Source organism: Bipolaris oryzae, assembly GCF_000523455.1.
Source record: "Bipolaris oryzae ATCC 44560 unplaced genomic scaffold scaffold_174, whole genome shotgun sequence".
Lineage (NCBI taxonomy): Eukaryota > Fungi > Ascomycota > Dothideomycetes > Pleosporales > Pleosporaceae > Bipolaris > Bipolaris oryzae.
This window is the reverse complement of record NW_006911450.1, coordinates 1-54,848: the sequence shown is the minus strand read 5'-3', so window position 1 is coordinate 54,848 and position 54,848 is coordinate 1. Positions and strand designations below refer to the sequence as shown.

The window sequence follows — 54,848 nt, the reverse complement described above, 5'->3', positions numbered from 1 at the left end:
GACTAAGCAGGCACTAAGCCTATCTAGGTTAAACTACTACCTCTTGCCTTTAAAATGAGCTAGCCTAATTGGAAATAGATTTAATATTCAGCTAGTTATACTAGTTTAAAAACTAGAACTTTTAGGAACACTCTTTTTTCATGTCACCCCTCTGTATATCATGCGAATCCCATATGAACGGTACATACATTAATGTCATTCCAAGCAACATGCACTAAACCGCCCTCCCTTCACCCCCATATCGCGACAACAAAACCGAGCACATTACGTTCCCCCCAGCAAGAAACACCAGTGCACTCAGTAACTCCCTCTCCGCATCCGATGTCTCGCCATCGGCATCTAGGTGCGAGAGTTCCCTTGCTATTTCGCGCTCTATTTCTATCTAGATAACTAGTGTAGTAAATTTAGCAACTTCGTCTTTATCAAGAGAATATTCTTTACGGACTTCTTCTACTATATTTGATAGATAGTACGCCCTAGTAGCACTATAGGTTCTTTTCTCTCTTTTCAAAGAAGTAAGGTCGTTTATAATAGATAGGTAGTTGCCGTAGAGCTAGATAAATATAGTAAAATAGGGGCTAGAAGTATTAATAGTTAAGTTACGAGAAAACTTCGCATACACTATAGTTAGTATAACTAGATAATATTATTAAGATTTTTCTATTTTTAGTATAAGTAGAGATATTAGTAGCTACTTATAAGATAGCTATATCAACTATTCTATAGTTAAGGTATTCTCGTAGATTGCTAAATATAGTAGGTAGTAAAGAGTAATTAATAAACCCTTATAAAGTCACAATTACCTCTACTTCTCTATTACTAAGTATATTATCTTTATCGTAAACACCCTAGAAAGTGGTTCTTATGGCCTTTTACAGGGCTGATACAGATTCATCTTCTCTATCGGACATGCGAGCTTCGAAGCTCGATACGAAATCGGTCTGGAATGCTTGCACCTACTGTTTGGCTGTTTAATTATGTTAAGCTTCTCCCAAAATTTGTCTTAATCACCTACTACGATTCCGTTATTTATCTCCTATACACCTGTAATAGAAGTAGTTAGAAGAGCAAGATATTTATTGTATGATTACGCTTACAATCAAAGATAAAGGAAGAGGCTTTCATCTTAGTAAGAAGTCTGAGTCGATTCTTGCTTACTGCTAGCCACATATATAGTCGTATTTATAGTAAATTAGCTAGAGGAGGTCATTGTGATCCTTAGAGTTGAAGGATGCTAAAGAGAGATTAGCGTCGTCAGGGTTGTAGAGGACATGGAGCCAACCAAAGTCAATGTTTTGCTTCGCTTCCATGGCTAATGTGTCTCTGGAAGTGTGAATAAGATGCAACACTGACGTTTTTGTTTTGTGGATTCAGCAACCAGATATCCCTTTATGCAGATCTCGAATGCACGTTGTCATTTTTGAGTGAAGGTCCTGTGTGCGTCGAATGTAGAAACCAAGTTGACTGGAATGCTTAGTTCTCGTGTTTGCTGAATGGTGAGAGATGGGTCGAGATTGGAGTGACTTGCATGAAGCAACACTGACGTAGCTGTACGCATTGTCATACCCGAATGGTGCGTCAGCCTTAATCTTACACAACACGCCCTATTATTCTGATATTTCCCGGGAAAATCCTTCATATTAAAGAGTGTAAATCCCTTCCTCGTGAAATTGTTGAGAACCCGAGCGTTTCTGTACCCTTCCTCATTTTGAGCAAAAACGTCTAGAAGATCAATATTCTGCGTTTACTTTTATTTATCTTTATTTTTTGCGACTTGGAGATTTGAAGGGTCGGTAACAAGGAAGCTTGCTGGAGTGTCCTTTGGATGAGTGCTGATATCGGAGTATCTTCTGTATTTACCTTTTAGCCATAGACGATGTAACCCAACACGAGATCGTTCCAAGTACATATTATCCAGTCAACCTGCAGCTTATACAACCGGATCTTTTGGTTTTTCTTGTAAAAGTTAGATCAAATCGGGTGGATCGATGCTCCTCCATTGGTGTTGTCGTTGTCTGCATTGCTTGTATGTGCAGTTTCCTTGCTTTTGTAGACCACCCACCAATATATATACGTCTGTTACACACTTTTTTTGCGAGAAGGAACACCTCTTGTTGTACGAGCAGTTGTATATATTCGCTTCTATCATTGTGATGTTGTGATTCTATCGTCTTGGGTATATTGGTAGTGAGTTGCTTCGTCCATATATAACTTGTCATTTTCCACACCCTGTTGTTTATTAACAAGGAAGACACTGCTCTTGTTTCTTATGGCATTGCTCCGTTGTTCATAGTGTTGGTAGATGTGCGAATGATGACGACAGACCAGCTTGCCCTTGGTGACCATCTGGGTAGGATAGAGACTACATTGAGACCGCTTAGTCATGGCTATCTGCTTAGTAAGGACAAGAAAGGAAACAAAGGAAAGAGGAAAGACGCGACTGAGAACTGATATAGTAGACTGCCAAGATGTGCAGCTTGCCCATTTGAGAAGATGCAAAGAATCTTTCACTACTCTTCTCAACACGTGCATGCCCTTGATGTTAGTGCGATTCTTCCCGCTCTAGGGCTTGAAAAGAAAAGGCTTAGCGAGAGAGACGGTAGCGTATCGCGGGTAGGTGACAGGGCTGAGTGGCCAAGTGGGTGATAGGTGTACATGCGTATACCATGACTCCAAGGCAAGGTTGCGGCTGCCGCGTGGCGGCTCTGGCAAACAACGCCACTAGTGTAGTCCCCATGGAGTGGTAATAGTGATACAACCATGTACAGAGCCCGATTCGGGTTCAAGAGTATGTAGCCAAGTCGCACTGGGTGGGTTGAGCAACCGTGAGTCAATGACAGCGTGCAGGTCATGCGACCTTTGTCCACACTTGACCACGGGCTAGGGGAGCCCCAAGAAGTTGTTGCGACATGGCCCGAGACACGGAGCATTGTATTGTCACTTGCAGATAACCATGGTGGTGGGGTAGGGCCGAGAGAGTCGGTCATTTTTCTTCTGCCGCTGTGTCGCGTGGTAGCTGTAGGTGAGGTGGGCAAAAAATAAAAAGCGGTAGGTGTAGAGATTTCGGGCTCAGTAGGCGCCCAGGTGGGGCTTGCTTGGGCATCCCGAGCCGCAAATGTATAGCGGACAAGGCCACTTTGTGGGTCGGTAGGGCAGCCATGAGCCGCAAGTTCGTGGAGCCGCGGCCCAATGGGGATGGTTTTGGGCAGCGAAGGATGCCGATACTGAGACAACAGAGGGCAGCTGGTGGATAGAAATGTGAGTCACATCTTAGCGGGCCGCACAGGTATAGAGAGGAATGGCAGCCAGACGTGCTGAACCTGCATAGTGCAGTGAAACGAAAGCGGATGAAATTTTTTTTCGGGAGCGATTGTTTTTTTTCTTCGGGCTACGACGAGATGGAGGGATCCGTGGTGTAGCGGGAGTGACTACTCGACTAGTAGCGAGCGTCCCACGTGTTCCTCCACCCATCCCGCGCTAGTCCAACGGCTTGGAACCTGGCAAACACACGATCGAACTGGTTGCAACGGAAATGGATTATGACAAAAGTGTCGCGCAGCAACATGAACCGTTTCGCGCCGTAGTGGAAGTTTGGGAGAGCCTGGCATCCGGGTTGCTGGGATTGGAGCGAGTCGGGTGTGCAGACGACTGCGAACGCGGTTTGAGCAGCCGTCGGTTCGTCATGCAGAGGCACATGACGTTGTCAAGGTAGGACGGCAGAGTGGCAGGACGGCGGCCGACGTGCATCTGACACTGACACTGACACTAGCAACAAGACAGAAGGGTGCAGTGTGTACACACATGATGATTTTGGTTAATCTATAGAGCATACGTCAATTGCATTTATCTTGCTCGTAGCACAACGAGTCGCAGCATCAGACATGAATGGCGAGGTGCACTGGCAGCGTCCAGTCGTGCACACTGACACGACCGAGGCCATTACGAGGGAAAGTGGGCTGTGTGCGACGGTTGGTCGAAAATCTGTTGGGTAGCAGGGTCATGGTACACTAAGTGCAGCTAGGAGTGTAGATTGAGCAAACGGGTGGACATGGCACTTGCACCCGACCTGGTAAGTGAGTATGCGGTGGTGTGGGAGTGGGTGCATTTGGTGAGGGGGGCGAGCGAGCGCGCTACTTCAGGCTGGCAAATGTCACACGGGTGCGTCAACGGCGACGGGTGGGAGTGTGTTCTGGAAGCCGTAGCGGAGCCTTGGATTGGAACCAAGTTTTTTTTTTGGGGAGTAGAGTAGGATAGTGGTAAGCAGGGTAGAAGTAGAGTAGAGGGAGTCGATGTGGTGTGTCTGTTCACCGGAAGCGTAGTGGGGTAGTGTAATGGTGTCGGCTAGGCGGAGTAAGCGACGCTTGAGCAGCCGCGTGATTCTAGATGGGCGCGGGCAGTCTTGTCGACGGACACGAGGGAGGAGCATCCGGGTTGGCAGCCAGACAAACTCGACACCGGACACGGAGAGGGCGAGACGGCCAGAGCAGAGGACACATGTTTCGTGTCGGGTCGTTGAGGGGATTAATGAAGGCCACGGCGCACCATGAGTGCTTTGTTGTTCCTGCATGGTAGAGACGATTGACGTGGCCGAGCCAGGAGAAAAGAGGCTAGCCGGCAATCAACAAAGAGGCTCAATGACGTGAAATGGCGGGTGCAAGGATGACGAAAAGGAAAGGAAAAAAATGATGAAAAAAAGAGAGTGGCATGCAGCTAGGCATGTGTGCCCTGCAACCGTTCACCGCAGCACACTCGACGACGGTAGACGGTGGAGGGTGGACGGCAGATGCACATGGGATGATGAGGACCAACTAGGAAACGGCGGCCAAGGCGTGGGACGGGAGAAGAAGAGATCAGCAGGTGGCGAGCAGTCGACGAGTGGCAGTGTGTTTGAGGGCGGCGGGCGTGGTTGGACGAGGGCGTGGTTGAGCATAGCATACACGCAGCTAGCGAGGGGTGCAAAGCGGTGAATGATGGGCGCATGCACCAGCCTGTCTCAGCAGCGAACGGCTCGCAGGCTCGCAGGGCCAGCCAAAGCCTACCAAAGCCTACCAAAGGCCGCCAAAGCCTACCAGGGCCGGGCAATGCCGGTTTCAGCTGGCCGTCGACGCCCACTCGAGCTGCTGCATGTTGCGCATCTGAGGCGGCCGACGACCGTGCCAGTGATCACCACCAGGGAGCACGGCCACCAGAGCCCCGTCCAGAGTCTCGTCATTGTCGTGGTTGCCGTCGCTCGCCCTGCGGAGGCGAAAAAACTCTACGACATGCAGTGCAGCGCAGCGCGGCGCGGAGCAGAGCAGCAGGCAGGCGGGCGGGCGGGCGTGGATGGCATCGAGTGGACAGCAACCCCAAGGCAATGCATATACGGCGGCGAATGCCCAGGCCAGGCGTCGGATGGGCAAGTCGGCCATGCATGCAACGCATCAATCAGGACGACTGGTGTGCAGCAGCTTCGCCACGGCGGGCGCCATGGACCCAAGATGTGGGAGAGCCCAACCGATGCAACGCATGGCATAGGGCAGAATATAGTACGCGCCGTTTTGAAATTTTACGGGTGGGCGGGGAAAGGTTTCCTTGCCTGTTGCTGTGTCGAAGCCCGAATGCGATGCGCGCCTGCATGCCTGCCTGCCTGCCTGCCTGCCCGTCACTCACTCACTCAGTCAATCACTTTGTCTGCCCGTCTGCGCCCGTCGCCCTGCACACCAGCACCGAGCCCGTCATACTCTGCAGCTTGCTTGTCTCGCATATCCTCAGCCCCCCCAGCGTCCACTCCCTGCCCCGTCTTTGTTTTCCCTTTTTTCCCCTCGCCTTGCTGCTGCTGCTACCCTTTGCATCTCTGTCTGCCGCCATCCATCTCTCTCTCTCTCTCTCTCCCTCTCTCTCACATCCATCCATCCACCCATCCACCCCTACACCCCTCCACATGTCGCCCGCTGGCCCTGACACGGCCTCGCTCAATCACACACCCCTGCTAACAATGCGCTCTCCACGTCTCGTTTGATTGCCCACCACCGCCCCGCCGCTAGATATTTTTGCCGACTGCTCCCTGCCCTCGACATCCTGTCCGCCCTGCTCCCAATTCTCACCACCAATTTTTGCTCTCTGCTCCCCTGCCTCCGCCGCCGCTGCTGCCGACATGGCGAGCGCACAGGATAAGCAGCCCACCTGCGAGGACTACGATTCCGACCAGAGCGAACAAGGCTACGAGTTCTCAGGCCGCTCCTCGGCCAATGCTGCAAACGTCTCCACCAAGCGCTCCCACCCCGACGACTTGAATAAAGAAAAGCCGCCCCCTCAGGAGCGCGTGCCTACCAACCTCGACCTTCGCTCCGACTCAGGGTACAGCAGCTACACCGCCGCCACCGTGAGCAGCACTAATTCTGCTCAAAGTGCCCCGTCCCAGCGCAGCCCTCCTGCTGCCCCGACCCCTACCGCCCGTCCAGAGGCACCTCAACCACCACCACCCCAACCTCAGCAACCACCACCCCCGCCGCCCTCGACAAAGACCAGACGGCCTACCCAGTCCCACTCGGAACAGTCGAGACCCAAGCTGCACTCGCGCACCACCTCGCAGTCGTCCAAGCCCCTCGTCATCAAGCAACGCCGGCCCACAATCACCCAGGACCCGCGCTCCGAACGCCTCGAGCGTGAACGCCCTACCCGTCGTGACAGCAGAGTCGAACCTGAATGCACTGATCCCAAGTGCACTACCTGCGGACCAAACGCCATTCCTCAACACGTCAAGCCCGGCATCAAGCCCACTCAGTCAGCTCGCGACATCGACCGTCTCTCTGCTGACACTCGCTCCATGCGTTCCGATCCGGCCTACTACCAGTCACCCCCTTCGCCTACCCAGGTCCGCCGACCCCCTTCTTATAGGCAAGAGGCTGCCATTGTCCAGCCTGCCGTGAACCCCCGTCGCCGTCCCTCGACGACTTCACGTCCGCGTCCAATGAGCTACGGCGAGCCCAATTCCCACTACTACGTTCAGGGCGGGCCCGCACCCTACCCGAGCCCGCCCCAGGAGCATGGCCCGCCTCCCTCCAATTCTGCGCAATGGCGTCAGATGCCGCAGTACCAGCATATGGGTGGCATGGCCCCTCCCGTAGTTCCCTACGGTGCGCCCCAAGGCTACCCAGGGGCCTATCCTTACAACCATACCCCTCCACCATACGATGGTCCACAAAGACCAAACATGCCCCCTCGTACCTCATTCAACTCCGCACGCAATGGACCTGCTCCTCTTGTTACCCAGGCCCCGCCGCGTGAACAACAGTACTCGGCAAGGTATGGCCACCCCCAGAGTGCCACCCAAGCCAGGTTTCCACCGCAATTGCAGCTCCAAGAAGGCGCCTATAAAAGCGATACCGGATCCGAGACCGGCTCATCCGAAGAAGAAGACGACGACGATTACTATGAGCAGCCTGACCCCAATGACCCTCGCAACCGACGTGCCCTCATGGCACCACCGCCACCAAAGATTGAGCAAGCAAAGCCGAAATCCAAAAGCAAGAAACAACAGCGACCCCCCATTCGTCACGCCAACACGACTCAAGTGGTTGACGAACATCCTGGTCGCCGCATGTCTTTGTCTCAGCCTCCAGCTCAGCCGCAGTCTCTGGTCATTGATGAGCATCGCAGGAAGCGTACTTCAAGGACCATTCAAGAGCCTTCCCGCCGTGCCTCGGTCAGTCGACCGGCTCCTCCTTCACGCCAGATCCAGTCCGAATACCCCAGTCACCGTGGCCAGATTGTCGTTGCCAACTCGAGCAAATCTGAACGGCGTCGTTCGGCTCAGGTCTATGAACAGGTATACGACCATCATCTCGAGGACAAGCGGGCAGCCAAAGCTGCCAAGGAAGCTCGAGCCCGTGCCCGTGAAGAAGAAGAAGCCCGAAAAGAGCAAGAACAATACGAAGCCGAGCTTGCTCATCAGAAACGTCTCAACCGAAACTCCAGACAAATCTATCAACCCCCAGGAGCGTTTGACAGCGAATATGAGTCTGAGTCTGAAGAGTCTGAAGATGATCAATTTCTGCCCGAGGCACCGGCACCACCTCCCCCTCAGGCCCGCCGCCGCCGTCCAACTGATGCGGGCAAAGGCAAGGAACGTGTCCTCGAGCACAAGACCAAGCGCATCGAGAGCGCGGCCGAAGAGTACATCAGTGCTCGCCGCGGTGCTCCTGGGCCCTTGAACGATCCTATTCACAATGCTGCACGACACTCGAGAACCATTTCCCAGCCCTCTCACTCTGGCTCTTCGGGAAGTGACAGGAGCCGAAGCAACCGCACGGCCGTCACCAACGAAAACAACGAGATTCGTCTGCGAGTCGACGCAAACGCTCCACTCAGCTTGCAGTTCAATGGCGACATGGAGGGTCGCACTCTGCGCATGATCCCGGCCGAGAACGGCATGGCTGATCTGGTCATCAGCGGAGGGCGCGACCGTGAAAGTGTCTACCACAACAGCGATAGAGGTAGCATTGCAGACGACCGAAAGGCATTGGTAACAAAGCAGCCGCGGAGACAGGCTGAAGAAATGACCGAAAACAGTTTACGCAGCTCCCACAGGAGGCGCGACAGCCAAGTAATACGAGAGCAACGCATAGAACGGAGCAGTGGCCAGCGACCTTTGCGTCAACGCGCCCACACCAGCTCCTATTACGGCGAATAGGCTTCTCCGAACCTTGAGCAGTCTGGCTTGCTGCTACGATGCACACGACCATTTTTGACAATTCTTCAGCACTGTATCCACGACTACTGGCTACTTGCCTCTTTTTTTTCACCTTTATACCAAAAGTTTCTGTTTCGTTATCCTTTTTCTAGCGGGTCGGAAACAGGTTGAAACAAAAACTTTTTGCATGAACTTGGACTGGCTTTTCTACAAGAGCCAAACTTGTTCACTAACAAAAAAGTTTTGATCGGTTGGGCTTTTGGTCGCGTTTCTCAAAACTGGTTTTGATTCCCCAACTCGCGCGCGTTTCATGTTTGGAGTGTTTTTTGGCTTGCGTTCCTTTCCCTCCGACGACTCAGTATGTTTGTCCACCATACACAGTAATATTGGTTGTTAGATTGGAACGCTCACGCAAACAAACACACCATGAACATGGCCTCGCGAGAAAAAGCGTCGCACCATTACAGATATGCGACCTCTTATTCAGCCGTGTGCTTGTTTCATCATGCTTTTTCCTTCCTTTGCTATTTTGGTAGCGTTCGCAACTTTTGTTTTTATTTTCCCCTTTCCTTTCTTCCTCTTGTTTCTCTTACTGTTTGTTGTTCTGGAATGTTTAACAGCACGCGCGCAAAAAACCCCCTTGATTAATTTTGTTTCTCTCTTCCAGCTTCGCACTATACCTGCTCTCCCCGCGGAGGTTATTCGAGCTTTTTTTCTTCCTTTACTTCTTTCATACTTCTTTTTTTCTCTGTTGTTTTGGCTGGTGGATGTAATACCCTTTCCTCATCTCATATCGTTTGTTGTGTGGCTGGATCTACGTCGCACATGGCCGGAAAGGTTGTTTCTTTTTTTCCCTTTGGCTGCTGAAAAGACGAAAGAAGAAGTTTTGAAGAAAAAGTAAAAAAGCTTAACCTATGCGTTGGCAAAGTGAAGGAATGAAGGGAGGGGAAGCTATGACGCTTTCATGACGGTTGATGATGGATGGCCCAATGGAAAAATGGATGAGCTACGTAGCGTTTTTTGAATATTTTGTTTTTCCTTCGATTGTTGCTTTTTCCTGTTCCCTTTTCTTTCCATAGCCGAGTTGACACGTTAATGGTGGACCGGAAGGTTTGTGGTACCTGTCAAGCAAACAACAGCCGACAGGTACAGATCAATCTGCTGGTCTTATCATTGACGAGAATACAAGTTGTCCTTGCTCTTGTCCTCTTCAAAACCTATTGGCTCTCCCTTGCTTTACTGTACGTGATCATGTCGTGCATAATCAAGTTGGCCGTATCGTGGCTTTACCTGCCTCCACCCCCCCCCCCCCACCTCCCGTTTATTAACTAATCAAGCAGCAGCTCTTCCGCGGAAAGAATATACACGACAACAAGCATGCATCCTTTAGGTCCGACTCTCCCATCTTTACCGCCTACTTACCAAACAAATGCCTTCCATTTACATCCAACACAAGCCGAACACAAAAAAAGAAAAAAAAAACAAGAAACATGCCGCACCTCGCCCCTCTTCACTCCCGAGCCGGAGCAAAACAAAATACTTACCTCTTCCTTCCTTCCTTCCTTTCTTTCCTTCTTTTCCCACAACCCAAGCACGTTTCTCTAGTCCTCCTCCTCCTTCCCCCCCCCCGCCCCCCGCACTTTTTTGGCTCACCCCCTATACACACATCCTGGCTGGGGCCACGAGAAAGGTAGGGACCAGAAACTTATCCTCGCGTATATCTTACAATAGCGTCAATGAGACCTTTTTAGCTACTATTTTGGGGGCCAGATGGGGGAGTATATGGATTGTCTTTTTTTTTCGCCTAGTCTATGTTACTGATGTATAGGTAGTAAGTAGTCTGGGTTTCGATCTGGGAAATCTTTATTGTTGTTGTTGTTATTGTTGGTTGAGTCGTGTGAGGGCGGGTGAGAGAGAGACTAGTTGACCGGTGTTGCTGCTTTTCTCTAACTATTTTCTTCTTTTTTTTGGTGGGTATGTAGGGTTGGGCTGTGATGACTGTTGGCGGAGAAAGGGAGTTTGGTTGTAGAGAGGGATGTAGTGTGTCTTGTTTCTCGGATAGAGGTGTCTTGATGGGGGAGGGGTGTGAGGAGAGAGGGTGTTGGATAAAGTGGTGTGAAGTGAATATGGCCCAGAAAGTTCGAGAAATTTAGGGACTAATTTAGTTTTCTTTGCTTAAGTTGTTGCGTTTGAGGGGGGCTGGATGGGTGTATCAGATATTCGTTATGCTCAAGTGTCGGATATATCCGACTACTCTGTCACCGACCATGCTTCTCCGTTATGCTACTTAAGTACTTACACCCAGCTTCAAGCATAAATATAACAAAACGGACCTCCAACCGTACTCATCGCATCCCCAATCGTAATATTCGGGTACCCCACATACTCGCCCACGGTCAATGCATCCCCTAGCGTAGCATTTTTCGCAGTCGTATCCCCTATACCACCCGCACTTCCTGCGAGAGCCCTCTCGCGGTTCTTGAGATCGAGATTCTGCCACGTCCACCACACACGATCGATCATTCCGTGGTGAGGATAAAACGCCGGATCAGCAGGACTGTTGTAGAAATCAGAGCCTGCATCTCCGCCCATTGTGTAATGTAATCTCCTGTTAGTGAGAGAACTCTAAAAATGGAGGTTTTTTCTGAAGAAACTTACGACCACCGGTATGCACGCCCATGCGGCCGTCGGCAAACGCGCCCTGGTACTCTCTCTGAAACGTCGCGATATCTGTGTAATTCTTGAGTAGTCTGACGACCTCGGCGTCGGTTGTCGCATTCGCGGCTTGCTGCGAGATATCGCGGCGGAGACACCGCGGGTTGTAGCCTAGTCTGTTGGCTTGTGGGTTCTTCGGTAGACCGCCGCCTGGAAGCTGGAGCATGGTTTGTAAAGGTCCCATGTTGATTTTGAAACTATCGATACATTGTTAGCAAGGGGGTGAGTGTTAGAATGAGAGGGATAAAGGGATATCATTGCTTACTCTTTAAATGGACCCGATGTCACACATCCACCACCTGAGCCTGGTGCTAGATGCATGTAGCAGGGCCCTGCTATGCCATCCCACGGGAAACAAGATGAGTTGCGCCCGGGGACGTAACTACCGTCGCCGGACATGCTCGAGGCGCTGCCGTCGAAGAAGGGGCCACTTTTTGGGTCGGAAGCGTAGTGTGCCCAGTTATAATAGGGGAAAGTGCCTTTATAGCCACACTCCTTTCGGATCATTTGTTCGAAGACCCAGGTAAAGTAGCGATGCCACGTTAGGAAGTTGCCTGTGCCGTGGATGTTGAGCGACTGCTGGATGTGGGTGACAACTAGGTCATCGTAGCGGCTCTTAGCACCAGGAGCGACAGAAGCTGATGTCTTTGCGGGGAGCTTGTGGAGGCAGTTGACAGCGTCGTTGAAGGCAATTCGCTCTTTGCGGGATAGTGTTGCCCTGTAATGTCAGTGACATTGCGTCTCAAGCTATAGTACCGACTCACCACTCCCTGCGAACCGACGCTTTGTCCAATGTACAAGTCCCAGGGTTTGGAATGCCATTCTCAGCTAGGTGAGTCCTCAGCTTTGCTATGCCTTCAGCAGCAAGGCGGTCGTTCTCCATGAACTTGGCGCTAGTGCTGCCGGCCAAGGCAACGCTAAGATAGGTGGAGATCTTCATTGTAGAGTTCGTCTCGATGGACAGGCGTATTCGCTACTGTGAATCTTGGAACAGAGTGCTACGATGAGCTGTGGTGAAGGGCGTGGTGTTTGATGTACTTACCATTGAGCTTTATATAGCGCAAAAAGAACTTGTGGCAAGTAGCCTAAAATACCCGATCATGGCTAGCTTCGTTGTTGGAGGGCAGATAGGCAGGATGCAGCCCATTTTGGCGAACCAGAGTCAGTGGCATCAGGCTAGCTCTGTAGGTCTGGATCCGCCTACACGATGGCAGACCAGGGGCGATATTGTTTACCGAGTGGGGCGAGTGAGGCCTAGAAAATCTTTGAGTAACATTGCTGCAAGCTGCGATAAGAGAAACTTGACCTGGCGTTTTGCGTGTAGTACGAAGAATATAGTATACAAGGCTATTGAACTTTTCCAAGTTCACCAATTGAAGACATTTCTCCCAATCCAAAACCTCGTTGTGATACGATGGGCTGGCCGGAGGAAGTTACCCCATCCTGCGACTGTGCCACGAGGATACATGCAAGTGTTGAGTGATTAATCAATGGTCGAACCATACGATAGCCGAGACCCATGTGGACGGCTCGAGAAGGATGTAGTCGTCTAGTGTGATTATACACTTACCGGGGAGCTGTCAACGGGTGAGGGACGGCACGGAAGGGACGGCATAACAAGCGTAACCGAGCATACTAACTCTATCAAGTTCAGACCATGCCATTTTGCCGGATCCCTTGCTTAACACTTGCAACGTCTAGTCAAATTGCGCTTCCCGCATTCGAACACCAACAGCTCCAAGACAAAAGACCGCGTGGCGTGAAAATCGAATCCAGTCCATGAATCCTATGCATGGGGCTTTATCCAGCCATCGACAAGGTGAAGTACAAGCGTGAGTCCCTGAATATGATCACAGCGAAGTGTCCAGGTTGGTATTAATAACAGCTCCTGGTATGTGGCACAGTCAAGCTATTCATGAGAGTCCTGTGGAGATTAGAGTAGGAGCCAGAGGAGCAGAAATACTTGGAGATTCTCTCCTTTCCCAACTCCTTGTAATGCGGCGTAGTCTTCAAGCATGCCGCTTCGAAACTGGTTGCTCACTTCGGTTCCAGTGCTACGGAATACAAGCGCGTCAAAAAAATCAGTTCCTTGCCTTCCTAGCCAAACATACGTGACGTTTCTGAACTGTACCGTACATGATTTCGAGGGGAAGAAACAGCACAAATAGATAGCGCGGGCAGCATGAGCTACGGCCTCTGACAATTCTATCCGTTTATCATCGCCTTACCGTAGAATGTCCTCCAGGCGCTTACTTGCTTATTCGATACCGCAGTATGTGTTGGCATTATTGGTCGCTTTGTTGCGCTGCTGGGTCCGCCTGAAAATCGTCAAATCGTTTGGTAGAGATGACTGGGTGATGATCAGCGCATTGGTACGTATTGCAAGTTAGGACCTGTCTCAAATCGGTGTGTTGATGGCTTGATCACAGGTACCCGCAACTGCGTGTTTCTTGTCTTACATGACCGAGATTTCGCTTGGGTTAGAAAGTCGAGTTGATTTGCTAAAAGCCAATATGTCAAACTACCATAACTTGCTCCTGGCTCGCCTCTTGCATCAGGTGTTTGTGGTAGTGGCATTAGGCCTGGTAAAAGTATCAATTTGCTTGTTCCTTCTTCGTCTAGTTATGAAGAGGTTGTACGTCCGGGCCCTCTGGGGTATCATCATATTCATGGTCGTCTTCACGATCGGTAGTGTGTTATCGATAGTGAGTAGAATCTTTTGTCGATTGTGCGATCTCGTGGCATACCGCCATCGCTCTACCATTTTCTCAATATGACTGGTATTTCAGATTCTCCAGTGTATTCCAATCTCAGCAGGATGGGACCATTCTTTGCGTCCACCGCCATTGGGTGTTGGCAACGCAAAGTGCTACAGCCTCGGCACGTTTCGTAAGATCGGACTCTTCAACGGAGGTATGAACATACCATGCGAATTGTTTTCTGAACTCATTACTGACTGTGCAGTGATTCATATTCTCTCGGACATATTGCTCGCGCTTCTGCCGACTCCCCTTATTTGGAGACTGCAAATGATCAGACGCGCCCGCTTCACGTTGATAGCAGTCCTTTCTGTTGGCATCCTTGCGGCAGTCGCAGGAATAATCAGACAAGTTAGCGTCGGCCCCCTTGACGAGTACGATGCGTATTCGATCTGGAACTTCACTGAATTGCATCTGGGTATCACCGCAGCTTCGCTGCCAGCACTCAAACCGATTTTCAAGAAGTTCTTCGAAACCATTGGTACAAATATAGCAAGAACACCAAGATATGGACCATCTAACAGTATCGTAATTTCGCCGTTTGGAAACACGGCAGCTGCAAAAGGGGGTTGGCAAATTGAAGATAACAGCGACGTTTTCATATTGTGTCCTCCGGACAACATCCGTGTGACGAGCGTAGTGCAAGTTCACCAAGGATGGTCGCGGTCGTGAATGTCAGTCGGAAGAAGCAAGCAACTACGTCTTGTGGATAGAGTAGAGTAAAGCAATCCCGGATTTTCTGTATACTTAATGAGAAATGAAAAAAGGCTGATGGCTCGCTCGAGCAGGCCAGCCAAACCAGATAGCGTTGCGAATACCGAGTCTGTAGTTACTATATGTCGACAAACTTGATGAACGCGATACAATCATGATGACTGATTATGAGATGAAAGGTAAGCAGGGAGATATAAAAAGTCGTTTGATGTATTAAGAGTTGATGTAAAACAGCCGTGAGGGCAACTGCGATCTCTATGCCGCATGCCAAGGCACTAAGGGATTGCAGGAGAAGATGGCCATGAGAGTGATGGGATATACTGTCCCTTGGTGTCAGGGTATAACGTAATATCAGTACATCAAGATAATTAAGAGTATGTAAGCCAGTATGTAGGAGGGTGATCATAGCCTATGACAATATTTCCATTCATCGGTACACTGGAGCCCTCACGTGACAATGTAGCCTTCAACTCCATCATCTGCCTCCATAGTGCAAAGGGAACCGAATTGTTATCCACTTTTTCTCTCTTATTAGAATAGTAAGTTTTGTGATGATCTAGTCGCTGGATATCGGAACGAGCCGCCATCGGCTGAAGCGCTTAGATGGAGTGGATGCTTTCTCTACCAGGTGGGGGGTACTGCTCTCGAGGTTAGTCGTCTGGCTACTGATTGGCTTGAACGCTACTCTCGGTACATTATCAAGGGTCTCGGGCGCAAAGGTCTGGGTTCCATTATTGTGCAACGATATGGCATGATGATACAGATGGATCGGCTCCACAGCGTTGTTGCCCAACGAAACTAGCAACCCCAGCTCTCATGGAAGATTGCAGTCAGCTTACCCGGTCTCGTTGGGCACAGACAATGAGCGCAATGCAGGACAATGTCTTCCATGATGTTGTATTCGCGTGTCGCATCACTCTAGAAATTAGTCACAGCCTAAAGGTTTGGATCAGCTCGGTCTTGTATTGTGTGGAGGGCATGGGTGCTAGGTATAGCGTAAATGCGGGGGGAGGGACACGTGTGTAGCAGCCGCCAAAGTATCTGCGAAGACCATTGTGCAGCATTCCCGCTAGGCCGGCATGACGGTGCCCAAGCATGGCATTCTTGGTTGCTAGATAGACAAGTCGGAGGCTGAGATGCCCATCGTCTGGGGAGAAGCTAGCGGGGTTGGTTGCATGACGTCATCGCGCATTCTGGCTCACACAGTATATTCATATTCCGAGGGGGGCGGTCAGCCAGCTGCGGCTATGCTTGTCTTGATGCTTACGCGGCGTATCGTGCAATCAGCTGCTCTCGATGCTAATGCACGGCTAATCTTAGGGCTCGGATGCGACTCGCTGCGTCGCAAGTTAAGCGGTACCACAGTGTGCGTCATTGTGCACGACAAGAACAATCGCTTTAATCCCGCGCTCTTCACCTTCATCCCGCCATGTCATTTGCTACTCCAAAACTGTGACTACACGCGCTAGAAGAAAAACAAAGAGCTGGAGCATTGCGGGGTTTGCGTGGGTGTACTGTTGATATACGTCTTCAAGTCTGCAATTCGTCTTGTCTTTTCCTACGATTTGTATTTTGGGAGTGACGTGCGAGTAAGAGAACGGCCCCAGAGAAAGTTTCGCGAAAATGAACTACGCGTCATGGATAGAGGAGAAGAAGCTCAAGGTACATACTGGTGACACGCAGTCATGCGGTCAAAGCTGACTTGACATACCCAGAAAACCTTCATTGTAGCTACATTGGCCTCCACGCTCGTCGGCACCTTTACAGCGTCTCTAGGTCTGTGGGAGCGCATTGCGGACAGACGTGCTCAGCACCGACAGAAACAGCGCGACATCAAACAGGATGGCGAGATCAAGGAGTTGAAGATGCAGTTTGAGGAAGCCCAGCAAAAGGCGGAAAAAAGACAGGAAGAGATTGATCGGCTCCGGACCGGCCGAGGACGAGATGATGTAGGGAGTAACTTTGAGAGAGACATGATGATGGTGCAGAGAATGTACGATCAAGGCTATGGTCGGATAGGCAGTCGGTTCGCGCAAGGCGATCGTAAGTGTCTCACTCAAAAACAACGGGCCCAATGTTGACCTCAATATAGCAATCATCGAGAACCAGCTACAGGCACAAATCATAGCCCTTCAACAGACTGTGATTAGTGTACTCCAAGACGCTCTTTATAGCGATCGCCAACTCACCCGCGCTGACATGACGAAATTAATCAATGCCTCTAACGAAGCTCGCGAAAATTCCCTCGAAGCCCTCCGGCAAGCTCAACAGCGCTTGGGAGGTTCACAGGTCAGCAACGGCTCTCATCGATCTGCATCGCCCTTGCGTTCTCTCCCGCCTCCACAACGCGCTCCTTCCGCTGTTCTAGATGGACCTGAGCAACTATTTTGCCCTTATGCTCTTGATATCCAACGCATACCAAACAAGCCCTTGGCAGCCAGCTTCGCCCCAGGAGGCAGCTGCGTATGTCCTGCCTGTGGCCTCCAACTCGACGTCACTAGCGAGGACTTTTGGATGATCGGAAAACGCACGCCCATCACCGTCTGGGACAAGACAACCGGCTATGAATCCGAGGTATTCGATACTCGCGAGTTCCGTCTCGCACAGCGCTTCGTCGTCCAGTGTCATACACCAGATGGCGAGTATGCGTGTACAATCTGTAACAAAGGCCAGGAAGTGGATGCGATTTGCCGAACTGTGGAGAGTCTAGTCAAGCATGTGGGTACATACCATGATGCAGCTGAACTAGAACGCGAACCAGATCTGAGGGAAGTAAAGGTGGAGACAAAGCGGTTGAGTTTACCAGCGCCCCCACCACTATCAAGTGAACCACGACCGATACTCAGAGAGGAAGTGATTTATCGTTAATGATGCCTGAATTAACAGCTTCAAAAGGCTCACTTGTAGATTAGCGTCCTTCTTACTCGTCATGGCGGGGCGTTCAAGACGTTGTCTTTCTTGTATCCGAGATGAACATCTCGTGGGCTAAATGGTTGTACTTGCATGTTACTATTTTCCATTCCTTTTTTTTATGTAGAAATCATTTCATGAATTAACGGCCTATATACCCATGATAAAATTCGAACATATCTTTCACTGCTCCACTCGTTGTCTAGGGCAACACTTGTACACGTCGGGTCACATCTGCCGCAAGGCTGCCGCCATATCCGTCCTGTCTCACTGTCTCCACAGCATGTAAGGCTTATGCAGCGACAAGAGTGGTAACTCAGATGGTCTGAACGGTGATCGAAAAGCTTATTTGAACGTATCCAGCCTTACAATGGTGCCTAAGGACATTGTCGGAATGCGACAGGGTCCGTGCACTCATGTGCGTCACTAGGGTGTTGACATGTGTAAGGTGTCCTCAGCCGCGATACTACTACATGTCAACACTGAGAATAGCAATCTATTCTAGTGAGACCTTCCAGTCACGAATCCTACTTCATCAGCTATCATTCGATCACAAACTTGTTCCAGGCGGAGACGTATCAATGCTTGTTGTTTATGCCTACGCCGTCCGGCGGCTGCCGTCTAGTATCTCAACCGACACCAGCTTCATGTGAAGGTATGACCTCCCATACTCTGGAAGAAGCTTTCTTTATTTTGCCTCAATCAAGTTGGGCGCGGTAAACTCATACAGACAAAGGGATAGCAACAATAGCGTGTCCAGGTCTATCTACTGTCGACAACGCAAATAACGTTGATTGCAGCTCCATATCACCTGCAACGTTCCAAATACCTACGCTGCTAATTTTGCGGCATGTTCGAACGACTGAAGGCACTGTTGTGTTGCAAAACCAACTAGGTAATATGGTACATGTAGTACCATGATTCCATCAGCATGCCGGATACCAGGGCAATCCCAGTCTTCTCGCTGGACCTTCTCCGGAAGCTAACACACATAACGTGATATACTACAGGAGAACGGAGCTAATAGTAATCAAGTACACTTGCCGTTGGCACTTTGCGCAGTGTCCTCAGCATGACGTTCGCCGACACTTCGCCGCCGCCGCCACTACCGGCCCCACTCAACCATACGAAATTTTCCTTACTACCACACAACCTGTAACGAAGCACAACCAAGAAGTTATGTTCTACAGAGCGATACAGCTGTCAAAATTTTTCATGTGTGAAATATAGGAGGTGCAAATGCATCCTCTTCCATCCAAAAAACAACAAGCCCGGCTAGCTCAATCGGTAGAGCGTGAGACTCTTAGCTTTCACGTCCTTACTAGACACGATTGGTTATCTCAAGGTTGTGGGTTCGACCCCCACGTCGGGCTTCTCCTTTTTTGCTTGTTGCCCAAGTTTTTGGTTGATCTTTTGGTTTGAAAAGTGCCTGCATTTATGGTAGGTTATTCATATTCAACTTCCGGATCAGGCAGCTGTCGCCATGGCGAACATCGATTCATCTTTTTTTTTCATCGACAGTAACCCAAATATAAAAAGGCCGCAAGATAAGAAGCAGAATTAGGAAATCATTCGACTCTTACAAAAAGCGAATTTTCCCTCAGATTGCGTGGATCTGGCAAACACAGTAGATGTACAAACCTAATGACGTTCTTTAGTATGGTTGTCAGGATAGATGATGTTTCAGTGTCAAACAGCAGGGCCGGGTTGCAACTGCATTCCCTACTCAATAGTCGAATGAGATGGACAAGAGGAGACTCAAGAATGTGCGTTGTCACTTGCATACTGATATTCCTTTGTGCATCTTCAGCTCAGGAAGACTTGTTGATCGATTCATTAGCTTTTACGGTTAATTCACAGTGGACTGACTCAACTGAGTGCCTAGCGCCGTGGAAGAGATCTTGGTGACCGCTTATATCTTTTTCAAACACGCATCGCCAAACAGCCAATAATAGAAAATTTGCATTCATGAAGTTGTGATGCACCTAGTGATTTGACTCGAGGTTGAGGCGGCAATTCGACCAAGCGAAATAGGCATAATCTAAGTTTGGTGAAGGAACTTGAACTACAGTTCGCAACTACTACGTGTGCTCTAGAGTGGTCCTATGTGTGCCATATTGCAGCGTGTAAGAACACTGACAGTGGCGAACTATTCAAACAAACTTGAATGTCAAAAGCTGCATATTCAATAGAAGAGTTAGTGAATCATACCCCTTATCCATCGGTTCAACGTTATAGAAGTAACTTGAAATATTTCTCATCTTCCTCTGACTACCAAGATGTGGGGAAACGTGGGCTTCCTTATCAGCCAATTCTAGACCCACCTCCACATCTAGCCCCTCAGTCTTCTAAACAATAGCGTCGCTATTTTCAGATCTTCTCATGTGCCATACAGCCCATGCTGAACCTATCGCATCTGTTTATTCATACACCGGGAATCGAGACAGCTCACAACGACAGTCAACAAGGCTTTAGTGTGTCTCGCCATGCTAAGAGAGCGAAAAATGCACCCTCACCCCACCAACCGTACGCCACCAACGAATCACCAGCGCGCCAATATCGGATAACACACATTGTGGGTTTACTTGATCCACCTCGCCAATGCCTCTTACCATTTTGGGATTCGTAAAAGCTTAATTAAATAGATACGGCTTACGATGCACCAGACCCCTGCTCAGTTGGGGGCGCATATGCGCTTCAGGACGACAGAGAGCTGGTGCAGATGATTGAGCAACAGCCTTAGCTTGCCGCTAACATGAAAGGAGTTGCCTTTGCTTCCGATAGTTCCTGTATAAGAGACAGGACAGAGGGATCATTTACTCCGTTCTGGAGATCCCTTCGTCACCATGTCTTCACCATCAAGCCGTATAGCCGAGCTGGCAGCTACTATTGTCCATCACACCACTCGAGTAGACAAGTTTCTTTCCGGCAATAGCCTTCCACAGCCATCTTTTGATTCTCATGGTCCGGTCGATCTAGGCTTGCCTTCCGAAATCGAAGAGTCACGTGTTGCTGTTTTGCAGGCAACTCAAGAGCTGAATGATCTTCTCCAAGGTCCCAGGGAGCTGATTTTCAACCATCAGGTTTGCAGCTCGAACTGAGTAACCCCGTGACGGGCTTCATGCTGATTGGCGTCCAGCACAATATATTGGCACATCTTAAACTGATATCTCGCTACGATATTGCCCATAAAGTGCCGGTGAATGGCGAGCGAACATTTAAGGATCTCGCGGCGGAAATTGGTATAGATGAAGGCGCTCTCACTCGCATCCTTCGCATGGGCATTGCGTACCGTGTATTTCAAGAGCCTCGGCCTGGCGTTCTAAAACACTCCGCAGCTTCAAGACAGATTTCCGATGATACTCGCGCAGCAGGATGGGTTGCAGCAAATGTTGATGAAATGTGGCCAGCCGCCAAAAAGCTCGTGGATGCTTTGGAAAAGTGGCCGGAGGCTGCCGAGCCAAATCACACTGTATGCACATACTAAAAGCCATGCATACAAGAGGCTAACGGCTTCTAGGGATTCTCATTGGGACACGGGACTGACTTGTCTTTCTACCAAGCCTTGGCCAGTGATCCGGAGCGAGCTCGTCGATTCGGCGAAGGAATGAGCTTTTTCACCACCGGCGAGGGATTTTCACTACGCCACTTGACAGACGGATATTCGTGGAATTCAATTGCATCAGGTACCGTTGTCGACATGGGCGGCTCCCATGGCGATGCAGCTTTTGCACTGACTCGAAGATATCCCAATCTCCATCTTGTTGTGCAAGATTTGCCTGAAGTCATTGCAAATTCGAAAGAACAAGAAGGTCTGAACGTAAAATTCATGGCACACAACTTCTTCGAACAGCAACCAGTCAAAGACGCTGATGTGTACTACTATCGCTGGACCTTACACAACTGGTCTGACAAGTACTGTCTCAAAGCGCTGAGGGCGCTGACACCAGCGTTAAAGAAGGGTGCGCGGCTATTGATTGTCGATACAGTCATGCCACCTCCAGGAACTCTTCCCAATAATCTGGAGCGAAAACTTAGGTACTTATACCTAGCCCTCACATTTATCAGTAGCCATGATGCTAATCAACTATTCAGAGGTATCGATCTAACCATGTTGGAAATCGGAAATGCCAAAGAACGCAGCCTGGATGAGTGGAAGGCCATACTACAGGCCGCAGATGCTAGATTCAAGTTCCGCAATATGCATCATCCTCAAGGCTCGAATTTGGCAATTGTTGAAGCTGTTTGGGAGGAGTAGATGTCAATTGCCAGTAGTGTCTATCAACAAAGGAACTATGGTAGTACACGTTATTTTATGAGTCCACTAGTCAATCTGAACGAGAAGAGCTAGTATTCCACTATTAGGTGCGTCGTTGGAATTCTGAAGACGAAACCGTGGAACGGAAAAATACATAATAATCCATGAGTAGCCATGCTTATCGATAACAATGCTTGGCGTGAAGGCGACGCGTCGACGCGTCTAGTAAATCAATTAACGGATAGCGTATCCAATCATCAACTCCACTTGCGTCAACCTCCAGTTGTTCTTGTATTCAACATTGCCGTTATCGTTTACTGAATAGATCAAAATGGCGTCTAGACCAGAAATCAAGGAGGAGGATGAGTCCGGTTTCTGCAAGTTCTTTCGCAATCTAGAAGGAAAGGACAATGAGACGGTGCGCATATTCGACCGTGGCGACTACTACAGCGCCCACGGCGAGGATGCCAAGTTCATTGCGAACACTGTAAGTTTTCCCATGAAGGATTAGTATGTGATCAACAAATTGACATGGCGCCAGGTATACAAAACCACAGCCGTAATCCGCAAGCTGGGTCGAGAACCAGGGCTCGAGTCCGTCACAATGACCGTCACCGTCTTCCGCAACTTCCTCCGAGACGCTCTATTTCGACTTAGCAAACGCATTGAGATATGGCAGTCAACAGGCAAGCGTATGGACTGGAAGGTCGTCAAACAGGCTTCACCCGGCAACCTACAAGATCTGGAGGATGAGCTGGGCGGTCAGATAGAGAGTGCTCCTATAATATTGGCGGTCAAGGTTTCTGCCAAGGCATCGGAGGCACGAAGGGTGGGTGTATGCTTTGCTGACGCAAGTGTACGGGAGTTGGGCGTTTCAGAGTTTCTTGACAACGACCTCTATTCCAACTTCGAGTCACTACTCATCCAGCTGGGTGTGAAGGAGTGCCTGGTACAACTGGACTCAACGAAGAAGGATGTCGAGCTCAGCAAGCTCCGGACTATCGCCGACAACTGTGGATGTGCAGTGGCAGAGCGAGCAGCGGCCGACTTTGGCACAAAAGACATTGAGCAAGACTTGCCTCGGTTGCTCAAAGATGATCGTGCCGCTGGCTCTCTGCCTTTGACAGACCAGAAGCTGGCTATGGGCTCAGCTGCGTGTTTGATTCGGTATCTGGGCGTCATGTCTGATTCATCAAACTTTGGACAGTATCAGCTCTACCAACACGACCTATCACAATACATGAAGCTTGATGCTGCAGCGTTGAAAGCACTGAATCTCATGCCCGGGCCACGAGATGGTGCCAAGAACATGAGTTTGTATGGCCTTCTCAATCATTGCAAAACGCCAACAGGAAGTCGGTTACTAGCACAATGGCTCAAGCAGCCATTGATGAATATCAGCGAGATCGAACGAAGGCAGCAGCTAGTTGAAGCGTTCGTTAATGATACCGAGCTGAGGCAGACTATGCAAGAAGAGCACCTACGCTCAATACCTGACCTGTACCGGTTAGCAAAGAAGTTCCAACGCAAGGCAGCCAACTTGGAAGACGTTGTGCGAGCATACCAAGTTGTCATCCGGTTACCAGGTTTCCTCAGCTCTCTTGAGGCAGTCATTGACGAGCAATACAAAGAGCCGCTCGATGCAGAGTACACAGAAAAGCTCCGCCAGTACACCACAGCGTTTGCAGGTCTACAAGACATGGTGGAGACAACGGTTGATTTGGAGGCTCTTGACAATCATGAATTCATCATCAAGCCCGAATTCGATGAATCGCTAAGAACTATTCGAAAGCGTTTGGACAAGCTCAAGCGCGACATGGAGTCTGAGCATATGCGTGTGGGCGACGACCTCAACCAAGACACTGAGAAGAAGCTTTTCCTTGAAAACCACAAAGTCAACGGCTGGTGCTTCCGTCTGACGCGCAATGAAGCAGGTTGCATTCGGCAAAAGAAGCAGTACCAAGAAATCTCGACACAGAAGAACGGTGTCTACTTCACAACAAACACCCTGCAAGAGAAGCGCAGGGAGTTTGACCAGTTGTCCGAAAACTACAACCGTACACAGGCAGGCCTGGTTAATGAAGTTGTCTCGGTAGCTTCATCCTACGTCCCCGTCATCGAGAAGCTCGCTGCAGTGCTTGCACACCTCGATGTCATTGTAGCCTTTGCTCATGTCTCTGTTCATGCGCCAACCTCGTACACACGGCCCAAGATGCACTCACGAGGTACCGGTGACACCGTTCTCAAAGAAGCGCGACACCCGTGCATGGAAATGCAAGATGACATCTCCTTCATCACAAACGACGTCTCCCTAGTCCGCAACAAGAGTGAATTCCTTATCATCACAGGACCCAACATGGGCGGTAAATCGACCTACATCCGCCAAATCGGCGTCATCGCCCTCATGGCACAAATTGGGTGCTTCGTCCCATGCTCAGAAGCCGAGCTCACCATCTTCGACTGCATACTCGCACGTGTGGGCGCCAGCGACAGCCAAATCAAAGGCGTATCCACCTTTATGGCCGAAATGCTCGAAACAGCCAACATCCTCAAATCTGCCACCAAGGAATCCCTCATCATCATCGACGAGCTGGGCCGCGGAACAAGTACGTACGACGGATTCGGATTGGCATGGGCCATTTCAGAGTACATCATCAAGGAGATTGGGGCATTTGCCCTGTTCGCGACGCACTTCCACGAGTTGACCGCGCTCACGGATACATATCCGCAGGTTCAGAATCTGCACGTTGTAGCGCATATTTCCGAGGGCAGCAGCAGCGCCGCCGCTGACGACGATGGCGATGTAGACATGGAGAATGCGGCTGCGCAGAAGAAACGCGAAGTCACGCTTCTGTACAAGGTGGAGCCGGGTTTCTCTGACCAGTCTTTTGGTATTCACGTCGCGGAGCTGGTGCGGTTCCCGCAGAAAGTCATTAATATGGCGAAGCGCAAGGCGGATGAGCTTGAGGACTTTTCCGGGAAGCATGAGGAGGGGTTTGTGCAAGCGAGTAAGGAGGAGGTTGAGGATGGGAGCCGCTTGCTGAAAGAGGTGCTGGTGGAGTGGAAAAAGGAGGTGGAGAGTAAGGGGTTGACGAAGCAGCAGCAGGTGGAGCGGATGAGGGAGTTGGTCAAGGGGAATGAGAAGTTGATGGCCAATGGGTTTTTCAAGAGCATTCAGGCGCTGTGAAGGGTGTAGTTCAGGATAGGGTGAGAGCAAAGCGAGCGAGAAAGTAAGACAGTAATTTGATGAATGGACAAACAACCTTCCTTGATTGGACTTGGTGCGATGTGATTATGAACTGGTCGTGGTATCATATAAGGTTCTTCAGAGTCATGCTTTATCGTCCGATGCGAGTCGTTCCTCATGGACTATGTCCTAAATCTCACCTCTTGAGCTCAGCAAACCGTCTCGATAGTTCATCGACGTCAGGTATCTTGCCTAGCCCATCCTCCTTCTTGGCCGGTTTCTTCGCATCGCTCTTTGCGATCTTGGTCGCCGCACTGCCTGGCAACTTTAACCTGGGAGCGACATTATCTGTGCTTGGGCTAGGAGGTACGACTCGCAGTGGACTTTGGGGGCCGAGCTTCTTTGGTGTTGTAGCTTTGGCCAAGGCTTCTCTCTCCTCCGCCTTCTTACTTTTGCTGGGGTCCGCATCGTCTGCAGTCAGTGGGTCTTCGAGCACTCCTTCAGCTCTTTCGGCCACTCCGCCCGAGGGCTCGTCATCGTCTTCATCGTCGTCAGCCTCGTCCTCGCTCTTGGACGTGCCATACGGCACGCCGTAGAATCTCGCAATCTCCGTCATGTAGGCCTCGACCAACTCTGCTTTTGGTGTTTCCACCCGCAGCTTCTTGATTACTCTCTCTGCGACCCCTTCGCCCTCCATACTGGCTATGGCGACATCCTTGCCAAACTTATCCACGAGCAGCGCCCGGACCGTCTGCAGCTCCTTGATCTCTGTGCGCGGCGCGGCGTATATTATGCTGCGGACGGCCTCCTCCAACGCGGGGTCAAGAAGCGTCGCCGACGACGAAGCCGCGGAGGTTGTGTTTGAAGACGAGATCTGGTTTTCGAGAAGCTGGGAGCGGGCAAGCAGGAGTTCGCAGTAGAGTTCAAGGATCTCGTGCAGTTCAGTGGTGATGTCTGTGCGAATAATGTTTTCTACGCGTATCCTTGCGGATTGGACTTTGCCGACCTAGGGGAAGGGGGATCAGGTCAGCAGGCAGTGGGTGATGGGTGGTATGCGCGCGGTCATTTGCGCGGCCACATTCATTCGCAACGAAAAGCAATGGGAACACGGGCACGTTGCCATGCGTACCTCGATGAGCTGGGCCATCTCCCGCCTTTGTTGCTTTACTTTTGCGCTGTCTTTTTGCTGTACCATGCGCAGTCGCGATATGGACAGCTTGAGCTGGATCTTGAGCTTCGCCTGCCCCTCATTAGCTTTCCTGGAGTGCTGCTGCCTTGAAGCATGTCGCCAAACCGTACAACTAAAGAGGCTGGAGGCGCCATTGCGTATATATTTGTGTAGTTGTGGTGCTTGGAGACGGCGTGGTTGTTGTTTGTGGTGGGGCGTGCGTGGGGTAATGGCGGCTGTCCAGGTACGTAAGGTGAAGCTACAGGTCGGGCTGGGAGCTGGGCGCAGACGCGGAACGCTGGGCCGGGGCGACACGCGGCCAAGGTTCCAACGGCTTGGGCTCCCCCCTGCACGTCACAAACCCCATCCAACGACTATCGCTATCCTCCCTCGATTCCCAAAGCGGCATGCCCACAACACGCACACGCATTTCTCCGTAGGATTGGCAGGATCGCCAGGAAAATTAGGATTGCTAGGATCACGCACTTCACAACGAGTCGTCCTTCTTGGCGCCATTGCACGTCTTGCAAGCTTCAAATCATCAGCCCACCCCTTTGCTTTGTGCAAAACACAAAACACAATACACGACCCGTCTAGTCACAGAGACTCGACATTCGAATCATGGCAGATTTCTGTTCGTTTCTCTGCAAGCCATGACGGGCAACTTGTCCGATCCCATCATACGAGACCAGGTCCGAGGGGCACAGCAGATCCACTACCCTGAAGAGCTTTTTTACCCTGGATTCTACAATAGTGCCAAGGCCGCGCCTCCTCCTTGCCTATCAACGAGGTTTTCATTGGACACAGACCAACAAGAAGCGCGCAACAACGGAAGGAGTAGCGAATAGCCAGCGTCCTTAAGGCGGGTATGGCGCCTAACTCCTACCTAATCCGTCTGCACAACCCGTCCAGCATGACTGCTGTTGATATCCTTACTTGTTTAGTCAACAACAACATAAACGCACCGCTTTATCAGCGCTAGCGATTCACTGACTGTGCTGCAACTGAATCATGAATAGCCCGAAACCTGGTGTCGATCATGGAAGCAGGCCACTGGAAACTGGGTAGAAATGAGTGTTCGCCCTTCCACTACGGCGACAGATTTTCATAAATTATTTTGGCTCTGCTTGAGATTCATCGAGTAATCATTACACTTTGCACCATTCCCCAGGTGATCAACCTACTAGAAACGCTACTATCATGGGTCGTGCCGCTTTTCAGCTAGGGAACGGGAGGGTCAATGCGGACGCTTCCACGCCATCACGCCACCGCACACTCATTCTCGATCTCGGTGACGTGCTCTTTCATTACTCTTCTCGCTATCTCACGGCCCTCTCCCGTCAAGAGTTCCAGGCGGTCCTTCTGACTCCCACATGGGCCGAGCTTGATCGCGGTCACATCAGCGAGGACGAAGCTCTCGCAAAGATAGGCAAAGATCTGTCCCTAGACCCAAAAGCAATCAAGGAAGGCTTAACACAATGCCGCAAGACGCTTTGTGTAGACAAGGATCTCGTTGATGAGATTGCAAAGATCAAGAAGGAGATGGATGGGCACCTCAAAGTCTATGCCATGAGTAACATCTCCAAACACGACTTTTTACATCTCAAGACTGTGCTGTCTGACTGGAGTGTGTTTGATGGCGAGTTCACGTCGTGCGATGCTGGCATGGCCAAACCTGAGCTCAACTTTTATAAACACGTCCTCGATACAATAGGGGTCAGTGACCCGTCATCGGCTATCTTCGTTGACGACAAAATCATCAACGTCACAGCAGCACGCTCCTTTGGGATTCAAGGCATCGTCTTCAGATCAGCACCAGCTCTCCTCCGCCAACTGCGCAACAAACTTTTCGACCCTATAATCCGGGCACGCAAGTACATGGCCGCCAACGCACACAAACACACTTCACACATAGAAGACGGCACAGAGTTTCCTGAACGATTCTCTCAGTTTCTCATCCACTGGGAACTCAAAGAAGCCTCTTGGCTCACTATATCTGCCCCCAGTGCCTCAGAAGCTCAAATCAAAGCCGACATCCAAAAAGCCTCTTCCGAAGCAAGAACCTGGAACTACTTCAACGGCACCCCCGTAGGCACAACAAAAACATGTAAGTCCACCCCAACCACTTCCTACACCTGAGCCCCAGAATCTAACAGTTCACTCTCATAGTCCCCGACGACGTTGACGACACATCCATGGCCCTCCTCGCCTTCTCCCCACCCCGCTCCTCCGCAAACCCCATCCTCGACCTCATGGCCAAGTGCCGCCACACAAGAGACAACCTCGTACTAACCTACTTCGACCCCAAACGGCCCGGACTCTGCCCCTTCGTCCTGGTAAACGTCATCCGCGTCTTCTACCACTACAACCGCGGCAGCGAAGTAAAACCAGAACTCGAATTCGTCACGCGTATCCTGCTGAACCGCGCCTACGTAAATGGGACTGCAGTGTATAACTCTGCGGAACCGTTTTTGTACTTTATGTCGTGTCTGGTTGATGCGAATCAGAGTCAGCCTGAGATTCAGGCCTTAAGGGAGCCATTGGCTGCGGCGCTAAGAGAAAGGGTCGGGCAGAAGGATGATTCGTTTGCGGTTGCGGCAAGGGTGCTGTCGTGCCAGAAGTTGGGGGTTTGGGCGCAGTCAGACATTGAGTATCTCAAGGAGCTGCAGGAGTGTGACGGAGGCTGGGAGATTGGGTGGGTGTGCAGGTTTGGGAGGTCGCAGAAGAAGATTGGGAATAGGGGTGTGCCTACGGCGTTCGCTATCAAGGCGCTTGAGCATGAGCACCGGATTCAGGGTGAGCCATGATGAACTTTGGATGAATCTTGAAGTTTCGTTTTTTCTGTTTTGGTTTTATGAGCACATGGAAGAAAAGGGGGATACATATTACTGTCGCTAATGATACATGCTGCGCTCTCCATGAAATGAATTGGTTGCTACGATATATATCTAGCTTGGTAATACTGTGCTACTTTAACACTGTAATGACTAGGTGCGTGGGCAGATACATTCAGTCACCCTGACTCACTCTCTCCGCCATAACCGCCTCCTGCTTCTCATTCATGTGCGCAAAATTCCTGTACCTCTGCTCTTCATCCGACTTGCTGCTCCTGATGACCTGCCTGTTCTCCTTGTTCAGACCCATGCAGAGTCTTGGTTTCTCGAAGAACATGGTGTCAATCTGCTCCAGTGTTCTTCCAGACGTCTCTACCCCGAAGAAATATGTAAGTGGTACAAAAGACGCGCAAACAGTAGCCCAGACCCAGAAGTAGTGACCCTTGATGTTGTCGAGACCAATGGGTGTGACCATAACCACCACAAAATTGGACATCCAGTGCGAGAAGACGCCCACGGCCGTGGCTTTATTGCGAACGCGAAGGGGCTGGATCTCGGCAGAGTAGGACCATGATACGGGCAATATTCCGAGGGTGAAGCAGTCCAAGTACAGGAACATGAATGCCACTGCAGCTGCTGCGCTCGAGAAGCTGTTCTTAGCCAGACAACCGGCGATTATGGCCATGCAGACTGCACAACCAGCCGAAGAACCCATAACCGACCAACGCCGTCCAATCTTGTCGATATAAAGGTATGGAGGCCACGAAAACACAGCGTATTGAGTGAAGGCAATTGAGGCTAGGATGAGAGCCATGCTAGGTGTGTAGCCGAGATACTCTTGAAAGATGTAGGCGAGGTAATAGCAGAGAGCCTATGTCCAAATCAGTATCTAAGTGGGAAGCTTCAGTTTGAGAGAACTTACGTTAATGCCAGACCACTGGTTCATCATGTATGGGCCCATGCCGAGAAGGACGCGATGCAAGTTTCGAGTCTTTGTGGCATTGCTGAAGACTTCGCCCCAAGTGGGCTCTTCCTCGCTGCTCTCAGCCTCAATCGCATCAAGAATCTCTTGTAGTTGGCCCTGAACCTCCTCATCGTCAAGAGGCTTGTCGAGCAACCGACTAATCGTATGCTTAGCCTATCTACAGCGTCAGTAATAATATCTTGGCGAACATTGATTGGACTTGCCTCCTCGATTTGACCACGAGATGCCAGCCATCGCGGCGTCTCACATAGGAACGGACAAAGCGCCAGGACCATGAGTGAGAACAGAATCTGGCAAGCGACAGGGAAGCGCCATTGCAACGAGCTATTGGCATACAGTGTCGCAAAACATAGCCAAGAAGCAACTGCAACACCAATGATGATGAGAGCAGATTGGACAACCAGCAATGCACCTCGGTTGTGCGCAGGTAGTGTTTCCGACTGCAGAATTGGCACTGCAACCGTCGAGAGCCCAACACCGACACCGCCGATGATGCGAGCGACAAACATTTGCCTATACAGGAGTATAAAATGTCAGTAGGCTTCTCTTGCATCCCTGGAAAGACAATTTACTGACCAATACTCAAAGCTAGCAGTCTGTATAGCAGCTCCCACAACAACGATAAGGTTGGCAAGGATAATCGACCGCTTCCGTCCGATCTTTTCTCCATACACGAACGCAACAACAGCACCAAGCGCGCATCCTATGTCGTAAATCGCCGTCACAAGTCCCGTCATGGTAGGATTTGGGTTGCCCAGCGTGTCCTTGAAGCGTTGACCGCCGAGGATACCACCAAAGAGACCCTGATCATCTTGCCAAAGTGTCAGCTTCTGATTACTTGGACGGTACGTGGTACAGCATGAATACTCACATCCAAAGAGCAGAAAGTCCAGCCCTGAAGTCAAAAGAATAACAGTAATAAGGCTCTTGCCCCTAAATTCTGTAAAACCCATGGTCAAAAAAATGCCCTGTGAGCCCGCTACTCTGCAAAAGTAGTTCACGGTGGGTTGATACAGTATTGTGGAACCCCCAACCACACGTCCACCCTCCTCTTTTATATACTCATGATAACCCGCATTGATGTGCACCCGGGTTTTCCTTTACAGGCCTAATGCATTTTACATCTCCAGGACGATCATAGTAGTGTTTGGATGCCGTGATGGGCGGTGGTAGTAGGTCCGGGGTAAATGTGGGGAACTGCGGAGAAAAAAGGTGCTATGGAACGACTGTCTTCTGCGGGGGGTGGGAATGTCGTATGAGATCCTAGCTAGAAATCAAGGTTGTGGTTGTGTTGGCGGACTGGGCGTTGTGCGGGGTTGCCGGATTGGGGAATGCCGTGTTGGAAGTAAGGAAGGTTCGTCGGCAATGCGGCGCCTATGTACGGTAGTCACATTTGCTTTTTTAAGCCATGAAGGGGTTGGAGTGATTTCTTATGACTCGCAGGTGGTTGCGTTGAGTATGTGGTATATGATCATTACAACGAGCATCTTGCAAAAGATGAGAGGAATTTTATGTGGCAGCAGCACTATAGGTAATAGTGTGTTCAGAACACCGGGAATGCGAAGTGGAGTCTCGCACAGAAGTGATGGAGAAATCGACTAAACTAAGCCCGAGCGAACAAGCGATCTTAGCGGGCATCTGCATGTGCTTGAGCCGTGTTCCTAAGGGCTGCTCTGTGCCTCGATTGTCCCAGATACTCGACCCACTAGATGCACGTGAACACGCGTATCAGCCTACTTCTCGTATTACTTGAAGGTTGATTTGATTTTTCATCACTGAATGTGAAACTCATGGTAGTATTGTAACGATGTTGTGGTGTTCAGCGGATACAATGTAGGTGAAGGCGGTTGCATAGCGAACCTCAGGGTTGTCGACGATTTAAACTGCACGATAAACTCAATACTAAGAGGGGGAAGAGTCATGCACGCATAAGCCTCCAACAGAATACACTACGATCCCCGAATATACTTTCGTTCTCCACCCCACCCGGGTCCGCTTAGTGCCTCTCCAATCTGACCCCAACTTCCGCGGGACCCCTCCATCTACTCCAACGCGTGTAACATCTCCCTAGTCGCACTCAGACTCTTACTGTCGCCGTAAATGGCGGCAATAAGGCTTCCATCGAGCTTTGGAAACTCGCGCTGGAGAATCTCGACGTTTTCGTCGTCATCGTCTTTCCTTCCTGCCGCTTCATAGCTCTGCATGACCTCGATCTGGTGAGAGCGATCTTGCCCTGTAGGGAGCGCCATTTCCGTGGCTGTGCGGCGGGGTGGCAGACCAGGTGGGACCTCTCCTTGAGTAGTATTCGGTGTTTGACCTTGATATGGTTGTTGTGGTGTGTCTTGTTGATAGTATGAGGGTTGAGAAGTCTCATGAGGGGTAGTCTGCGCGTAAGGGTTGTGAGATTGGGTCTGGCCGGTCTCTTGGGCCCACGGAGATGTATCATGCTGCTGAGGAGGGTGTTGTCCTAGCGGATTTGGTGGCATTTGTTGAGAGTATGGGTTGTGAGACTGATTTTGATAGGTTTGGTATGGGTTTTGGCTTTGGTAGCTTTGCTGCTGCTGACTGGGCTGGTCTTGCCATGGGTTGTCGTTATGCGAAGCCATATTTATGATGCTGCGGATTTGGAGGGTGGCCGGAGAGATCCTGGGATGCTACGAATACGTACGTCTCGGAGAAGTGGCTGTAAAAACTGGGTATCTTTGAGGCTGAGGGGGTGTTGACGAGTAGTGAAGGCGCAGTCGATGATGACGTATGACTGGTCTGTGCACGTGCCTCACAGCCCCGCTCCAGGCGTCGGCGTATAGAATATTGCTGACAGAGAATGGAGCCATCGTTTACAACATTCATAGATGTAGATTAACGCGTGATAATTCTCCGTAAATCGCATACAGATATCTTTGGTCAATTGTTGGTTAGAATAATCGGCTCTCGTCGCGTCTGGTGAGAATTGCATACTTGGCAACACTTTTATGCGAACAGGAACAAGGACAATGTGTCTAAATATCTACTGGAAAATATACAAGGCATCTCTTTGAAGTAATACTTTCACATGTGTCATGAAGGCCTAACCATTCCTATAGCAGTGACACATGACCTGAGGGAAGGACTCACAAAGTATAATAGAGGTTCCATTAATGAGAGTAACTGAAAATGAAATGAGATGGTTCAACAAACACAAAACTTGCAGCAGGACAAAAGCAAAGTTGGCGGTAGTAAAGGAACAATCCATAGAGCTATCACGAGCTAGTAGCAATCCCTGAAAAAATTGTCCCCCTCATTTTCCTTCTCGCGGTATTATTGTATATGGCATCACAGTCAGTTATAATCCAAGATCACAATGTGGGATAGACAATATTCTCCCAGCCTTCTTCATTCTGCTTTTTCCTTGTCCTCCTCAAACAAATATACAGCAGAAACTTCTCCCGTATTCCGGTAAATATATCAAGTAGACCGTTATTTGTTCCAGCAATTGCTTCCCAAAAAGCATTTTGATATGCTTGTTATTTGCTGACAACCGAGATGCCCCTCATTTTTCAACTGTCGACTGAATAGGTGAAAACTCGTCTTCCTGATAACATCTCAAGGGTGACTTTAGGGTCTCCAACCGATGTTTAGTTGTGATACATCTACGCGAGTGGTGACAAAGTAGCTACGCTAGAAACTATAGGGTACGTATTCTTGATTCTTCTTTCCTTTGGAAACAACATCGTTCATATAACTCTCGTTTCGTTTCTTAGTTTCTTCGCTTTAGAGAAAAGATTGCTGTTGGTAGTTGCGGCAATTAGAAGTTTGACAACAACTGTCTTGCACACAGAACAAATCAACACGTTTGTGCAACCACCTTGACTATACACAAACGCAGTTAGCAGTCCCACATGAATGGCGTAATAAGAATCGATAGATAGATAAATAGATGAATTGTTTCCTTTCTAAGTGTACACATCAACATTCCTATATATCCTGGGATGACACAATACCACACATATCTACGGGTAAGTTGGCTTCCAAAAGTATCACCCATACTTGGCAATCTTTCTGACGTCGAGATATGATATCCAGTTGGACATTGAGAAACTTGATCACGGCCCAACCCATCCAGATATTTCTGGATCGTATCAAGTACATCTTCATGAACTAAAAGAGGGTCACCACGGCATACTACAGCCACTGACGACCTATACGCTGACACAGATAAACCACATGACACGAAATATCATACGAGAATGTATACCTGAATGACCTCTCTCTCGGTATGCGATGGATACTCTACACTAAATAAGTCACAGACGGCACCAGCCAAAGGACCGCATGACTGAAACGAAGACTCAAAACTGTAGCCTCGTCCGGACCAATCCGACCCTTATGGGAGCCACGGTACAGATGGGAAAGTATATATGCAAGAACGGTCTGTACAACGAGACATGTTCATATGCAACCAGATACCGAGTCTACACAGAGTGTCATCAACAACCACATATCATCCGTCAGGTAAGCGCTCAAGATAGCAGCCATCTCCCCTTATCGAGATATACGCATCTGGCATATACTACAAATCAAGTGCCCGGTGCGATGTTTCAGTCACCTGAGCCGCCACACCTTCGATCACATCGAAGACATCGACGCCGTGCAAATTGACTCGTCTCCCGCTTCACCCACAATATCACAGCTACAAGCGCGTTGAGATTTCACGCACTCAAGTTCTATCCTCCGGACGGGAAACCCTAGCTCATCTCGATTCACGGAACCAGCGTCGAGGCCGAACGTCAAGCATATAGACTCACAGAACTCTTTCCATATACACTGACCCAACCAACACCAACATGACCCTTTTCTCCCATCCTTCCATGTATACACATTCTCCGGGAAAAAAACAAGGCCTTAGGAAGACATGCGAGCACCTGGCCGCCTCCACCAGCAACCGGCCGGACATACCCCGGTCATTCCATATACTACCCGATATGAAGAGCATACGGCTCGCAGCAGTGTATAGAGAAAACACAAGACGTAGACAACCACAACTCACGACAGTTCTACATGCCTGGATCCGCGACAGACTTCTTTTGTAATTTCTTCAGCAAGCCGTGCGTTGGAGGGTTGCGTCTGGTACGTCTTCGACGCGGATAACAATCCATCAAAAACGTGAAAACGGAGAAAGAAAGAATATGGGATTACGCGTGTGTGTAAGATGAGCGCGTCCGAACACTTAGATTGGAGACGAAGCAAGCGAGCAAGAATGAATGACGAGGGGAGGAGAACAAGGTTAACTGTGGAGGCAACGTGGGTGGGTCATGACACATGCTTGTGCGGAAGAAAACTGTAGGCGGGAGAGAGTGGGTATACAACTGGATATTGTGAGATGGAAAAGAATGGATCATACGAGGATGGATTGGGAGAACAAGAAGAGAGGGCATACAACTAGGGTCTGCGAAAGAAGAGGAACGAGTATACAGCTATGGATTGGGAGACAAGAGGAACGGATACGCGACTGGGGTGTGGGAGAAAAGGAAATAGGGTATACAACTATGATTTAGGGAACAGGAGGACATGATCACCAATTGGGGGAGGATTCGTGCCTGTATACTTACGTGAGATCTGGGCTCGGTGATGAAATGGATATGTGGGGGATGACGGTAGCTACGATCTCAATATAGATTTGTGGATTTGCTGGAGTTTGATATTTCTAGGGAGCTCTGGACTGGAGTTGGAGAATATGCACTATGTGCGGAGCATAGGATAAGAAAGAGCTGGAGGAGCTACTGGAAGAAGACAAGACGATTACTTCGTCTTCGAGGTCGTGGGCACCACCACACAAGCGCGTACCAAAGCAATGAATGTATCAGTATCATCAAACAAATATACCCTAGAACACGCAAAACCATCTAGTCCCACAATATGACCACTAACATCCATTGAACGCACGCATCTCCTACCCCTAATACCTCACACTCCCATAATCGCTCTCTGAAACCCCAGAAAACCTCCTTTCCGCACCAACAACCCCTCCATCGTAAGAGACCGTCGCGCCATCCCCATTCTCCCCACCATACCCCGTATATACGGAACCAAACCCGTCATATTTGTCTGACCCATACTCTGTGTAGCCCCCGCTCACACTGGACTGTGCAGCAGTTCCTATTACCATCTCCCCACTATACAGTGGCACGTTCCCATTGGAGAAAGCCCCTGCATCGCGCGCAACGCTGACAGAGCTTCGATGCGACGCCACAGACACTCTATCACACCCAGCCATGAGCGTCACGATGCGATTCGAGACGCCATCTGGATTCGTAGCGTCTTCCAGCTGGGCGTTAGCGACGCGGAGCTGCTTTGCTTTCTTCCTGGTGTCGTAGTAGAGTTTTGTGAGGCCGATAAGAAGGACGACGATTACGATTGCGGAGACGGCGCTTCCTGCGATGACAGCTGTGTTGGGCGTATTTTGGGGGATTGGTAGAATGGCTGCTGCGGGAGAGGAAGATGGAGTGGGCGATGGAGTTTCTTGGTTGGTGGAGGGTGTTGGTGCAGGTACGAAACTTGTTTCCGCAGAGATGGCCGAGCTGGTTGGGTCGGATGTCGTGCTTGGTTCCGTAGAGGTGCTAGTAGCACTGGCAAGTGTATTACTACCTGTTGTACTTGGGGGATAACGTTGTGATGAACTGGATTCACGCGGTCTTGTAAACGGGGTCCATTCCGCAGGAATGTCTGCTAGAGACTCTCCTATCTGCTTGCAACCGTCTTTGTACTGCTTTATAAATGCTATGTCGGACTCGAGTCAGTTTTCCATTCTTCAAACGCAGCAGTTGCAAACTCACCTCTCCTATCGCCGTCGCCTTTACACTCCTGGAACACACAATGCGCAGAGAAATAGTCGTTGTGGCCCAGAAACCGTGTTTTAGCGCAGACGCAGCGGAAGTAGCTCGACCCTAGAGCGGCGCTGTCGCAGCTAAGCTCCTCACTGTCAGGTGGTAATTTGTCTCTGGCAACTTGCTGGCATTTTTCAGATATCTGGCTGGGTTAGTTGGATTGTAGGTTTGAGAGCGCAAGAACATCTTACAAGACAAGGTACAGAGTCTGCTGCAGTCAAGGCTGCAGTAGTCGTAGCGGCGAGGCTTGGAAAAGAAGGAGAAGGAGAATTAGAGGTAACCACTGGAGGCGGGGTGTATTCACGCAGAATGTTGTTGGCTCTGATTTTCATGTTAAACTGCTGTATACTGTGGAGGCCTCAAATTCTCACTGAAATAGAAGAGTACTCCATGACCGACATGTTAGTCATAGACAGCAGCGTTGGATAGGTCAGAAGACGAAATTGAAGAGGGAGAGCCGATATCGCAGACGGATGTCGAGTGCGCCTTGGAAAGATGTGCCGCAGATTGCATTTACAAAGCCAGAGTACAGAATCAAACGGCAACGGAAAGTGAGGACAACATTCAAAGGGTATCAAAGGAGTGTCTATTATCCATTACGTAGGCGTCGTGCTGTGGTTTCTGCAGTCTCATAAAGCGTGTTGACGTGAATATTGGCAACTAAATTCATCGAGGAGGATAGTACACTGGCTCAAACGAGACAGTCTTGTTCAAGTTTCCGTACTCGGGCTTGGAACAAACGTCTGCAAGCAACTGTTTGTAGTCTAAAATGGCAAAGTCAGATGATGAGTCGCTCAGACTCGAGGGGTTTACATGGACGACTTACTGGCAACTGCGCCGAGAGTGCATGCCTTCTTGCCTGGCTTACCGTCGAGGCATGGCTGAACGGTTTTGACATATCTGTCGACATCGTCTTGCTCCAAGTTACATATGCAGATCAGGTTGCCAGGCGCGCAGCCATCAAAGTAGCCGTCGGTAAGACATTCGTTCTGTTGTTCGCCCTGATTAGCCCATAGCTCTGCGTGTGGGTGACATGCATCGTACCGCGCCGCACGTAGGCAGCTTGTTGGTGTAGTTTGTTGGCACCGACCAGACTGTGGGGAGGAGGGTCACAATGGCGACAATCGAACCGCTGATTATCATGTTGTTGGCTGGCGACGACGGAGTGGGTACGGTTGCGGAAGAGGTGGTGAGCTGGGTCGAGATGTCGATATGTAGAAATCACGAGAAGTGCAGCTGAGCGTCCAAGCGCAGACTAGACCAGCCTTCGACCAGACGACAGTGATTTCTGGGTGCAGATCGCTGCTTCTTTATTTGTTTGTGCATGGCGCAGACAAGGGTAGCGTTGTTTTCTAGGCTGGTGGATGGATTGCGTCCCACACACACAGGCACAGGTCACACGGCCGCTGATCTGCCCCGACGAAACACAGCGGGCGGGGGACAGATTCCAAACGCGCGGCGGCGTCAATGGCGCACCAAAGCCAGAACAAGCGTTGCTCACACAGGGTCAAGTCTGGAGCTGCAGCGCTGATGCGGCTGCAATTTGGTTTCCGCTGTGGGGTCCCCCGGGTGCCCCAAGCCAAGGGCAACCATGTCTATGCCGCATACCTGAGGCGACACGCCCTGTGGCTGGGCACAACCAGCCTAGTTTTACATAGAGAGGCTGACCTCCTGCTCTTGTAGCACATTCATGATGCAATGTAAATCACAATACCAGCAGCTTCGGAGCATCTTGCAAGTCGTATGATTATTAGACTACGTGATTGCCGCACGGCATCGTGTCGCGGATAGATTACCATCGGAACAAAACAAAGCCTCCAGTCTCCGCCCCTTCTTCCCAACGCCCCTGCGCATGCGTACAGCAATCACGCCCGTCATGCGCCCGGCATTTCTGGCCTGCCCGAGTACCTTGGGCCAGTCTGTTGCCTCACTCCAATACTCTTGTTCCTAGTGCTGAGCGCTCATGGCCGCAGGCCTAGAACAGGCAGTCCAAACAACAACAACACGCCAGACCCGCGCACAATCCAGCAAAGAGCCCGCCACCTCCACCATCATGCCTCCTATCATCCTGGTAATATCCACCTGGTGGAGGCGGTCCCTGTTGGTATTGCATCTGCTGCCCACCATACTGTCCTTGAGGAGGACCGTACTGGCCCTGTGGCGGACCGTACGGACCTGGTTGGCCTTGCTGGTAAGGGTTCGGGCTTCCGCCGTAGTAATCAGGGGCACCGCCACCTTGGTTGTAGTATGAGGGTTGCATGCCTCCAGGAGCAGGACCAGCGTCGTAGTGAACAGGCGCTGGGTTCTGAGGGTACTGAGGCGGTGCGCCTTGGTCCTGCTTCGCGTATTAGTATGGTGCGCTCATTATGCTAAACAGGAGTGGCGACGGCAGTGCGCGCCACAGTAGAGTGGAATGGCAACCACCATCGTTCAACCAAGGCTAAGGACACGTACATATGGTTTGGACATGCTGGCGGTTTGTGAGAGAAGTTGTCAAGTTTGTAGTGTAAGAGCGAGAGAGCCACCAGTTAAGAGGCAAATCTTAGAAGGAGGTCGCTGCACGCGTTCCGTGGCAAAGCTGGGCAATGTCTGGTCCGTCGTCGATCGGCTATCTGTATCACCTATGCTATCCCGGCCGGTGTTGTGGCGTCAAGGACAATGTCAATCGAAAGGAAATGAGGGAGCAATGTGTAGGTGTATAGAAGATGGATTAAAAACGAGCGACAATTCGGATAATAGGTGAACCTGAGTGCCGAGTTGATCACACATCAGTTGTCGCGGCGTACGAAGGAGGGTGGCTGAGCTTGCGTGGCGGATAATCTAAGCCACTTTTGTCATAGTGTGGACCGCATTCACCCTCGCAGCGCAAACCGACTCCGACCATCCAAGGCGCGTGGCACCCTGTCATGCGCCACGGTGCAGATACTCAACACCAATACGGTAATCTTTGCGTACACTACACGGGATGCACGGCGTCTTGTGCAAAAATACGCATCAACGTACCTGCAAAGCACGGATCTCCAGACAGTCACGAGAACGCGGCAAATCTCAACAGTCCGGGCGTACATTGAACGAAAACTAAGCTTACAAGCCGCTCAATACATAGACAATACAAGTCACAGTCACAAAACAACATGGGGCTATCTAGTAGCAGGCGCAAAGTATACAAACCTTGAATATCGAGTGTTTCGCATCGGGTTTGGGAAGGGCGTCGGGAAATAGCGGGAAGCTGAAATCGAACGTGGGGGGAATCGAAGAGGGAAAGTGAGGTTGGAAGACTTCGAGGTGCTACGGACCGACCGAATAGTGTACACGAGGCAAGGAACTCGAACCGCATCGATGTCGACCGATCGACCGAAACAAGGCGAGAAGACCGAACCGAATGGTAATCGCCGTGACCGTTCGCCAAAGAAGATCCGAATCGAGCTTTTTCGACTGCTGAATGCATTAATGTCGTGGCAGGACATAGACGTAACTCTAGCCTCCACTCGGAGAAACAAAACATGATCCCAAAAACCATTATCCGCTCAACAAAAACACTGTGCAGGTACCAATTTCGAGCACGCGCGTCAATACTAGCCTTGTGCACACGGCGGCAGTAATCCGGATACTGCCTGCTGGAGGGTTGCCAGCTCATGGCTTACTCAGCTACGTCCAGGTCGTCATGAGCCGCAGGCGGAGGAGATTCGACTGCAATGGTGATTAGACCGGGTTGTCGTCAAGGGCATCGGATGTCTCACTCTTTCGGGGTTCAGCAGGCGGCTCAGCCTCGCGTTCACGGTCGCGCCTCTCTTCGCGGTCGCCACGATCACGGTCGCCTCGGTCGTCCTCACGGTCGCGAACATCCTTCATCTCGCGGTCGCCGTCAATAGGGCTCCTTGATCGGTCACGGTCACGGCGGTCGTAGTCGCGTTCGCGGCGGTCATCCTTGCGAGGGGATGCACCGCGTTCGCGGCGTGGGGAAGTGCTGCGACGGCGTGGAGAGCGTACCCCACGGTCCGCACGATCACCGCGGTCAGAACGGTCGCCTCGGTCACCGCCACGCTCAGAGCGCTCACCACGGGGACGGTCACGTCCTGAGTCGAAGCGCCACGATGCCGAGGGAGGAGTACGTGCCCACTGTACCTCGTTAGATTCAATTGCGTCCGTAGTAGCCTCCTAAACATACCTCAATCTTCAACAAGTCGTCACGGCCGATGCGCTTGTTGTGCATCTCGTGGTACGCATCGTCCGCATCCCGGCGAGACTCGTATTCGACGAAGGCGAAGCTGCTGTTCTGTTAGAGCCTGGGAAGGTGGCTGGGGTGGAGGGCCAACTCACAGCCTAGACGAAGCCGAACGGGGAGCCGGAATGTCGCAACGGACAAGGCGACCATAGCTTGAATGTTGTCAGAATAGCTTCGGGAAGGCGCTTTATGCGTGATGAAACTTGGTGCAGGCGCTGCTTACGCGAGCAAGAAAGCGGGAGCGCGCGAGGGAGCAGTCGCAACAGCAGCGGGGCGTAGACAGCAAGGAGATGCAGAATCGATGGTTATGATGGAGGAGGAAGATGCGAGGGCGATCGAGTTGGGACGAGGCGTTGGGAGACATACCGTTCGAACTCGTAGGCAAGGTCGCGAGCGCGTGTTCCGTGGCCGAAGCCGGTGACGTAGAGCGTAGTGCCGCCGCCGCGAGACATGCTTGCTATATGGATATCGGTGTCGCGTATACGTCCAAGTGGTGCGAAGGCTGCGATTAAGAGGTGGGTGGTCGGCTTTGGGATATGTGGGTGTTGATGGAAGATTCTAAGGCGGACAAAAAGACCTGGAGGCAGTTGCAGCAAACGCTTGGGCAGGCGCTATGACCACATTCTTGGCAGCCTCACTCCGTCGACGTCAAGTTTTCCATCGAAGGAACGCCTCGTCATCAGACCCTTCCCATTGGCGCATTATTATTTGGAAGCACAACACATCCTTGTACCGCATTTGTGTCTTTGGTGACGGTCTTTTCCGTTCTCAGGTCGCGCATATAGGGAATTCCCGAAAAAGCAAATCACGCAATGTGACTCTGCACCTACATACACATGGGCATTTGTACATCTATCTGTAGAATATACACATACATTATACAATAAACTGTTGTACATGGACTAGGAAGGGAATTCCCCATATGGCGCTCCATCGAGTTTGAAGTAACCAGGCTGGAGTGTCTGGAAGACACCTGTAGGATCATAATTAGCCGCAATGTCTTGCAGCTTCTGCTTGTTGACTGCCCCATAACTCGCAATGACATCTTGGTATGGCGATGCATAGTTCATATAGAGGAAGTCACTGTAGAGCCCCTTCTTGTCTGCTTCAGCAACCAGACGCTCCATCAGGCTATTGGCGAATGTCATGATGCGTGTATTATCGGCAGCGTTTGTCCACATGATGGCAAGGTTGCTGATGCAAATGGGGCCGTCATCGGGATTGAGGCCCCGTGGATTGCCGCCATTCTGTTGCATTTTCCGCATAGCTGGAACAGTAATTGCTTGGAATGACAGCACGGGTAAGACGCCGGCGGCGTCTGCAATTGCCGGCAGCATGTCGAAGAAGATGTCAATGAAAGTCTTGAAGATATCCCTATCCACCTTGAAGGTGAAGTCCCAATACGTCTCCTGTATACCATCGGGAGTTCCTGCGCCAAGCTGATTCGCTAACTTTGACATGTTTGCAATAGAGGTCTGGTCAATGATTGCAGGAATGGCCTTCCATTCGTCGAAAACTGGAGGCCACGGGGTCGGGTCGGAATATTCAAGATCCGCTGCTGCAATCTTCATACCGTTCTGCAGCGCGAATGAGACAATTTGAGCCTGCTTGATATCTTTTTCGGCGTTGATCGCAAAGTTGTAGTAGGCTTCATACAGCTTGTCCCACTGGTCCTCGCTATGAGCGCGTTGTCCGCCCCACATTGGCCCCTGGAGGAACGTCCTTGTGTTGAACTGTGTAACGATACCAAAATTGTTGCCGCCGCCACGAAGAGCCCAGTAGAGATCAGGGAATTCATCAGCGCTTACAGTAACGACTTCACCCGACGCTGTTACTACTTCGAACGATTCAACGTTATCACAAGCCCATCCGTAGGCGTTGGAATAATGAGATATTCCTCCTCCAAGGATCAATCCAGAAACTCCGACCGAGGATATCTAATTGTTGTCAGACATTCGGGGTCTTTTCAATGAAATCAAGACGGGTAAGACCCTGAAAAGGCATTTGGAAACATACCCTACCACCAATGACTTCTCGTCCATACTGCTCGATCCATGGGTATATATCTCCCCAAGTATTACCTGGCCCAATGGAAGCTACACTGCGATCTGGCGACAAGGACTTTTGATTGAGCTTCTCAAGTGCAATTGTGATGCCGCCTTCAATACTCGACCCTCCAGCGAACGCAGCATGTCCTCCTCCCTTCACTGCAAAAGGACATTGGGTGAATCGAGATAACAAGACGACGGCTGCTACATGTGAAGCATTGCTAGGTTTGAATATGCAAAAGGGTTTGACTGCGGCTTGCTGCGCCGCCCAGTAATCGCCCGTAAAGTTGCTGTATGCCGAGCTTCCCTGCGCGAGCACACTGTTGTTGCCGAAAGTGCTTTCAAGAGTGGAACACTAGGCATGTATACCATTAGCTCATGATCTAAGCTAGCTATGATGATCGCCTAAGCACACTCACAGCTATTGAGCAGGCGGCGGGCGAAGATGCGTCGACTAGCTCTGCCAGACCAGGAATAGCCGTGACATTGATTCCTTTGTCTAGGAGCGCCTTGGCTACATCAAAGTTTGGGGGCTCGAAGCCGCTTGTCAGCACGCCTGCTATTATAGACAGACCCGGAAAGGCCGCGGGAAGAGAGAGTCTCATAATTGAGGTAGGCGGGTCCGGGGTAGGTACCGAGAGTCCGGGTCAGAAACTAAGTAAGACACAGGAAGCCGCCTGGTTAATATACTTTTGGCCATCTTGTCCGTAAGTACATAAGTACATTGTCAGAAGCGTACTCGCCCGACGGGAACATGATTGCCGTGCCGGGGCATGATGGAGAAGTCGGCCGGTGCATTCGCGAATAGCACCGCGCGGGTTTGGTAGTGTTCAGACTAGAGGCTACCACCCTATCAATAATAATGCCGTGTCAAAACGCCACCGACTACAAACAACGGGGGGTTTCCTTCAACGATACGACAACCCCAAGGTGGCGTGTGCAGGTGGATATTAGAGCAGCCATGCCGAACCACTCTGCATGTTCGCCATCAGGACGTTTGCCCGAAACGTTAACGCCACTGCACCGGCTAGACGCCTTCGCTCCAATGACAGCTGGGCGCACGTACCTACTCTTTATCGTATTGGCAGAGTACACAATATGGTCGTGCTGAGCAAGCCAACAATCAGCGAACAGATGGGCCTAGTCCCGCTGTGGCTTGCTTCGCCGAACGTAAATGGTGAGCGTTTCTGGGTGCGTACCACACTCTAAGTATATCTAGCAGGAGGCAACACTAAAAAACACGACAAGTAGGGGTATTACGATCGACGAATTGCAGTGGTCTTGAGAACAACACGGGTCTAGAGCCTCGTGCAGTTCCCTCCACCAAGACCTGCCGGAAGACATACCATGTCGCAAAAAGGAACGAAATGCGCGAGCACAGGCGCTAAAGTTTTTTTAAGGCGTCCTGACGGGCAGCCGCCCTGGTGCGCACCAGCCCATAGAGTAATAAACCCCGTAGTGAACGTGCATCCTACACATATTGTAACGTCTTGCGCGCGCAGGCTGAGTACGCTGCGCTTGACCGTGGGAGCGCTCAGCGAAGTGGTGGACGAACGGGTGAAGTTGAACAAATCCAGGGGCGCGGCCCCAACTACCAGCCCTGCGGATATCGTCAATCGGCTTTCTTCCAGTTCTCCTTTCGGCAGACACGTGCATGGCCCCATGCACTGGATTCCATGCGTCTTACAGGCCTGCGGATCCCTCCGAAAGCTACATATGGGCCCTGTTCGAGCTACGACTGGGTTAGCAGTATTGTTTGTAAAGTGGCTGCCCTCAGGGCTTTGTATCTGCAATCCTAACCTCCGCGGCCATCTTCGACCGATTACTCGCGCTGAACCGCTTCCCCGCGCCACATCACCAGACAACAGAAGCATGCCGCATGCGCTCTAGAGATTTTTGTACTTGTTGTGATCTTTAGGGCCGGGCCCACACCCGACCCCCTTTGAGTCTGTACCCACCATGTCGACGGGTACGGATTGGATCTCGCAACATGACCTCCTCCGGAGCGACTATGCCATGCTCGGCACCACCTCGACTGTTTTTGCAATACGTGTTGCGGTCCAGATATGGCGAAGAAGGCCGATTGAAGCGCAAGACGTCTTGCTTGGAATTGCTTTCCTGGCCTACCTTGCCTTTACCATTCTCTACATAGTGATTACGCCCACCTTTTTCAAACTTCAAGCGCTGGCAGCAGGCCAGATTGTGCCATGGCCAACGATGGCGACAGATCTCAAGTTTACGTCTGAAGTCATGTGGCAAAGTGGAATGGAGTATTGGACATGTCTTTGGTTTGTCAAATTTTCACTGTTGGCGCTCTATAAGAAGCTGCTCGCCGGGATGCCAAGGACATACCTATGGGTATGGTGGGGAATATTGGTGTTTTGCATTGTGGTGAGTAGGACTTCAATGCCAAAGCTATAGTGCGAGCATGGCTGACATTGGTTCAGACTTGGGCAACCTGTATTATAACAGGTCCAGGCCTGGCGTGTAACGACACCAAGGCATTCTTTGAAGAAGGCAAACAGTGCCTATCGCTTGGAGAGACGCGGCGTCAGACAGCAAACCTTTACTACGCATATGCAGTCGACACATTGACCAATCTCACGGGTATGTTGTCGAGTTTCCCAACTTCTGTTCTGGTCGAGTATGCACACTGACGCATCTCGAAGTCATGTTCCTGCCGATAAGACTCATCTGGAATCTCCAGATGGAGAAAGCGAAGAAGATTGGATGTGGACTCCTCTTCGCTTCTGGTTTTGTTTGTATACTCTTTTCGACTATTCGCATTGTTCAGGTTGGCCAGGATGGGAAGCCAAAGTCACCAGATCCGAAATGGCTTACCCTATGGACAATTGTGGAGTGCTCCACAGGTGAGGACTGCTTCTTGCCTTGTCTAAAACCATACTGATGCTTCACCAGCTGTGATGATTGGCTGCTGCCCAATGCTTGCGTCGGTCGTACCAAAGAGCTGGTCTCGTCCTTCGGGCCGGGCGTCGTTCAACGCAGAAGGCTACGGCGAGCAGTCGCCTAACGGATCAGACGAGACTGGATCAAAAAGTCAACGTCTTCGTAATATGCACAGCTCCAAGAGTCGGAAAAAGCGCAGTGAAAAGTCTTCGCAGCAAGTCAGCGTAGCCACTCAAGATGAGCTCCCGGAACGCCGAACCGGAGGTACCGGTATCAGGGTCACAGATGAGATGCGTGAACAGCACATGCGACGAATGGAAGAGAGCCAGCGCATGGAGGAAGGGCGCTCAAAAGGCCAGCCACAGGACGTGTGAGTAGGTTTGTAGCTGCCAGTAATTAATTCCAAAAATAAGGATAATTTTCAAAGTCACTGCATGTGAACGTGTGAGTGGATACATCGTTCAAGGATAGTAATACCGACGTTATCACTCGCCCCTGGTGACTGACAGCAAGGGCTGACATGAGGTCGGACTTCGGTATGCTGGCCACCATCGTGATATATGCCCGTGTGGTAAATGTACGCGACATTGGTACCTGATACGTAGTGTTATGTATTTCGGAGGCATATGCACATATATCGATATGAAGTCATCAAGTGGCGAGTGGAGTATGTAATGTGTAAGCAGCGTTGACAGCAACGAAGATTCTGGGGTGACTGACGCGCTGCACAATAGCCAGACGCTAGTAGCCGGGCGGCAAATGCCGAGCTCGACTGCGCAGAACTTGACCGCAAACGCTCCCAAACATTTACTCTCATCCCCACACCACCAAGCCCCTAGCCTGCACTTCACGCGCAATTCCTCTTGACGACTGACGACGCTTTTGTAACGACCATCTCACAAGCCCCCAGCGCGAGCTATCGGCGAAGAAAGTCGCGTCGTTTCATTCGTCGCACCCTCTGTTTTCCGCCGCCGCGCAACGTCAAATCTACGCGACAGCCTTCTTTCCATCACCACTCGCGTCCTCCACCATGGCCGCCGACTTTACGACCGACTCGCCGCTGGCGATGCAACTGCAGCAGGTCGTCCAGCCCAAGCTCGCCGAGTTTGGATGGACAACGGGCGGCGACGACACAACACTCTTTGAGTACATTCTGCTGATGCTGGCCAACGATAAGAATGAAGCGCAGGTCGCCGCCGAACTATCGAATGACCTGCTAGATCTGGGCCCGGAGAACACAGAGACACAGCAGTTTGCGCAGTGGTTATTCGAGCAAATCGATTATCTCCGACAGTCGAGCAGCGGCAATGGACAGGTTGCGCAGTCGATCGAGAGCCAAATGGACAGCACACCCAACGAACACGTAGCTGCTGGCCAAGATACAGATATGGAAGGCGTGTCAGAGGGACAAGGCACAATGTATGTACACACGTCACAACGAGCTATTGATGCAACTAACAGTCATCAGTCCTACAGGCCCCAAGGCGATGCGCAACGGCAGCGGAGCCCAGGCAGGACGCCCAGCACGCGGCGGCCGCATGCTCAACCAGCTTAACAAAAACATGGACCGCAACAACGATTTAGCCCTGCATCGCGTGCGTGGCGCCGGTGGTGGTGTTGGACGAGTAAACGCACATGCCCGCGATCCGCCAAAGGGGCCACGAGGTCAGAACATTGGCCGTGGTCTCGAAGCGATGGCAAACGGTCGAGGCATGGGCAATGCCAACGTCAACATGGGCCAGAACAACATGAACGGTATGCCCATGGGCGGAATGCCGGGTATGCCCATGAACCCAATGGGCGGTCAGAACAACATGAACGGCATCGGATTGAACCCGCAACAACAGATGGCCCTCATGCAAATGTACGAGCAACAGGCGCAGATGATGCAGCAGATATTCTCGGGTGGCGCTCCGACAGCTTTTGTCAACCCCAACTTTAACCAGAATAACCGCAATGGATCCAAGAAGCCGTTACACCAACGCATGGACCGGGGCGGCAGGGGCATGAATCCAAACGCTAAGCCCTTTAAGAAAGACGGTGAGGATGAGACTATGGCGGACGGTCCCTCCGGAGAGAATGGCAGCGGCATGGACGTTGAAATGCCCTCAGGACGCCCAGAGCCATCATCAACCATGTGTAAATTCAACTTGCGATGCACAAACCCCGACTGCCCGTTTGTCCATCAGTCTCCCGCTGCCATGCCGGGCATTACTGTCGACATGAATGATACTTGCGACTACGGAGCGGCTTGCAAGAACAAAAAGTGTGTTGGCAAGCACCCCTCGCCCGCACAAAGACAAAAGTACCAGTCGGAGCAGGAGTGCGCTTTCTGGCCCAACTGTCGCGATCCCTCATCATGCCCTTATAAGCATCCAACGGCGAAACCGTGTCACAACGGTGCTGACTGCACAATTGAGGGCTGCAAGTACGGCCACAGTTCGATTATGTGTAAGTTTAACCCTTGCCTGAACCCCCGTTGTCTGTACAAGCATGAGCCGGGTCAAAAGAAGAACACAACGAATGTGTGGGTGGCGCCCAAGGAAGGCGAGCACGTGAGCGAGAGGAAGTTTGTGGACGATGAGCAAAAGGAGGAGCTCATCCTGCCCAACAAGGATCAGGACATGAACCAGGGACACGCACAAGCGAGTGAGAGTGTCAATGTACAATCATAGATTGGCATGAACATGAGTATGTAAATGAGTTGAGTTGTGGTGGGACATGATACCATAGGAAGCAGGTGGATGTTCGGGGAGAGATTTGTACAATAAGCCTTGCAAATGGCTGGATGAGGCATTACGGTTGACGGCGCTGCCGTGAATTTGTGGGAGAAAGGCCTTTGTTTTTGCCCAAAATGGAAGCTGGTTTTGTGCGGCTATGAATGGCTGCAATCTTTCTTATTACCTGTCTTGTCTGATCCGCCTACTTGCATCTTAACTGTTGCTTTCGTGACCTGAACCGATATCAACGGCACCTGTTCTTTCGCCTACATTAACCCCGAAACCACCGGGGGTTGTCGAGAATCAATGACGGCAGCAGGCGGTCAAAGCTTCTGGCATTTTGGCGAAAACCCGCCCCAAAGTCCCCGACCCCGGGCGGCGGGACTGCAAAGAAAGAACGAACGGATTATATGTAACACGTAAACATACACATATGGCTCACAACATTCCGGTCGCTTGAAATCCCTCTTTTTTTCGCTCTCCCCCCCGCTCTGCGACCAATTGACCGGCAATGCGGTTCCAGAATGTCTCGCCGAAGACGCTGAAGACTGTTGCTGCACGCCCTGTGCTCGCATCGCCAACATCACGGCTACTATCATCATCCCACTTGCACCCGCGCACCCGCCCGCTGCTTGCTTCATCCACCCTACTCCTTTCCCAGCAATGCCGCTCGCAATCTTCATATCCTGAGCGCATTGCTGTGCTGGGTGGTGGCATTGGCGGTCTTTGCAGCGCCTACTTTCTCTCAAAGGAGTTTCCGCACAGCAAGGTTACGCTATTTGAGGCGGGGAAGGAGACGGGTGGGTGGATTCAGAGTCGGCGGGTGCAAGTGCAGGGCCAGGATGGAAAGTCTGGTAGTGTGCTTTTTGAATTGGGGCCGAGGGCGCTGAGGAATGCAATTGTTACTGCGGGTTTGGTGCGTGTTCTTTTTTTAAATGGCTTTTGGGACAAGAGAGTCTTTCTCTCTCTCTCACTCTTGCTCAATTCCTCACTATCTGTGGTAATTGTTCATATGCTGACTTGGTGGTATTTTGTGTTGTAGTTTCAGGATCTCGGTCTCGTCAACGATGTTACGTATACGAAGAAAAGTGAGCCTGGAGCGAAGAATCGGTTTATATATTATCCTGATCAGCTAAATCGGCTTCCTTCCGAACGACCCTCGTTTGCGGATTTTGTTTCGCTGTGGCGGACGGGAATACTGAGTGGTGCGATGGGTATGGTTACTGAGCCGATGAGGCCAAAGAGACCGGATTCCATGACGGACGAGACTGTGGGATCTTTCCTTGCCCGGAGAGTTGACAAGAGGATAGCGGATAATCTTGTCTCGGCTGTATTCCATGGCATATACGCGGGCGATATCTGGCAACTCAGTGCAAAATCACTGCTCAGTCTAGCCTGGCAATTGGAAGGACGATATGGAAATGCGCTAGGAGGTTTCTTCCGCATGCAGAATGAAGACCCGCGGCCGGAACAGCTTACACTTGTTCACCCCCTGGATCTGGAAACAACACGAGCGATGAATGAGGAGATTGATCTAGAAATCGACTTTGCGAGAAACCTACAGGAGACGAGCATGTTCACATTAAGGAACGGCCTACAGCAGTTGGTCAAGGCGTTACAGGACGCTGTAGAAGCAAGGGGCAATGTCGAAATCAAGACCGAATCACCTGTGCAATCCTTCAAGCCACTTTCCAAAGACGGCCAACCAGGCATAGAAATTGTTTCTGGCGTATGTTCTCCTTCCACTTTTATCAAGACCTCCCCAACATCACTAACACCACATTCAGAACGAAGGCTCAACAACAACCTCGACCTTCGACACCGCCATCTCGACCCTCAGCAACCAAGACCTCACCCCCTCGACCACCGTCATGACCATCAACCTCTTCTTCCCCTCCACCTCCCTCCTCCCCGTCGAAGGCTTCGGCTACCTAATCCCGCAATCCGTCCCGTTTACCCAAAACCCGGAGCGCGCGCTCGGCGTAATCTTCGACTCGTCAGCCATCAAAGGTCAAGACACCGCCTCGGGCACCAAACTCACCGTCATGCTCGGCGGCCACTGGTGGGACGGCTGGACCGAGTACCCTTCGGAAGAAGAAGGACTGGAAATGGCACGAAGCGTTATTAAGAGGCACCTTGGCATAGATGCGGAGCCAACAGCCCACATTGCAAATCTCGCACGCAATTGCATTCCGCAGTATACGCTGGGATATAGCGAGCGCATGAAGGATTTCGCACAGGGCATCTCGTCTGAATTTAAAGGGCGGCTCAGGGTGGTAGGGAGTCAGTTTGGGGGCGTGGGGGTCAACGATGTTATTGCTGGCGCGTGGAAGGTCGCCAGGGGGATGAGGGGCGAGGGGTGGAAGAGTAGCAGTTGTGGGCTGGATCGGGTGGTGGATGAGAGGGAGTGGGTGGTTGTGCCGTCGAGTGAGTTGACGTATGTGAAGAAGGAGGGGGTGAGGGTCGGGAGCAATGGCATGGGGAATAGGGGCGAGGGCGGGGTGTGAGGGGCGAGGTTGGTGAGGGGTTTCTTTTTGTGTGTATGTATGTATATATATAGTCTGCAGTGATGAAAAGAATAGTGAACTTTCAAGTCTGACATGATGTCTTCTACTAGTATATTTAGGGTCAATAGATGTTTCTCTGTTTTCTATAGAGAGTCCTTTACCTCGTTCTGTAGCGTTGAGATGGGCTAGCTCACAGCCGTGTCCTGGTCATTGCTTCAGTGGGTTCACATTTGTTTCACGTCTAGTATACCAGCTTCTTGTTTATCAGAAAAGAATCAGAGGTTGCATTCCGACCTGCCAGTATCGGGTAATTATTGTCACCATTGCATCGATGAGCACGTGAGTCGTACTACCTCGCATGGTTGAATATCGGTTGTCAGACACATGCACTCAATCTACCAGGCAATTCAGCACGGCTTTGCCTCCATCCTTTTTTTTCCTTTTATCCGTTTGTTTCTGTGCTCTCCCTCTTTTTCCACACTCACCTTGGTATCCAGTATGTGACACTTGGAAACTACAAACTACACCCCGGTTTCCCCACGTCCTTGTCACTTCTTAGTGTCTCCTCGTAAAAAAAAGGAAGAAATAGAGACAAAGATAAGGGGGCACTGGTTAGTCACACTCTTGACCTAGCCACACTCCTGACCGCCTGCTTCCCCGTTGACCTTTCCCAACGGACCAGAACAAAAAAACTGACGGTTAATGACATGCAGCACAAAATATCCCAAGAATACGAGGCAAACATTTATCCAGGATCGGGAAAAAAAAAAGGGAGGAGAGAGGGAGGGTGGTTACAGTGATGTGCGGGAATTGCAAAAAAAAAAACAAGCTATTGGGCCATGGAGTCAAGTGGGCGGGAAGAAAAAAAAGCCAAGACCAGAGTACGAGGGCCGGATGTCACCCGTCGAAAGGTGTTGTGCAGCGGAAAAGTGCAGATCTTGCGCCTAAAGCAGGAGGGGGAGTCCATGACACAGGATCGTTGCCAAGACGAGTAGATCAGCTTGGCAGGTTGTTTCCGCGCAAACTGTACACCGGTCGGGAGTAAGACAGGTCCCGAAAAGGCAATCGGGAGTGTGACGGGAGAGGGGGGCTAGTAGCTTGAGTTTGTTGGCATTGGAGTCTTGTTGGTGACAAGCCCGGATCCCGCGGTGATGAAGAGGTAGGGCGTCTTGGCGAGTGGTGTCTAGTGGTTGATGTATGTGCGTGGGCGTGTGGTGTAGTGGTAGTAACCTCTTGGCTCAAGTGCTTTGGTGTGTTGAGCTCTTTAGAGTTTCTTAGGTTACATTGCTGCAGGTGTGGCGTAGGGCGCGAGAGATGGAGACATGACTATGACGGTGGATGTCAATCATCTCATCTCGGACAGGCTTGGAGAGTGTGATGATCAAGCCAAGCAAGATGTGCCCTGCATGGAGAAATTGATGGGAATTACAAAACCGGTGAGTCATGATTGAGCCTAGGTATACACATGCATAGGATATCCATGTCGTCGAGATTAGCGAAAGAAGCAAAGGCGGCTAATTGTTGACTGTTGAATGCCAAGCGCGGAAACCGAGTTCCCCCAGCGTGCCAAGGGGATTACAGTAAAAGCAATTTACGTTTACATTGGTGGAAACTGCCAAGGCGAGAGCGATGCAGAAAGATGCAAAATCGGTGGGAAGAGTGGATTTAGGCGAATGACTGGAGCTTGTACCACGTGCGGTGTTTTGTTAGATTGTTACTCTATCGGGATCGGTGTGGGTGGGCTGTAGGTCTGTGCCTAGGTGCAGGGCGCAAACAGGTTAGAAGTGTACCCGAAGTTGACAGCGTGCGTGGAGGCGAAGGAATTGGTGTGATGATTTCCCGTCGATCTCGCCAAACCCCATGGGCTGAGAATCCGGGGCTCGCAGGCGAGGCAAATGCAAAGGCTGCGGTCAGAAGAAGCAGCAAGGCACTACTGCAGGTGCAGCGTGTGTGTGTGCGTGCGTGCGTGCGCGGGTGGGGAAGCGAGAGAGGAGGAAGCCAGTCGGTTGACTACAAGTCTGTGTGAAACTCACCGCTCTGAGGGCGGGATACCCAATGAACAAGTAGGGTGAGAGGCGGAGAGAGAGAGAGGGAGAGAGGGGGGGGGGGGGGGGGGAGGGGGGGGGGGGGGGGGGGGGATGAGTAAGAGTGAGGCGCGACATGTCGGATGGGTTCGTGGACGCGTGGGGGTGGAGGCGGGGGCGGTGTTGACACGAATGCTTTTCAAAGCAAAAGCCGATGCAGTGCAGTGCATATGCTTGTCATCGGGAGCCGTGTCAGGACTACACGTACAGGCGGACGGGGGCTGCAGGAGATGAGGCCGACCCCGCTATTATGATGAGGGCGCGGGCAATCAAGCAGCGAGAGCGTGCGTGCGCACAAGTTGGGGGGGTAAGGAGCACTATGGAGTGTGCCGATGACGACAGTAGTGTGGGCAGCGTGGTCATCAGAGCGAGCAGTTGACCACGACGGTGGGGGAATGGGCTTATTGTTGTTATTATTGTTCTCGTTTACTCGTTTACATTTGTGGCTACTTGGCCCGTCGTCGTATGAGGAGGTCAAGGACCGTGCAAGCTTTTGGACAAGACAGACGACAAGGCCGCAGACGGCAGACAGCATGGCGTTATGGGCAGCCACGACGCCTCCGTGTCCATGTGTGCTTGGGTGGCTGTGTATATATATGTGTGTGTGTGTGCTATGTACAGTTCTACCTACATACGCAGGCGTGTATATATGTACTTATAGTACATCCATCCATGCGGCCACACATGGGCGGAGAGACGGGTTCGCGAGGACAGCGAATGGCGGTTGGGCGGAAGCAGGGGGCCTGAGCATAGGGCCTTAGCACCGGCCCTTAGCCCGCCAGGCCAATACATGAGTGCGTAAGTAGACTACACTCGACGCGACCATGTCCACACTACCTCGCTACCTACGTATGTCCGCATGTACTTACCTACTATCTCGACATGGTACGGCGATGCGAAGCACGCTGCTGACGCCCGCCACGGCCTAGCCCAGCCCCGGCCGACACACATCCAGAGTGCCATGTCGTGCGGCATTTTTGCAGTGACCGCGTCCCGCCCTGCCAGTCAGCGACAAAGGCAGTATCGACAGCCAGCCAGCCAGCCAGCCAGCCAACCAGCCAGCCATCCCTACTGGCCGTGCCGACAGCGAGCCCCGTCCGTCGTGAATCCGTCTCGTGGCACGCATGGATGACGGATGCCACAGGTGACGCAGCTTGGGAGCGGCGACCAGAGGGCCCGCCGTGAGGGTGCTGAGCAAGGGCGCCAGCTGGGGGTGTCGCAAGAGGTGCATGCGGCGTGCAGCTGGGGGGTGGGGGTTTGGCGGCGGCGGCGGCGGAGGCGGCGGGGCGGGCG

At 51.1% G+C, this 54,848-nt stretch overlaps 21 protein-coding genes across 21 annotated transcripts; 10 read left to right on the top strand and 11 right to left on the bottom strand.

The window, feature by feature from the left end:
• Positions 1-6,133: 6,133 nt before the first annotated feature.
• Positions 6,134-8,671, top strand: COCMIDRAFT_105563 (uncharacterized protein; the record flags this gene model as incomplete). Its single annotated transcript, XM_007693644.1, has 2 exons — positions 6,134-6,336; positions 6,388-8,671. 2 exons carry the CDS (start codon positions 6,134-6,136, stop codon positions 8,669-8,671), a joined length of 2,487 nt encoding a protein of 828 aa, XP_007691834.1.
• Positions 8,672-10,978: 2,307 nt separating this feature from the next.
• Positions 10,979-12,326, bottom strand: COCMIDRAFT_105593 (uncharacterized protein; the record flags this gene model as incomplete). Its single annotated transcript, XM_007693643.1, has 4 exons — positions 10,979-11,276; positions 11,326-11,583; positions 11,652-12,104; positions 12,151-12,326. The coding sequence occupies 4 exons, from the start codon at positions 12,324-12,326 to the stop codon at positions 10,979-10,981; spliced, it is 1,185 nt and encodes a 394-aa protein (XP_007691833.1).
• A 1,297-nt stretch (positions 12,327-13,623) lies between these two features.
• Positions 13,624-14,619, top strand: COCMIDRAFT_51006 (uncharacterized protein; the record flags this gene model as incomplete). Its single annotated transcript, XM_007693642.1, has 4 exons — positions 13,624-13,758; positions 13,816-14,007; positions 14,176-14,299; positions 14,351-14,619. Coding segments are annotated over 4 exons (720 nt in total), but the record flags the coding sequence as incomplete, so codon positions are not given.
• Positions 14,620-16,482: 1,863 nt separating this feature from the next.
• Positions 16,483-17,727, top strand: COCMIDRAFT_105586 (uncharacterized protein; the record flags this gene model as incomplete). The annotated part of the gene is made up of 3 exons (XM_007693641.1): positions 16,483-16,521; positions 16,575-16,902; positions 16,952-17,727. The coding sequence occupies 3 exons, from the start codon at positions 16,483-16,485 to the stop codon at positions 17,725-17,727; spliced, it is 1,143 nt and encodes a 380-aa protein (XP_007691831.1).
• A 1,089-nt stretch (positions 17,728-18,816) lies between these two features.
• COCMIDRAFT_105585 (uncharacterized protein) lies at positions 18,817-18,999 on the top strand (the record flags this gene model as incomplete). Its single annotated transcript, XM_007693640.1, has 1 exon — positions 18,817-18,999. A coding segment is annotated over one exon (183 nt), but the record flags the coding sequence as incomplete, so codon positions are not given.
• A 1,616-nt stretch (positions 19,000-20,615) lies between these two features.
• Positions 20,616-22,027, top strand: COCMIDRAFT_8664 (uncharacterized protein; the record flags this gene model as incomplete). The annotated part of the gene is made up of 4 exons (XM_007693627.1): positions 20,616-20,852; positions 20,909-21,241; positions 21,290-21,807; positions 21,865-22,027. 4 exons carry the CDS (start codon positions 20,616-20,618, stop codon positions 22,025-22,027), a joined length of 1,251 nt encoding a protein of 416 aa, XP_007691817.1.
• A 331-nt stretch (positions 22,028-22,358) lies between these two features.
• On the top strand, positions 22,359-25,214 carry COCMIDRAFT_8663 (uncharacterized protein; the record flags this gene model as incomplete). The annotated part of the gene is made up of 2 exons (XM_007693626.1): positions 22,359-22,514; positions 22,569-25,214. The coding sequence occupies 2 exons, from the start codon at positions 22,359-22,361 to the stop codon at positions 25,212-25,214; spliced, it is 2,802 nt and encodes a 933-aa protein (XP_007691816.1).
• A 196-nt stretch (positions 25,215-25,410) lies between these two features.
• COCMIDRAFT_40199 (uncharacterized protein) lies at positions 25,411-26,537 on the bottom strand (the record flags this gene model as incomplete). The annotated part of the gene is made up of 3 exons (XM_007693632.1): positions 25,411-26,220; positions 26,344-26,454; positions 26,514-26,537. The coding sequence occupies 3 exons, from the start codon at positions 26,535-26,537 to the stop codon at positions 25,411-25,413; spliced, it is 945 nt and encodes a 314-aa protein (XP_007691822.1).
• A 1,045-nt stretch (positions 26,538-27,582) lies between these two features.
• COCMIDRAFT_8661 (uncharacterized protein) lies at positions 27,583-29,189 on the top strand (the record flags this gene model as incomplete). Its single annotated transcript, XM_007693625.1, has 2 exons — positions 27,583-28,489; positions 28,552-29,189. 2 exons carry the CDS (start codon positions 27,583-27,585, stop codon positions 29,187-29,189), a joined length of 1,545 nt encoding a protein of 514 aa, XP_007691815.1.
• A 202-nt stretch (positions 29,190-29,391) lies between these two features.
• COCMIDRAFT_105579 (uncharacterized protein) lies at positions 29,392-31,154 on the bottom strand (the record flags this gene model as incomplete). Its single annotated transcript, XM_007693639.1, has 5 exons — positions 29,392-30,087; positions 30,139-30,354; positions 30,390-30,714; positions 30,778-31,012; positions 31,073-31,154. 5 exons carry the CDS (start codon positions 31,152-31,154, stop codon positions 29,392-29,394), a joined length of 1,554 nt encoding a protein of 517 aa, XP_007691829.1.
• Positions 31,155-32,243: 1,089 nt separating this feature from the next.
• Positions 32,244-32,807, bottom strand: COCMIDRAFT_105558 (uncharacterized protein; the record flags this gene model as incomplete). The annotated part of the gene is made up of 1 exon (XM_007693638.1): positions 32,244-32,807. The coding sequence occupies one exon, from the start codon at positions 32,805-32,807 to the stop codon at positions 32,244-32,246; it is 564 nt and encodes a 187-aa protein (XP_007691828.1).
• Positions 32,808-36,136: 3,329 nt separating this feature from the next.
• On the bottom strand, positions 36,137-37,396 carry COCMIDRAFT_105556 (uncharacterized protein; the record flags this gene model as incomplete). The annotated part of the gene is made up of 3 exons (XM_007693637.1): positions 36,137-36,957; positions 37,014-37,206; positions 37,256-37,396. The coding sequence occupies 3 exons, from the start codon at positions 37,394-37,396 to the stop codon at positions 36,137-36,139; spliced, it is 1,155 nt and encodes a 384-aa protein (XP_007691827.1).
• Positions 37,397-37,730: 334 nt separating this feature from the next.
• On the bottom strand, positions 37,731-38,207 carry COCMIDRAFT_105544 (uncharacterized protein; the record flags this gene model as incomplete). Its single annotated transcript, XM_007693636.1, has 3 exons — positions 37,731-37,828; positions 37,891-38,053; positions 38,109-38,207. The coding sequence occupies 3 exons, from the start codon at positions 38,205-38,207 to the stop codon at positions 37,731-37,733; spliced, it is 360 nt and encodes a 119-aa protein (XP_007691826.1).
• Positions 38,208-39,011: 804 nt separating this feature from the next.
• On the bottom strand, positions 39,012-39,533 carry COCMIDRAFT_8656 (uncharacterized protein; the record flags this gene model as incomplete). Its single annotated transcript, XM_007693624.1, has 3 exons — positions 39,012-39,039; positions 39,086-39,399; positions 39,519-39,533. 3 exons carry the CDS (start codon positions 39,531-39,533, stop codon positions 39,012-39,014), a joined length of 357 nt encoding a protein of 118 aa, XP_007691814.1.
• A 559-nt stretch (positions 39,534-40,092) lies between these two features.
• On the bottom strand, positions 40,093-40,569 carry COCMIDRAFT_105545 (uncharacterized protein; the record flags this gene model as incomplete). The annotated part of the gene is made up of 1 exon (XM_007693635.1): positions 40,093-40,569. The coding sequence occupies one exon, from the start codon at positions 40,567-40,569 to the stop codon at positions 40,093-40,095; it is 477 nt and encodes a 158-aa protein (XP_007691825.1).
• A 135-nt stretch (positions 40,570-40,704) lies between these two features.
• Positions 40,705-41,741, bottom strand: COCMIDRAFT_40192 (uncharacterized protein; the record flags this gene model as incomplete). Its single annotated transcript, XM_007693631.1, has 5 exons — positions 40,705-40,754; positions 40,805-41,183; positions 41,233-41,335; positions 41,385-41,441; positions 41,656-41,741. 5 exons carry the CDS (start codon positions 41,739-41,741, stop codon positions 40,705-40,707), a joined length of 675 nt encoding a protein of 224 aa, XP_007691821.1.
• Positions 41,742-42,191: 450 nt separating this feature from the next.
• On the bottom strand, positions 42,192-43,942 carry COCMIDRAFT_29593 (uncharacterized protein; the record flags this gene model as incomplete). Its single annotated transcript, XM_007693630.1, has 3 exons — positions 42,192-43,226; positions 43,306-43,692; positions 43,757-43,942. 3 exons carry the CDS (start codon positions 43,940-43,942, stop codon positions 42,192-42,194), a joined length of 1,608 nt encoding a protein of 535 aa, XP_007691820.1.
• Positions 43,943-45,296: 1,354 nt separating this feature from the next.
• On the top strand, positions 45,297-46,618 carry COCMIDRAFT_105554 (uncharacterized protein; the record flags this gene model as incomplete). Its single annotated transcript, XM_007693634.1, has 4 exons — positions 45,297-45,728; positions 45,785-45,944; positions 46,007-46,207; positions 46,257-46,618. 4 exons carry the CDS (start codon positions 45,297-45,299, stop codon positions 46,616-46,618), a joined length of 1,155 nt encoding a protein of 384 aa, XP_007691824.1.
• A 656-nt stretch (positions 46,619-47,274) lies between these two features.
• COCMIDRAFT_105552 (uncharacterized protein) lies at positions 47,275-48,919 on the top strand (the record flags this gene model as incomplete). Its single annotated transcript, XM_007693633.1, has 2 exons — positions 47,275-47,663; positions 47,713-48,919. The coding sequence occupies 2 exons, from the start codon at positions 47,275-47,277 to the stop codon at positions 48,917-48,919; spliced, it is 1,596 nt and encodes a 531-aa protein (XP_007691823.1).
• Positions 48,920-49,475: 556 nt separating this feature from the next.
• On the top strand, positions 49,476-51,471 carry COCMIDRAFT_29590 (uncharacterized protein; the record flags this gene model as incomplete). The annotated part of the gene is made up of 3 exons (XM_007693629.1): positions 49,476-49,880; positions 50,007-50,693; positions 50,752-51,471. The coding sequence occupies 3 exons, from the start codon at positions 49,476-49,478 to the stop codon at positions 51,469-51,471; spliced, it is 1,812 nt and encodes a 603-aa protein (XP_007691819.1).
• A 1,719-nt stretch (positions 51,472-53,190) lies between these two features.
• COCMIDRAFT_29589 (uncharacterized protein) lies at positions 53,191-54,090 on the bottom strand (the record flags this gene model as incomplete). The annotated part of the gene is made up of 2 exons (XM_007693628.1): positions 53,191-53,481; positions 53,764-54,090. 2 exons carry the CDS (start codon positions 54,088-54,090, stop codon positions 53,191-53,193), a joined length of 618 nt encoding a protein of 205 aa, XP_007691818.1.
• Positions 54,091-54,848: the final 758 nt, after the last annotated feature.